The sequence below is a fragment of the Engystomops pustulosus genome, chromosome 9 (assembly GCF_040894005.1).
Source record: "Engystomops pustulosus chromosome 9, aEngPut4.maternal, whole genome shotgun sequence".
Classification (NCBI taxonomy): Eukaryota; Metazoa; Chordata; class Amphibia; order Anura; family Leptodactylidae; genus Engystomops; species Engystomops pustulosus.
Genome location: NC_092419.1, coordinates 25,445,248 through 25,517,336, shown reverse-complemented (window position 1 = coordinate 25,517,336; position 72,089 = coordinate 25,445,248). Strand labels below are relative to the sequence as shown.

At 43.0% G+C, this 72,089-nt stretch overlaps 2 protein-coding genes across 4 annotated transcripts; both read left to right on the top strand.

Annotated features, from left to right (window-relative positions):
• The first annotated feature begins 11,976 nt into the window (after nucleotides 1-11,976).
• Nucleotides 11,977-38,319, top strand: LOC140076626 (class I histocompatibility antigen, F10 alpha chain-like). 2 transcript variants are annotated; one of them, XM_072123231.1, is made up of 8 exons: nucleotides 11,977-12,136; nucleotides 21,775-22,035; nucleotides 32,164-32,442; nucleotides 34,183-34,458; nucleotides 36,296-36,394; nucleotides 36,882-36,911; nucleotides 37,441-37,489; nucleotides 37,573-38,319. In XM_072123231.1, the coding sequence occupies exons 1-7, from the start codon at nucleotides 12,079-12,081 to the stop codon at nucleotides 37,485-37,487; spliced, it is 1,050 nt and encodes a 349-aa protein (XP_071979332.1). In that variant the 5' UTR covers nucleotides 11,977-12,078; the 3' UTR covers nucleotides 37,488-37,489; nucleotides 37,573-38,319. The 2 variants fall into 2 exon arrangements, with proteins under 2 accessions (XP_071979332.1, XP_071979333.1); XM_072123232.1 differs by lacking the exon at nucleotides 37,573-38,319 and having other exon boundaries at nucleotides 37,441-37,490.
• A 7,450-nt stretch (nucleotides 38,320-45,769) lies between these two features.
• Nucleotides 45,770-61,465, top strand: LOC140076994 (uncharacterized). 2 transcript variants are annotated; one of them, XM_072123818.1, is made up of 12 exons: nucleotides 45,770-46,508; nucleotides 48,243-48,305; nucleotides 50,659-50,706; nucleotides 51,015-51,080; nucleotides 51,171-51,266; nucleotides 52,271-52,356; nucleotides 52,387-52,429; nucleotides 53,483-53,527; nucleotides 55,031-55,132; nucleotides 56,723-56,755; nucleotides 57,196-57,247; nucleotides 61,342-61,465. In XM_072123818.1, the coding sequence occupies exons 1-11, from the start codon at nucleotides 46,445-46,447 to the stop codon at nucleotides 57,207-57,209; spliced, it is 660 nt and encodes a 219-aa protein (XP_071979919.1). In that variant the 5' UTR covers nucleotides 45,770-46,444; the 3' UTR covers nucleotides 57,210-57,247; nucleotides 61,342-61,465. The 2 variants fall into 2 exon arrangements, with proteins under 2 accessions (XP_071979919.1, XP_071979918.1); XM_072123817.1 differs by having other exon boundaries at nucleotides 45,771-46,508; nucleotides 52,271-52,429.
• Nucleotides 61,466-72,089: the final 10,624 nt, after the last annotated feature.

Here is a 72,089-nt window from a genome sequence, read left to right as displayed (position 1 = left end):
CCCCTGGACCTCCAATTCAGCGAACCGAGCCTCTTCCTCCCTCTCTTTCACTACAACCCACACAATCCGAACCCTACACAGAGCAGGAAAGAGCCTTTCCCTGATAGACTTAAAAGGCCCCCTGCTCCCAATTATAGACAACCCCGCATTTCCACCGGGGCAATCCAGAGCCCCCTTTCTTGGCCGTCCTCATAACAAACCGATTAGGTTCCCACATGTGTTGGCAGGTTCTACACTACAGCCCCTACAATTCCTACTATCCCACGAGACGCCCACCGCCACACATCACCTTCAATACAACCAGCTCAAACACTTTTACGACTCTATTAAGAATCATAACAACCTGTCGCGCCCCCTCTCAGATTTCGAACAAGCGTGTTTGAACGCTAACCCCACGCCTCACGCCATTTCATTTATTTACAAACTGTTAATAACGAAACCCTCCTCATCCCTCCCTCCCTTCTGCGCTGCTTGGGAGACCGAGCTGGGGAAACATTTCTCACAACCACAATGGTCAAAATGTTTTTGCCTCTCTCAGAGGTCTGCGGTTGCCACCAGACATCAGGAGACCAGTTACAAAATTCTATCAAGGTGGTACAGGGTTCCAGCACAATTGCACCTATGGTACCCAGAAGTCCCGGATGTCTGCTGGCGGTGCGGAGCCAATGGAGCCACCATGACTCACATCTGGTGGTCCTGCCCCAAGCTCACCCACTTCTGGAACACAATACTCTCCTGTATCGAAAACATCACTGGAACCACGATCCCAAGCTCTCCTGAAGCGACCCTCCTGTTCATGTTTGATATGCCACCGCACAAATACAAGAAGTCCCTCACTCGACATCTACTCCAAGCAGCCAAAACTGTCATCCCAAGAAAATGGCGCTCAGAGCACACACCCACCATATCTGACTGGTTGGTAGAAGTTTCTTCAACGCACAGAATGGAGGAACTCATAGCCCAATCCCCAGCAGATCGCACCCGTTTTTCCAACACTTGGTTACACTGGCAAAGATTCCTGTCCTCTCCAGAATACAGAGCACTTCAAGACTGAACCTGATGTATGGTACTTACCCATACCCTACTCTCCGTCTGCCTCCGGTCCCCCTGTAAAACCCCCGCCCCCATACCCTTAACCCCGCATACCCCTCAACCCTCCTGCACCCCCACCTTCCCCTCTCCCCCTTCTTCCTTCCCCCCCCTAGAAAAAAAAAAAACACTGAGTTATGTATATGACTTAATGTTACGATCTCCTTTGTTTTTGTTATATGATTCCTTCCAAAGGATTGTTTGGCTTTTACTGCATAAAGCCTTATAAGGCGCTGTATTGTAATCACTTACGTGTCATGCCAACTTGTATGTACCCTTACCTGAAATTCAATAAAGTTTTTTCTTGAAATGGAAAAACTGAATAAAAGCTTTATGAATTTGGTGTTCTCGTGATTACACTTACCCAAGAAATTAAGGGGAGGTATGATTTGGAGCATGCTGGTAATACCGAGTCTGCGGTCACACGTAACGCAGGGTATGCTGGTAATACTGAGGCTGCGGTCACACGTAACGCAGGGTATGCTGTTAATACTGAGGCTGCGGTCACACGTAACGCAAGGTATGCTGGTAATACCGACGCTGGGGTCACATGTAACGCGGGGTATGCTGGTAATACAGACGCTGGGGTCACACGTAACGCAAGGTATGCTGGTAATACAGACGCTGGGGTCACACGTAACGCGGGGTATGCTGGTAATACTGAGGCTGCGGTCACACGTAACGCAAGTTATGCTGGTAATACTGAGGCTGCGGTAACGCGGGGTATGCTGGTAATACTGAGGCTGCGGTCACACATAACGCAGGGTATGCTGGTAATACCAAGTCTGCGGTCACACGTAACGCGGGGTATGCTGGTAATACCAAGTCTGCGGTCACACGTAACGCGGGGTATGCTGGTAATACTGAGGCTGCAGTCACACGTAACGCAGGGTATGCTGGTAATACTGAGGCTGCGGTCACACGTAACGCAGGGTATGCTGGTAATACTGAGGCTGCGTTCACATGTAACGCATGGACAATACAAGACACCGGTGCCGTTACCGATCGCATGCATTTGCATAGAAGCGCATCCGGCCCCTGTGCGCTTTGATTCCATTTCTAAACAGAGTCAGTGCGTTACGTGTGACATCCTTATTCTACATCAATACTAAATACAGTAAATCAAAGTACTACAACTTTCATCATCTCAATCAACTGCTGGGAGTTGTAGAGAGGTGCACTGTGGGGCAGATTTACTTACCCGGTCCATTCGCGATCCAGCAGCGCGTTCTCTGCGCTGGATTCGGGTCCAGCCGGGATTTAATAAGGTAGTTCCTCCGCCGTCCACCAGGTGGCGCTGCTGCGCTGAAAAGCATCTGAACGCGGCGGAATTCACCGAGGCCGGCTGAGTGAAGGTATGCGCGTCCCGAGCGACACATTTTCCATTTTTAAATGTGGCGGTTTTTCCTAATACGTCGGGTTTTCATTCGGCCACGCCCCCCGATTTCCGTCGCGCGCATGCCGGCGCCGATGCGCCACAATCCGATCGCGTGTGCCAAAATCCCGGGGCAATTCAGGTACAATCGGCGCAAATCGGAAATATTCGGGTAACACGTCGGGAAAACGCGAATCAGGCCCTTAGTAAATGACCCCCAGTGTGTATGTAAATGTGATGCACTTTTATTTTGTACCTTTTTCTTGTGCTGGAAGCCATCAGCAGCTCCTCATCCATCCTGAGTTCCTGCACATGAGTGCAGCCTGTGCTGTGCCAGGGGGAGGACACTCAGCAGTAGCTGCTAGCTGATTGGTGGCCCCTGATGCCTGTCATGACCAGGAGGAGGGGGGCCCACTGTGACAACTAGGGGGCCCACGTCCTCTGGTCTGTAATTAGTGACAGCTCACTGTCTGCTCCTCCAGTGAATCAGGGGCCATGTTCTCCTGCAGTGACGCAGGGGCTGAGGTGCTCAACGACAGGGGCTTTGTACCGCTCATCGACAGGGGCTCCGTGGCGCTCAACGACAGGGGCTCCGTGGCGCTCAACGACAGGGGCTCCGTGGCGCTCAACGACAGGGGCTCCGTGGCGCTCAACGACAGGGGCTCCGTGGCGCTCAACGACAGGGGCTCCGTGGCGCTCAACGACAGGGGCTCCGTGGCGCTCAACAACACTGAAAGACAGGGAGTTGCAGGGATTACACACCACTCAGTCTGTATCATTGAACACCAAGGATACTGTGTCACTGAATTGCAGGGACGTACCACCACGTCCAATTTTTTAGGGAAGAATGGAATAAAACTGGAATCGTATGCATCCTATCAGTGATATACCGATATAGCTACCTTAGAGAACTACTGCTTGGGTATACGTGACCCCTTTAAGCTTCTAACAGGATATGATACATATGAAAACATAGGTAGGTGCCGTGATATTGTGATTTCTCGACTATCCTTACTAGAGATAGTCTTCCAGTAATACCCTGCTACATCCCCCACCTGGGCCTAGCCTTTTCTTGGGGCCCAGAATACCGGAGTGGCTGGCGGTTGCGGCCTAGGCACGCTGTGTCACGGTGCTTGGTATGGGGACCGGAGGGCTGTCCTACAGCCTGCCAGGTCTCCAGCAGGTGGTGTTGGCAAGAAATATGGAAGATGAGGCTGAGGTCCTGGTTCTCCCTGGGGCAACCCCTTAGTGTCCGTAGTATATGTCCCTGGGTAATGGATTAGGAGCCCCTTGGTGGTGATACAGCCGTATCCAGGGAACAGACAGATGCAATGTTGTGCAAAATAACTCACGGTTCTTTATTGGAACAACTGCAGGAAATGGGCCTAAACAATTTCAGAACAGATGCCGGATTACTGGAGACTCTGGATTACTGGAGTGGTCATGGAGAGTGTCCTCAGGAATGATGCACCAGCCTGGTAGTAGATGCAGGCTGGGATGTAGCTGTGTCCAATCTGTGGATGCTGCAGCTATGAGTCTGGTGACTCTGGTCCTGGGAGGAAGTTCTGTGTGCAGCACTAATGCTGTGCTACCCACTGTCTCTCTTCACTCTGTGTGCTCTTGTGGCAAGAGCTGAGCCCATGTCAACAAGTAAATGATTTTGTTTTAAAAAAGAAAAGTTATACAATTTTCCAATATACTTCCTGCATCAATTCCTCACGGTTTTTTAGATCTCTGCTTGTTGTCCTTCTATAGGAAGCTTCATTGTTTATTTCCAGTGGACAGAAATCTGACCATGGTCACACAGGTGACAGCTCGTTAGAACACACGGCTCTGATTACTCTCTGTGATATAACGAGCCGTGCACCTGTGTGACCGTGGTCAGATTTCTATCCACTGCAACGAAACATAGAGGCTTTCTATGGAAAGACAGTAAGCAAAGATCTCGAAAACTGTGAGGAATTGATACAGAAAGTATATACGAAAATTGTATGATTTTTCATCATACAAACAATAACATTAATTTGCCAAAGTGGGAATATCCCTTTACAGCCAAGAGCTAAGAGAGACTCTCTGCTCTGTGGAAGGGCCTAGGGCCTAAGAGACCTGTGCTCCCACTGCACAGGGGTTTTATCACTCCCCCTGATCAGGTGGTAGCACCTCTCCAATCACACTCCAGGTTACAATACAACCAAACTCATTGGTCAATAACTTACACATAGCTAACTGTTGCCTTTCCAGGCTTTTCACAGGCTGTAATTAGCAGGTCTCTCCTGTCACAACTTCTGACATGAAGAAGGACATTTTCACAACACCTACTCAACCCTTTGCATCGGCAGGGGTGTTGCACCTGTTTCCCTGAAAATAAGGCTAAGATATAAATGTCTTATATTCATTTTTGCTCCTAAAGAGGCGCTAGGTCTTATTTTCGGGGGATGTCTTGAATTTCCATGAAAAAGGAATCACATTTACTGTTGAACAAAAAATTAATCATTGCTTTATATCCTGCAGTCCGACCATCACATACATGAGCATAAACATCCGGATTCCATCAGGAAAGTCTTGTTACTCTCTGTCCGTGTACAACAATTGTTGGACCATGGGGCCACATTTACTTACCCGGTCACTGGAGTACACAGAAAGTACATTGTCCAACAATAATGCCCTGTGCCGCGATTCACTATGATCGTGCACCCGACATCCTGCATGTGTCGCTTCCCTGCTCAGGTCCGCCGGAGTTCACCTTCTTCTTCCTGATGCATGTAAGTGCTTGGGCACAATTTAAAAGTTAAATCCTGCGCTCAGTCCAAATCAGTCGGATCGTCTAACGGCACTCCCCCCGATTTGTGTCGCATGGAAGGCGTCAAAAAAGGATCACGACGCACCACAGTCCCAGTGCAGATACTTCTTAAATACCCGTGCAAGCCGCGGAATTCCCGAAAAGGAAAAACAGTCCAACAAAAGTGAAGCGCACGACCCTTAGTAAATGAGCCCCATTATGTCAAAAACTTCTCTAAGATACATATAACTCTCCAAACTCAGAATTTCAGGCTGAATTTCTTGTGACTCCATTTCTAGTTAAATCATTGGCCCCGATCGCTCATGTTTAGCACTTTCCTTCAATGAGGACTTGCTCGTAGGTCGCTGCTCGTAGCATTTGCAACGCAACAGTCAGTTTTTGCCCCATGAATTCTTCCTTCACAACCTCTTGCAGTATCTACATGATCTGTTAATACTAATATACGGCATAGAGGTAGATGGAGCAATTGCTGCTGCCAGATCTTATATTTCTAAGCTAGAAAAATATTGCACTAAGTTTTATTTCCAAGGAAAACAGGGTAGCAGCGCCCCCTAGAGGCTCAGGACCATTGCCCCCTGTGTGATGGCTGTGAGCACTCTCCACAGCTATTATTGTACAATTAGAAGCTAAATATTTCATAACATGCGGACATCCTAGATGGCAGAGGTCCCAGACCCTGCGTCAGGATAAGATTAGGTCTTACACTCATTGTTTAACCCTGAAAGGAAAAGATGATTTGTTTCATTACTGTATAACACATAAGATGTGTACGGCCCATGTAGGGATGATCTAGAGCAGGGGTCTCAAACTCGCGGCCCGCGGGCCAACTGCGGCCCGCGGGACAATATTTTGCGGCCCCCACCTGCATGGAGAGGGCAGGTCGCGCTGCATGGAGAGGGCTCACGGGCATATTGCAGCAAAGGCTTACCGGTAACACCCGCGTTCGGTGCTAGTACCGATCGCGGGTGTTTTCACAGCGTGGGCGCCGCCATCTTACCTGGGATCGCCGCTCCCCGTGACGTCATCGGGGGGCGGCGATCCGTCTCCATGGTAGCCTCGGGTCTTCCGAAGACCCGAGGCTATTTCGTTTTAACCTCTTCATTACAATGTGCTGATAGCACATTGTAATGAATGAGGAGGAAAATCCCCATATATTGCCATACTGTAGTATGGCAGTATATGATAGGATCGATCAGACAACCTAGGGTTAAAGTACCCTAGGGAGTCTGAAAAATAGTATAAATAAAAATACAAAAAAGTTAAAAAAAAAAAAAATGATAATAAAAAAACCTAAAATTTCAAATCACCCCCCTTTCCCTAGAACTGACATAAATATAAATAAGCAGTAAAAATCATAAACACATCAGGTATCGACGCGTCCGAAAATGCCCGATCTATCAAAATATGATCACGTTTTTTCAATGCGTTTAACCCCGTAACGGAAAATAGCGCCCAAAGTCTAAAATGGCAATTTTTTTGCCATTTTGAAAAATATAAAAAATCTATAAAAAGTGATCAAAAGGTCGTACAGTCCTAAAAATGATATCATTGAAAATATTATCAAATTTCGCAAAAAATGACACCACCCACAGCTCCGTACACCAAAGTATGAAAAAGTTATTAGCGCCAGAAGTTGGCAAAATCAAAAAAATAATTTTTGTACAGGAGGTTTTAATTTTTGTAAAAAACATTATAAACCTATAACAAATTTGGTATCCCCTTAATCGTACCGACCCAAAGAATAAAGTAGACATGTCATTTGGGGCGCTCAGTGAAAGACGTAATATCCAAGCCCACAAGAAAATGGCGCAAATGCGTTTTTTTCATCATTTTCATTGCATTTGGAATTTTTTTCCCGCTTCTAAGTACATGGCATGGAATATTAAATACCATCACTATGAAGTGCAATTTGTTACGCAGAAAACAAGCCGTCACACAGCTCTTTACGTGTAAAAATAAAAAAGTTATAGATTTTTGAAGGTGGGGAGTGAAAAATGGACATGAAAAAACAGGAAAGGGCCCGTAACCGGTTAATCCCCTTCCCTCCGGTACTTGAAGAAGATGAAGTCGCCGCTCTGAACGCACTTGGTGCAGGTCAGAGCGGCGACTTCATCTTCTTCGATGGGAGGCAAGTACCGGGGGGGAGGGGGGGATGGAGTGTCCTGGGCTCAGTGCGGTAGGAGCTTGGGACCCCTCGGTGCACAGGACGCGTTCATAGAGAAAACACGCCTCCCCGCTCGGGGCTTTCCTTGCGCTGGGAGACGCCATGACATTTGAATCTGAATAATGATATTTTGTAAGCGCATTTTGTGTGGAAAACTTGATGCGGCCCAGCCTTACCCAGAATCTACCTCCAGCGGCCCCCAGGTAAATTGAGTTTGAGACCCCTGATCTAGAGATAGGCGGTGACATATGGGGTCCGCTTATCTCCCTGTAAGAAGAGAAAGTCACTAGAGGACGGGAAAACGACATGAAGGAAGTTACAGAGGTGTTAAAGGGGTTGTCTGGTCATATAGCAAGTTATGGATTATTATTAATATGGATAAGACCTTACTTGCTGATTGGTGGGGGTCTCCGTGATGGGGAATATGGGACCGTGGGGGACTCCTATACCCTGAGATGAAGAGAGCAAAAGCGGTCTGTATGACTACGCAGTCTGGAGAGAAGTGTAATCGTACTGCTGTGTATGTTGTTAGTAGCAGCAGGACTGTGGAACACGGATTTATATTCCTGCATTGTACTAGGGAGGTGTCCTCACTTAAAGTTTTTACTGAGAGGAAGCTCTGATGTCGCCTCCATTTAAGTTTATCCCAGGTACTAAGATTCCCCCCTCTCTAATGCTCCGCTCACAATGAATACACTTAGTTTTGGATGGGGGTCAGCTGTGACTAGTTTTGCTGAAAGCACTTATGTCACAAATATCATATCAATAAAAGAATACTAGAAATAAGGCCGGCGACACACGTGGCGTTTTTTGATACGTTTTTCTTCATTGTGTTTTTGCATCCTTGTAAGACGCATCATATTTGCATATTGGCTTTTTAAATGGGTTTTTGGATAAAGTGTCTAGTGTCTTAACTTGGTGTTTTCTCTGTTGCGTTTTTTGTGTCTGCGGTTTTTGCGTTGCGTTTTCATTGCATCTTTCAAACTTGTTGCATTTTTTGTAAACCTATACATTTGTGGCCTGCTCGTGACTATTTTAAAGAGGAGCTGTACTTGGCTGCTATGGGCCACTAACATTCTTACTTTTAGACAGCTTGATAAATCTGCCTCATTAGGGTGATGCCACACGTGGCGTTTTGAACCCGTTTTTGGTCCGTTTTTAAGCAGTCAGTCCAAAAATGCTTGCGTTTTTTGAAAACACATCCGTTTTTGACAGGTTTTACCAATTATCTTAATTAAAACTGGTCAAAAACGGATTCGCTTTCAAAAAACGCATGCATTTTTGGACGGACTGTGGCACATGGCGTTTTGCACCCGTTTTTGGTCCGTTTTTAACCAGTCCGTTAAAAACAGCATGCCTTTTTTACCATTTTTAATTAAGATAATTGGTAAAATCTGTCAAAAAACGGATGCATTTTAAAAAAACGCATGCATTTTTAATGCATGCATTTTTTAACGGACTGCTTAAAAACGGACCAAAAACGGGTTCAAAACGCCATGTGTGGCATCACCCTTACTGTGTTTTTACAACGTTTTTAGACGCAGCTGCCTGTTATTATAAGCTTGGGGAGATAGATAAAAGTGGGGGCACAAAAGGAAAGGGAGGATAAAATTAAAGAGGGGGTGTTATATGTTGCTGAGTTGCATTATGGGTATTATAAAAGTCCATTAGGGAGTTTGCCACAGGAAGGCGTCATTATACTATGTGGGGGCCATTAGGGACAATATTATACTATGCGTGGGGGTGGGGCAAGGGGCGTGGTTTAGGGAAAAAGGGGGAGTTACTTTTTGTCCCTCTTTCTGTAGCCCAAAAGTTGGGAGGTACAAGGTCGCGGTCACGATGTGCGATTTGATTGCATGTTCATAGCGTTTTAAAACTCATTACAACAGCTGAGGAGAAGTGATTTTCTTAATTACATCACTGTTAACATTTGCATTTACAAAACACAATGTAAACGCAATGTTAATGCATTCAATAACAATGCATTAACATTGTTGTTTTGTTAACACGTGCGTTTACACTGAGTTTTGTTGTGTAGTGCGCCCTCCAGGTGGTTGATTTGGACTTGCACCTGTGCTGTAGCTCCCTCATTAGGACTGGGACTGCTGGTATATGATACTTTCAGGCCGGGGTCACACGTTCCGCTCGGCTAATGCACAGGGAGCACTCGGCCCCATCGCATATGGGTTTCAAGGAAACCGCATGTGATCGGTAACCAGGCCCCGGTGTCTTGTATTGTCGCCCCCTGTGCGCTAGTGTATGACCCCGGTCTCACAAATATCCCCAGCAGAGAGCAGCTCCATCCTGTACTGACATTACATGGACCCTCCATCCAGGGCCGCATCTGCCATGAGGCGAGATGAAAATCTCGCCTCCGGCGGCAAAATGCGGGTCCCTGTAAAGGGCGGCGAAATTTGCCGCTCTAAAGTGGGCGATTCGGGCGTGCATTAATGCCTGAATCGCCCACCAGCTATAATAAATCGCGCCTGTCTCTTTAAGACACAGGCGCGATTTATATGCGGAGCGACGCAGTGCCTTTCCAGCAGCTGCGTCGCTCCGTTCTAAGCAGTGACACAGGCGCCGTGACGTCACGCGCCTGTGTCACTGTGCGGAGCCGCGCCTCACAGGAGAGCCGCGTGAAGACCGGAGCCGCGCGCCGTGGGAGCAGCTGCCTGCAGGTGAGTATTATTTTATTATTTTTCATGTACTTTCATTAAATGTTAGGAAGTTTTCATGTTATACAGGGAGGGAGGGAGGAGGGGTACTATATAGGGCTAGAAAACGTTTGATACTGGGGGGGGGGGGGTGGCGCTATAGATATCATATGGGGCCATAATTATTTTATACTGGGGGGGGGGCTATATATATTATTTGGGGCCATAATTATTTTATGCTAGGGGAGGGGGATGCTATATGTATTATTTGGGGCCATAATTATTTTATACTAGGGGGGGTGCCATATATATTATTTGGGGCCATAATTATTTTATACTGGGGGGATGCTATATATTATATATCACTATATCACTAAGCTGGGGGGGCTGTATATGGGGTACAGTATATTACTAAGCTGGGGGGGCTGTATATGGGATACAGTATATTACTAAGCTGGGGGGGCTGTATATGGGATACAGTATATTACTAAGCTGGGAGGGGACTGTATATGTGGGGCAAGATTTTATTTAAGCTGTAGGGGATCTGTATATAATTTAATTGGGTGGTGAATAACGAGGCCTTTAAATATATGAGAGCAGGGATATATAAAAATAAATGTATTATATATATATTCATTAGGGGGTGCTATATATTTATTAGTTATAGGATACAGATTACTTTGCATCATGTAAACCAAATGTTGGGGGGGGGGGTCTGTAATAATAAATTGGGGGTGTTGTATATTGATTTGTGCTTAGCATGCTATAATTCCAGTAGAATATATATAATGAAGGGATGTGTTATAAGTGGGGTAGCGTGCGGTCAGTTGTGTTGTGAGGGGTATATATTATTTAGGAGCACAGTGTTGTTATACAGGAGACTTCATACTGTAAGTGACTGTGGTATTTTTAGGGACGCCGGGTGGAGATGCTGCACGGAGCTGAAGATATCTGGCCGTGAACTCAGCCGCGATACGTCATGGATTGGAGAACCCGGAATAAAGTCCTCCTGATGGAAGAGATTGTCATCTATAAGGTACTAGATGCCACTAATGCCTCTCAGATCCTGTAGTCAGTCACACAGTGTCAGGGAGCTGTCTGTAGGGTTGTTAATTGTTAGTAAAGTTTAAGGATTTACTTAACAGGGAGCGGGGGGGGGGGGGCAGCATTTTAATATTCGCCTCAGGCAGCAAATATACTAGAATCGGCCCTGCCTCCATCCATCTCTATAGTACAGCGTCCATATATATCCAGTGCACAGATCATATAATTGGATATTTGGGAACATAGACCTCATATACTTCTCCATTACTCCTGAGGCGAAGTAACAAGAATTCAGGGAGAACACAGATTTCTGCCGTCTAACCCCTCAGATGCTGCTGTTATTGCTGTCAGGGGAATCAGAGATGTTCTATGTAGGAGGAGTCTCCTCCGGGTTGTCTCTTAGCACTAGAATTACCACTTCTGCGACTTAAAAATACAGTCCCCAATGCCAATGTGTCTTATGGCTTCATCCGCTCACTATGTGACTGCGTCTTATCCCTCCTGAGCTCTGAGGGCGCGTTCACACTTTCAGTTTTTCAGATGCAGTTTCTGATGTCCAAACCAGGAGTGGAGTGAGAATAGAGGAGGAGGAGCAGCGCTCAGTGATATGTTCTCACCCATTATCATCAACACCCGCTTTTGGCTCTGAAAACTGCATCTGCCAAACTGAAGGTGTGAATACTCCCCGACAAGTTTCCCATAAATCTTCAGCATTTCTCGAAAATCTCCAGTTTTACTTTCACTTTCTCCAGAGTGTAACCTCTCCAGCCTCACTCTGCCCGGTAACTGCTGAGCAGCGGGAAAGTCTCTCTCCTATTGGAGGAAAGTGTAAGTAGCGTCCAATCAGAGCTGAGCTTCGCCTCCAGTCACTGTGATACAGAGTTACAGCTGCGTTTGTATCTGGAGACACTTGTGTTCTGTGACTCGGGGTCCCCCCAAATATCCCTCCAGGATGAGGAAGATGTACCCCCTCATTGTGCTGCTCCTGCACCTGTCTGCCTCGTATTGTGGTGAGTTATTATACCTCATATCACAGGATTATTATCTCTTATGTATCTAGTATGTTGTGTATTGTGGTGAGTTATTATACCTCATATCACAGGATTATTATCTCTTATGTATCTAGTATGTTGTGTATTGTGGTGAGTTATTATACCTTATATTACACGATTATTATCTCCTATGTATCTAGTATGTTGTGTATTGTGGTGAGTTATTATACCTTATATCACACGATTATTATCTCCTATGTATCTAGTATGTTGTGTATTGTGGTGAGTTATTATACCTTATATCACACGATTATTATCTCCTATGTATCTAGTATGGAGGAAATTTGCTTATCGAAATTTCCATTTCTTTTAGTCCGTTCGGCAGCACACATATGGGGATTTATCCCCTAGGTACAACTCAGAAGAGAACAGGTTAACAAGCAGTAGTAGACAATTAAACAATTAGTGTCTTGGCTGCCTCCCCCTATATAAGGCCGGAGCACACACACAACCCTTGTATGGTACATAGCAATAACGTTTCATCATTTAAGGGCGGGAAAGCTGTGCTGCCTCACGGACTAAAAGAAATGGAAATTTCGGTAAGCAAATTTCCTCCTTCTTTTTCGTCCGTTCACACCTATGGGACTTAGCAAGCAGTACTTATGGGGAGGGATCTTAGTCGAGTGCTGAAGCACCGCCTTGTGTAAGGCTGAAGCCTTAGGAGGCAGAGAAGTCCATCCTGCAGAGATTTATAGACGAGGATGGAGAGGACCACGTGGCTGCTCTGTAGAACTGATAGACGTGACAGAGCTCAGCTACAGAAGCTGATGTAGAGTCGGCTCTCAGCTGGTCTGGAGCTTCATGACCAGAGAACATCTCATGGAGTCAATGATCCATGTGGACAATTTGCCCCCTTATAAAAATTATTTGAAAATGTATTGTTTAAAAGAATTGTTCTGAAGACTGTAGAAATGGTTGGATGAAGGCTGAGCAGGAAAGTAACATGATGCTTTCTGGTAGGAATCCTTGAAGGACATTGCTTGGAGTCCTGCAGTCCTCCTGGACGATGTCGTGGCAATCAAGCATGAACATGATCGTCGGCTTTTGAGGATTCTTCTGGCCTTAGGCTTTTAGTGCAGCCAGAAGATACATCCTTTGTGAGTAGGCGCCCTGGACCTCCACTCAGCGCTGGCCGGGATGTGTCATGTGACGTCACATGTCTTCATGCAGGAAGAAGATAGGACGGCCGCTGCCTGGACACACAGGTGGAGCCAGGTGCGGCAGGCTTAGGGACGGGCAGCCCTCTCAGCATTGCGGCTGCAGCAGCTTTGGTCAATAGGGCCAGGCCCTCCTAGGTGCACGACATGCATAATTTATGATTCGGTCGTGTGTCCTGGGCTGGCCATTAGCATCACTGCTATGGTTGGTACGGCGATAGTAATGCCACTGATAGCGAGTATTCTGGATATCAGAAATATGACTAAGGACATCAAGTGTCAACAGCTGAAGATTCGCCTCTGCTTAGCGCAGGGTTTTGCATTCTCTTGTAAGTTGGAGACTTCAGGAACTTTTTTTATAGTAAATGACTTCTGTAGGCAGCAGCAGGCTCAGACTGGCCTGCAGGGATACCAGTCAAAACCCTTGGGCCCTTATCATAAGTCACCATCTCCTGCCTGTGTCTGTGCAGGCACATTCAGCTGAGGCTGGAGGAGGAGGGCAGCAGGGGGGACTATGACGTCCTGCAGGAGGGGGAGACAGGTTCCCTGATCTTCTCACAGCAGCGCTGGGGCAGTGAGGAAGACATTTCCTCCTCCCTGCACTGAGCACCTCAGCCCCTGAGTCACTGCAGGAGAACATGGCCCCTGATTCACTGGAGGAGCAGACAGTGAGCTGTCACTAATTACAGACTAGAGGACGTGGGCCCCCTAGTTGTCACAGTGGGCCCCCTTCCTCCTGGTCTTGACAGGCATCAGGGGCCACCAATCAGCTAGCAGCTACTGCTGAGTGTCCTCCCCCTGGCACAGCACAGGCTGCACTCACATGTGCAGGAGCTCAGGATGGATGAGGAGCTGCTGCTGGAGCGTCCTCCCCCTGGCACAGCACAGGCTGCACTCATGTGCAGGAGCTCAGGATGGATGAGGAGCTGCTGATGGCTTCCAGCACAAGAAAAAGGTACAAAATAAAAGTGCATCACATTGACATTCACACAGTGCCCCTCACTACATCCCTGCAATGTGTACATACATATAGAATAACAGTGGGCTCAACAACTACAACTCCCAGCAGTTGAATGAGATGCTGAAAGTTGTAGTACTTTGATTGACTGTGTTAAGTATTGATGTAGAATAAGGATTGATGTCACATGTAACGCACTGACTCTGTTTACAAATGGAATCAAAGCGCACGGTGGGGTGGGATGGGCTTCTATGCAGACGCATGCGATCAGTAACTCGCACCCGGTGTCTTGTATTGTCCAAATGCAAGGGCTGAAGGAATCAATCCCTTGCGTGTGACCGCAGCCTCAGTATTACCAGCATACCCCACGTAACATGTGACCACAGCCTCAGTATTACCAGCATACCCCACGTAATATGTGACCACAGCCTCAGTATTACCAGCATACCCTGCGTTACATGTGACCGCAGCCTCAGTATTACCAGCATACCCTGCGTTACATGTGACCGCAGCCTCAGTATTACCAGCATACCCCGCGTTACGTGTGACCACAGCCTCAGTATTACCAGCATACCCCACTTAACATGTGACCACAGCCTCAGTATTACCAGCATACCCTGCGTTACATGTGACCACAGCCTCAGTATTACCAGCATACCCCGCGTTATGTGTGACCGCAGCCTCAGTATTACCAGTATACCCCGCGTTACGTGTGACCGCAGCCTCAGTATTACCAGCATACCCCACGTAACATGTGACCACAGCCTCAGTATTACCAGCATACCCTGCGTTACATGTGACCACAGCCTCAGTATTACCAGCATACCCCACGTAACATGTGACCACAGCCTCAGTATTACCAGAATACCCTGCGTTACATGTGACCACAGCCTCAGTATTACCAGCATACCCCGCGTTACGTGTGACCGCAGCCTCAGTCACATGTAACGCAATGACTCTGTTTACAAATAGAATCAAAGCGCACAGGGGCAGGATGGGCTTCTATGCAGACGCATGCGATCAGTAACTCGCACCCGGTGTCTTGTATTGTCCAAATGCAAGGGCTGAAGGAATCAATCCGTTGCGTGTGACCGCAGCCTCAGTATTACCAGCATACCCCACGTAACATGTGACCACAGCCTCAGTATTACCAGCATACCCCACGTAATATGTGACCACAGCCTCAGTATTACCAGCATACCCTGCGTTACATGTGACCGCAGCCTCAGTATTACCAGCATACCCTGCGTTACATGTGACCGTAGCCTCAGTATTACCAGCATACGCCGCGTTACATGTGACCCCAGCCTCAGTATTACCAGCATACCCTGCGTTATGTGTGACCGCAGCCTCAGTATTACCAGCATACCCCGCGTTACGTGTGACCACAGCCTCAGTATTACCAGCATACCCCACGTAACATGTGACCACAGCCTCAGTATTACCAGCATACCCTGCGTTACATGTGACCATAGCCTCAGTATTACCAGCATACCCCGCGTTACGTGTGACCGCAGCCTCAGTATTACCAGTATACCCCGCGTTACGTGTGACCACAGCCTCAGTATTACCAGCATACCCCACGTAACATGTGACCACAGCCTCAGTATTACCAGCATACCCTGCGTTACATGTGACCACAGCCTCAGTATTACCAGCATACCCCGCGATACATGTGACCCCAGCCTCGGTATTACCAGTATACCCCGCGTTACGTGTGACCGCAGCCTCAGTTTTACCAACAACCCCCCACCCGTCATGATGTCCATATTGCAGATTCATCACCATTTCAATGCACAAACGTTTGAATAAAAAGTGATGAAAAGCTTATTCACTTCACATATCACTGAAAACGTCAGCTTCTCCAGCTCCATACATCAAAGTTTAAAAAAAGTAAGAGGTGTGTGAAACCGAGCCTGTAATAAAAATAATGCAACTTTTTTTTTTGTCATTTATACCACATTTGGAAGTTTTCTCCAGCTTCCTAGTACACTGCACGGAATATTAACCCTTAAAGGGTTAAAGGCCAGACCATTTTCGTCTCTGATTTTCCATTTTTACTTCTGTGTCTTTAAAAATCCATAACTGTGTTATTTCTATGTACAGAGCTGTATATAACAAATTGTACTTCCTAGTGATGGTATTTAATATTCTATGCCGTGTATTGGAAAGCGGGAAAAAATCCCAATGGGGTAAAATTGCCAAAAAAAACATACTTATGACATTTTTTTGTGGGCTACGTATGTATAGCTTTCACTGTATGTTCCAAGTCATACCTCCCCTTAATTCCTTGGGTAAGTGTGATCACAAGGACACCAAATTCAGAAAGCTTTTATTCAGTTTTTATATAAAAAAAAATGAACCTTTGGTACAAAGGTGTGTATGAAGAGGACCTAGCCTGTGAACCTTCTTCATATACAGGCAGTCCCTGGGTTATTTACCAGATAGGTTCCTTAGGTTTGTACTTAAGTTGACTTTGTATGTAAGTAGGAATTGTATATTTTATAATTGTAGACCCAGACAAAAAATTTTTTTGTCCCAGTGACAATTAGATTTTCTAAATTTTTTGCTGTAATGAAACCGAAAATTACCAATAAAGCTTCATTACAAACACCTTACAGATGATCATTACATTCTGGCACTAAAGTAACATCCAGAGACTTCACCAGAGGTAACAGTGGGCAGAGGGGTATGTCTGTAACTAGGGGTTGTCTGTAAGTCGGGTGTCCTTTAGTAGGGGACCACCTGTACCTGAAACCTGTTAAGGACATACATGTACCATGTGCACTCCTTAAAGGACATCTATCACCAGGATGAAGGATTGTAAACCAAGCACACTTACATGCTGGTGTGCGCCGCCTCTGGCAAGATCTGCTGGTTTACAATCCTTCATCCTGGTGATAAATGTTAATTACTGATTCCAGTAAGTTAAACAGTCCGGCAGATAACAAGCCTCAGGCCCCATTCACACGTTGCAGTTCTTGATCTGTTTTATTTCCATTTAAAAACGCAACTGGGAGGGGCTCATTCCAGAACAAAAGTGTTTCAGTATAAACTCATATGTGTTCTGACAAGGCCCCTGCCTATTGTGGTTTCCAATGCAGTTAAAACTCATCAAAAAACAAAGTGTGCATGGGGCCTGAGGCCTGTTTTCTGCAGGATTGTTGTACACGTCCTCATTCACTTCTATGGGCTCCTGCACATGGCTGTGAATATCACAGCTGTGTATGAGCCAACTGCCTGAGCTGCAATAGACAGAGCAGGTCCTAACCATGTTTGCGGTTCAGGCTATTATTATGTACTTGCATCCTGATAACAAGCAACCCTCAAACAGTGTTCCATGGGACCATGGAAGCCTGCAGGAAGCCTGAGGCTGCGTTCACACATTGGGGGTCATTTACTAAGGACCCGATTTGCGTTTTCCTGACGTGTTACCCAAATATTTCCGATTTGCGCCGATTTTCCCTGTATTTGGCGCACGCGATCGGATTGTGGCGCATCGGCGCTGGCATGCCGATTTAAAACAATAAAAGTGTCGCTTGGGACGCGCTTACCTTCACTTGGTCCGGCTCGGTGAAGTTGAGTGCATTCAGATGCTTTTCAGTGCAGCAGCGCCACCTGGTGAACGGCGGAGGAACTACCTTGATGAATCCCAGCCGGACCCGAATCCAGCGCAGAGAACGCGCTGCTGGATCGCGAACGGACCGGGTAAGTAAATCTGCCCCATTATGTTTTTTTTGTTGGACACATTAGAATGAGGTAAAGATGTGTACAGACAAGCCATATGCAGCCAACATCACTGTATGAGGAGTTCTGCTGCCGGGATATGAGAGGATCACTCTCCAATGCCATTCATGTAGAGCAGACTATGGAGAACATACATAGAAGCAGAACTTAGAGATTCTGGTATCAGTCTGCTCTGTATCATTATTACAGTATGTCACTATGTATACAGATCATAGATACCTGCACATCTCACCAGACAGAGGATGTGGGTACAGTGTATAACACACAGGCCATGCTCATCACCTACCGGAGGCCGAGTGCGTGCTCATCACCTACCGGAGGCTGAGTGCGTGCTCATCACCTACCGGAGGCTGAGTGCGTGCTCATCACCTACCGGAGGCTGAGTGCGTGCTCATCACCTACCGGAGGCTGAGTGCGTGCTCATCACCTACCGGAGGCTGAGTGCGTGCTCATCACCTACCGGAGGCTGAGTGCGTGCTCATCACCTACCGGAGGCTGAGTGCGTGCTCATCACCTACCGGAGGCTGAGTGCGTGCTCATCACCTACCGGGGGCTGAGTGCGTGCTCATCACCTACCGGGGGCTGAGTGCGTGCTCATCACCTACCGGGGGCTGAGTGCGTGCTCATCACCTACCGGGGGCTGAGTGCGTGCTCATCACCTACCGGAGGCTGAGTGCGTGCTCATCACCTACCGGAGGCTGAGTGCGTGCTCATCACCTACCGGAGGCTGAGTGCGTGCTCATCACCTACCGGGGGCTGAGTGCGTGCTCATCACCTACCGGGGGCTGAGTGCGTGCTCATCACCTACCGGGGGCTGAGTGCGTGCTCATCACCTACCGGGGGCTGAGTGCGTGCTCATCACCTACCGGGGGCTGAGTGCGTGCTCATCACCTACCGGGGGCTGAGTGCATGCTCCTCACCTACCGGGGGCAGAGTGCATGCTCCTCACCTACCGGGGGCTGAGTGCGTGCTCATCACCTACCGGAGGCTGAGTCCAGAGAAAATGGTTAGTAAATCCAGTGTAAAGATCACAGATTATACACATGAAATACCGGTAAGATTAGTCAAGCAGAGCTCACAGACTCTGCATATAAACCCTGGAGTCAGGGCGCAGGAGTGGCTAGAAATGCAATAAAGTTCTATGCATTTAGCAAGGTAGCATAGGAGACATTAGACCTGAGCATTGAGCAGGTAGATATTATACCAATGCATTTAGCAGGGATACATAGGAGACCTGAGCTTTCCTCTTACCTTGTCTTGCAGAGGGCAGAGGTTATCTGGCAGCTGAGACCTGCTGTGAGGTTGCATGATATGACTGCAACAGGTGAATGCAAATTGAAAATGCACCAATACATAGCAATGGCCGACACATGTGCACAAGAAACACCAGAATGTCCAGGACAGGACAATCTATATCGCAGGAACTCACAATCTATATCCCAGGAACTCACAATCTATATCCCAGGAACTCACAATCTATATCCCAGGAGCTGACGGTCTATATCCCAGGAACTCACAATCTATATCCCAGGAACTCACAATCTATATCCCAGGAGCTGACGGTCTATATCCCAGGAACTCACAATCTATATCCCAGGAACTCACGGTCTATATCCCAGGAGCTGACAGTCTATATCCCAGGAGCTGACAGTTTATATCCCAGGAGCTGACAGTCTATACCCCAGGAGCTGACAGTCTATATCCCAGGAGCTGACATGTAATGCTCCCTGTACTACAAGTGATAGCAGGACATGCAGAAATCTCTGTACAACATGTGGTAACCGTGTAAATACTGTACAATATACAGACATCTCCAGCAGGAGAAAACAGGTTAAAAAACCGTATAACATATCACAGGAGGATGAGAGACCAGCGGCCGGTATACAGCCTGGATATACTCACTGATACAATGTGCTGCCTCCATCCAGGGGAACAAATGGTTAATACCAGGAGCAGCGCTGGGCTGCGGCCTATGCAGGAGCCATGGTGAGGCATACAGGGTGATGAACCACAAGGCCCAGCAGGGAGGAGATACTAGCAGTGATCTCATGTGTCAGTGATGTGTGGTAGATACTCAACACAGTCTGTATTATTACCCCTGTAAGGACAGGATAGCTGTACAGGTTCCTCCAGGCCAGAGACCAGCAGTGCTATGGTATACAGCCTGAGCTGCGGCCTATGCAGGAGGGGATCCAGGCATCTGCTGGTGAGGCACGCAGGGTGATGAACCACAAGGCCCAGCAGGTAGGAGATGCAGGAGCGATCTCATGTGCCGGGTACATGGTGGTAGATACACACCACAGCCTCAGCTATTGCCCCTGTAAAGACAGGATAGCTGTACAGGCTCCTCCGGGACGAGGGACCGCATGCAGCGTATACAGCCCGGGCCGCTCCATCCAAGTGTTCTGTGTAAAGACACAGCGGACCTAGAAAACTTATTATCTGGATAGTTTTTTTTTTTTTTCTTTCTGTGTAGACACACAGGACCTGAACTCTTCTGTCATACCTAAGAGAAAAAGAAATACAAGGGTTGTGTGTGCGCTCCGGCCTTATATAGGGGGAGGCAGCCAAGCTAATTGTTTAATTGTCTACTACTGCTTGTTATCTGTTCTCTTCTGAGTTGTACCTAGGGCAGTGATGGCTAACCTATGACACACGTAGGCATTTTCACTGACACGCGGCTGCCTGAGAGTTAAGTTTCATCCTACATGACCAGGTGCAGTAGCCGGGAGGCTGAGAGATTGCACTGAGCTTCCAGCACTCCCCCCTCTTCCTCCGCCCCATAACCGATCTCTCCCCATGTGTGAGCTGTGCCTAGTGTTTCCAGTCAGCACAGGTATCAGCATGGGGCACAGCAGGAGAGGTGACCCGGCCTTACACCCAGGAGGCTCCTCTGCAGCTCCTGATAGTTGTGGTGGGGGGAGGATGGCAGCACAGTCAGAGGTCACATTGTTGCTGCCTTGTGTGATGACCCAGCAGCTGCCACCTCTACACTGACCATCTCCACAGCAGGGGCAAGGGAGGACAACCACTCTCATCATATAGTAAGTAAGGTCAGTGTACTGTATGATAGAAGACAGTCATCAGGGCTTGTGTGTCAGTTTTGTGACGTACAAGCCCTGAAATAATAGCAACGCCTTGCAAATCGCCAGACATTGCGATTATTTTGCTCCTCACACCTTCTCCATGCCAAGAGGGCATGAAGGAAATGCGGAAAGCGGCGCCTGCGCCCTCGCTATAACCTGTGAACTTTCATGACTGAAAGTTCACAGGTTACTAAGCATTTCCACACCTGTCTGACTGTAACCGATCTATTACAATGTGCGATTTGCACATAGTAATAGATGATGTGGAAAATCCCCATATACTGCCAGACTGTAGAATGGCAGTACATGGTAGGATCAATCAGACAACCTACGGTTAAAGTACCCTAGAAGTTAAATAGTATACAGATTTGTTATTTAAACTATAAATATCACAAAATTATGTTTTTTTGTCAAGGTGACACACCACCTGAGTTATGCTCGGTTTTTTGGCGAATTTTGACACGCCAAGCTCAAAAGGTTGCCCATCACTGACCTAGGGGATAAATCCCATATGTGTGCTGCCGAACGGACGAAAAAGAAAGGGACAATTCTGTAATGAAATTATTATAATGCGGAAACATCAGATTTCTTTCAGTCTCAGAAATCCCATTATATTCCCCGGTGACCTGTGACCTCTGTGTCTCTCAGACAGTCACTCTATGCGGTATTATATGACGGTGGTCTCAGCTCCAGGGTCCGGGCTGTCGGAGTTCTCTACAGTCGGATATGTGGATGATCGGGAGATTGTGAATTATAACTCGGACAGTCGCATCCTACAACCCAAGGTCCAGTGGATGGAGAAGGTAGAAGCGGAATACTGGGAGAGAAACACACAGAGAGAAAGAGGGAATGAGGCCGTATTCAGGAATAATGTGAAGATAGCGATGGCCCGATTCAACCAGACCGGAGGTGAGAGACACATATACACACATATATACATACCACACTGTATACACCCTAAAATAGATACACTACACTGTATACACACTACACTGTATACACACTTATATATACACACTAATATATACACACTACCCTGTATACACACTAATGTATATACACACTACACTGTATACACACTAATATATATACACACTACACTGTATACACACTAATATATATACACACTACACTGTATACACACTAATATATATACATACCACACTGTATACACGCTAATATATATACACACTACACTGTATACACGCTAATATATATACACACTACACTGTATACACACTAATATATACACACTACCCTGTATACACACTGATATATACACACTACCCTGTATACACACTAATATATACACACTACACTGTATACACACTAATATATATACACACTACACTGTATACACACTGATATATACACACTACACTGTATACACACTGATATATATGCACACTACACTGTATACACACTAATATATATATACACACTACACGGTATACACACTAATATATATACACACTACACTGTATACACGCTAATATATACACACTACACTGTATACACACTAATATATATATACACACTACACTGTATACACACTAATATATATACACACTACACTGTATACACACTAATATATATATACACTACCCTGTATACACACTAATATATACACTCTACCCTGTATACACACATATATACACACTACACTGTATACACCCTAATATATACACACTACCCTGTATACACACTGATATATACACACTATACACACTAATATATATACACACTACACCGTATACACACTACACTGTATACACACTAATATGTATACACACTACACTGTATACACACTACACTGTATACACACTAATATGTATACACACTACACTGTATACACACTAATATATATACACACTACACTGTATACACACTAATATATATATACACACTACACTGTATACACACTAATATATATACACACTACACTGTATACACACTAATATATATACACACTACACTGTATACACACTAATATATATACACACTACACTGTATACACACTACACTGTATACACACTGATATATACACACTACACTGTATACACACTAATATATATACACACTACACTGTATACACACTAATATATATACACACTACACTGTATACACACTAATATATATACACACTACACTGTATACACACTAATATATATACACACTACACTGTATACACACTAATATATATACACACTACACTGTATACACACTAATATATATACACACTACACTGTATACACACTGATATATATATATACACACTACACTGTATACACACTGATATATATACACACTACACTGTATACACACTGATATATATATATATACACTCACCGGCCACTTTATTAGGTACACCATCGTTCATTACTGATTAGTGTGGTGCAGGGAGTCAGAGGCCGAGCATCCAATATTGATGAACTATTCATTGCAATTTCACTCAAATAAGTTCCACTTTATATGCTTTAAACCAGGCGGTAGGAGGGAGCGGATCAGGTGGGGCGTGTACTTGTGGTTGTGATGAATTTCAGGGGAAATTAACAAGCCAATTTCCCTTTATTAGGGTATTTAAATACATCATATTATTACATGTGCAGTATATACACAACATATATACACTCACCGGCCACTTTATTAGGTACACCATGCTAGTAACGGGTTGGACCCCATTTTGCCTTCAGAACTGCCTCAATTCTTCGTGGCATAGATTCAACAAGGTGCTGGAAGCTCCTCAGAGATTTTGGTCCATATTGACATGATGGCATCACACAGTTGCCGCAGATTTGTCGGCTGCACATCCATGATACGAATCTCCCGTTCCACCACATCCCAAAGATGCTCTATTGGATTGAGATCTGGTGACTGTGGAGGCCATTTGAGTCCAGTGACCTCATTGTCATGTTCAAGAAACCAGTCTGAGATGATTCCAGCTTTATGACATGGCGTATTATCCTGCTGAAAGTAGCCATCAGATGTTACAGGGTACATTGTGGTCATAAAGGGATGGACATGGTCAGCAACAATACTCAGGTAGGCTGTGGCGTTGTACCAAGGGGCCCAAAGAGTGCCAAGAAAATATTCCCCACACCATGACACCACCACCACCAGCCTGAACCATTGATACAAGGCAGGATGGATCCATGCTTTCATGTTGTTTGACGCCAAATTCTGACCCTACCACCCGAATGTCGCAGCAGAAATCGAGACTCATCAGACCAGGCAACGTTTTTCCAATCTTCTACTGTCCAATTTCGATGAGCTTGTGCAAATTGTAGCCTCAGTTTCCTGTTCTTAGCTGAAAGGAGTGGCACCCGGTGTGGTCTTCTGCTGCTGTAGCCCATCTGCCTCAAAGTTCAACTGTGCGTTCAGAGATGCTCTTCTGCCTACCTTGGTTGTAACGGGTGGCGATTTGAGTCACTGTTGCCTTTCTATCAGCTCGAACCAGTCTGCCCATTCTCCTCTGACCTCTGGCATCAACAAGGCATTTCCGCCCACAGAACTGCCGCTCACTGGATGTTTTTTCTTTTTGGGACCATTCTCTGTAAACCCTAGAGATGGTTGTGCGTGAAAATCCCAGTAGATCAGCAGTTTCTGAAATACTCAGACCAGCCCTTCTGGCACCAACAACCATGCCACGTTCAAAGGCATCAAATCACCTTTCTTCCCCATACTGATGCTCAGTTTGAACTGCAGGAGATTGTCTTGACCATGTCTACATGCCTAAATGCACTGAGTTGCCGCCATGTGATTGGCTGATTAGAAATTAAGTGTTAATGAGCAGTTGGACAGGTGTACCTAATAAAGTGGCCGGTGAGTGTATATACACACTACACTGTATACACACTGATATATACACACACTACACTGTATACACACTATATATACACACTACACTGTATACACACTAATATATATATATACACACTACACTGTATACACACTGTATACACACTAATATATATACACACTACACTCTATACACACTCATATATATATACACACTACACTGTATACACACTCATATATATACACACTAATATATATACTACACTGTATACACACTAATATATATACACACTACACTGTATACACACACTACACTGTATACACACTGATATATACACACTAATATATATATATATATACACACTACACTGTATACACACTAATATATATACAAACTACACTGTATACACACTAATATATACATAAACTACACTGTATTCACACTGATATATACACACACTGCACTGTATACACACTATACACTCATCGGCCACTTTATTAGGTACACCTGTCCAACTGCTCGTTAACACTTAGTTTCTAATCAGCCAATCACATGGCGGCAACTCAGTGCATTTAGGCATGTAGACATGGTCAAGACAATCTCCTGCAGTTCTCCCGAGCATCAGTATGGGGAAGAAAGATGATTTGATGCCTTTGAACGTGGCATGGTTGTTGGTGCCAGAAGGGCTGGTCTGAGTATTTCAGAAACTGCTGATCTACTGGGATTTTCACGCACAACCATCTCTAGGGTTTACAGAGAATGGTCCGAAAAAGAAAAAACATCCAGTGAGCGGCAGTTCTGTGGGCGGAAATGCCTTGTTGATGCCAGAGGTCAGAGGAGAATGGGCAGACTGGTTCGAGCTGATAGAAAGGCAACAGTGACTCAAATCGCCACCCGTTACAACCAAGGTAGGCAGAAGAGCATCTCTGAACGCACAGTACGTCCAACTTTGAGGCAGATGGGCTACAGCAGCAGAAGACCACACCGGGTGCCACTCCTTTCAGCTAAGAACAGGAAACTGAAGCTACAATTTGCACAAGCTCATCGAAATTGGACAGTAGAAGATTGGAAAAACGTTGCCTGGTCTGATGAGTCTCGATTTCTGCTGCGACATTCGGATGGTAGGGTCAGAATTTGGCGTCAACAACATGAAAGCATGGATCCTTCCTGCCTTGTATCAACGGTTCAGGCTGGTGGTGGTGGTGTCATGGTGTGGGGAATATTTTCTTGGCACTCTTTGGGCCCCTTGGTACCAATTGAGCATCGTTGCAACGCCACAGCCTACCTGAGTATTGTTGCTGACCATGTCCATCCCTTTATGAGCACAATGTACCCTGTAACATCTGATGGCTACTTTCAGCAGGATAATGCGCCATGTCATAAAGCTGGAATCATCTCAGACTGGTTTCTTGAACATGACAATGAGGTCACTGGACTCAAATGGCCTCCACAGTCACCAGATCTCAATCCAATAGAGCATCTTTGGGATGTGGTGGAACGGGAGATTCGCATCATGGATGTGCAGCCGACAAATCTGCGGCAACTGTGTGATGCCATCATGTCAATATGGACCAAAATCTCTGAGGAGCTTCCAGCACCTTGTTGAATCTATGCCACGAAGAATTGAGGCAGTTCTGAAGGCAAAAGGGGGTCCAACCCGTTACTAGCATGGTGTACCTAATAAAGTGGCCGGTGAGTGTATGTACACACTACACTGTATACACATTAATATATATACACACTACACTGTATACACATTAATATATATACACACTACACTGTATACACATTAATATATATACACACTACACTGTATACACACTGATATATATATACACACTACACTGTATACACACTCATATATATACACACTACACTGTATACACATTAATATATATACACACTACACTGTATACACACTGATATATATATACACACTACACTGTATACACACTGATATATATATATACACACTACCCTGTATACACACTGATATATACGCACTACACTGTATACACACTAATATATATACACACTAATATATATACACACTACACTGTATACACACTAATATATATACACTACACTGTATACACACTAATATATATACACACTACACTGTATACACACTAATATATATACACACTACACTGTATACACACTAATATATATACACACTACACTGTATACACACTAATATATACACACTACACTGTATACACACTAATATATATATACACACTACACTGTATACACACTAATATATACACACTACACTGTATACACACTAATATATATATACACACTACACTGTATACACACTAATATATATATACACACTACACTGTATACACACTAATATATATACACACTACACTGTATACACACTAATATATATACACACTACACTGTATACACACTAATATATATACACACTACACTGTATACACACTAATATATGAACACACTACACTGTATACACACTAATATATATACACACTACACTGTATACACACTAATATATATATACACTACACTGTATACACACTAATATATATACACACTACACTGTATACACACTAATATATATATACACACTACACTGTATACACACTAATATATATACACACTACACTGTATACACACTAATATATATATACACTACACTGTATACACACTGATATATATACACACTACACTGTATACACACTAATATATACACACTACACTGTATACACACTAATATATATACACACTACCCTGTATACACACTGATATATATATACACACTACACTGTATACACACTGATATATATATACACACTACACTGTATACACACTGATATATATATATACACACTACACTGTATACACACTAATATATATATATACACACTACACTGTATACACACTGATATATATATATATATACACACTACACTGTATACACACTGATATATATATATACACTACACTGTATACACACTAATATATACACACTACACTGTATACACACTAATATATACACACTACACTGTATACACACTGATATATATACACACTACACTGTATACACACTGATATATATACACTACACTGTATACACTAATATATATACACTACACTGTATACACACTAATATATACACACTACACTGTATACACACTAATATATATACACACTACACTGTATACACACTAATATATATACACTACACTGTGTACACACTAATATATATACACTACACTGTATACACACTACACTGTTTACACACTGATATATATACACACTACACTGTATACACACTAATATATATACACACTACACTGTATACACACTAATATATATACACTACCCTGTATACACACTGATATATACACACCACACTGTATACACACTAATATATATACACACCACACTGTATACACACTAATATATATACACACTACACTGTATACACACTAATATATATACACACTACACTGTATACACACTAATATATATACACTACCCTGTATACACACTGATATATACACACTACACTGTATACACACTAATATATATACACACCACACTGTATACACACTAATATATATACACACTACACTGTATACACACTAATATATATACACACTACACTGTATACACACTAATATATATACACACCACACTGTATACACACTAATATATATACACACTACACTGTATACACACTAATATATATACACACTACACTGTATACACACTAATATATATACACTACCCTGTATACACACTGATATATATACACACTACACTGTATACACACTAATATATATACACACTACACTGTATACACACTAATATATATACACACTACACTGTATACACACTAATATATATACACACTACACTGTATACACACTAATATATACACACTACACTGTATACACACTGATATATATACACACTACACTGTATACACACTACACCGTATACACACTACACTGTATACACTACACTGTATACACACTAATATATATACACACTACACTGTATACACACTAATATATATACACTACACTGTGTACACACTAATATATATACACTACACTGTATACACACTAATATATACACACTGCACTGTATACACACTAATATATATACACTACACTGTATACACACTAATATATACACACTACACTGTATACACACTAATATATACACACTACACTGTATACACACTAATATATATACACTACACTGTATACACACTAATATATACACACTACACTGTATACACACTAATATATATACACACTACACTGTATACACACTAATATATATACACACTACACTGTATACACACTAATATATATACACACTACACTGTATACACACTAATATATATACACACACTACACTGTATACACACTAATATATATACACACTACACTGTATACACACTAATATATATACACACTACACTGTATACACACTAATATATATACACACTACACTGTATACACACTAATATATATACACACTACACTGTATACACACTAATATATATACACACTACACTGTATACACACTAATATATATACACACTACACTGTATACACACTAATATATATACACACACTACACTGTATACACACTAATATATATACACACACTACACTGTATACACACTAATATATATACACACTACACTGTATACACACTAATATATATACACACTACACTGTATACACACTGATATATGTATATATATATATACACACTACACTGTATACACACTAATATATACACACTACACTATATACACACTGATATATACACACTACACTGTATACACACTACACTGTATACACACTAATATATATATATACACACTACACTGCATACACACTGATATATACACACTAAACTGTATACACACTAATATATATACACACTACACTGTATACACACTAATATATATATACACACTACACTGTATACACACTAATATATACACACTACACTGTATACACACTAATATATATACACACTACACTGTATACACACTAATATATATACACACTACACTGTATACACACTAATATATACACACTACACTGTATACACACTAATATATATACACACTACACTGTATACACACTAATATATATACACACTACACTGTATACACACTAATATATATACACACTACACTGTATACACACTAATATATATACACACACTACACTGTATACACACTAATATATACACACTACACTGTATACACACTGATATATATACACACTACACTGTATACACACTGATATATATACACTACACTGTATACACTAATATATATACACTACACTGTATACACACTAATATATACACACTACACTGTATACACACTAATATATATACACACTACACTGTATACACACTAATATATATACACTACACTGTGTACACACTAATATATATACACTACACTGTATACACACTACACTGTTTACACACTGATATATATACACACTACACTGTATACACACTAATATATATACACACTACACTGTATACACACTAATATATATACACTACCCTGTATACACACTGATATATACACACTACACTGTATACACACTAATATATATACACACCACACTGTATACACACTAATATATATACACACTACACTGTATACACACTAATATATATACACACTACACTGTATACACACTAATATATATACACTACCCTGTATACACACTGATATATACACACTACACTATATACACACTAATATATATACACACCACACTGTATACACACTAATATATATACACACTACACTGTATACACACTAATATATATACACACTACACTGTATACACACTAATATATATACACTACCCTGTATACACACTGATATATATACACACTACACTGTATACACACTAATATATATACACACACTACACTGTATACACACTAATATATATACACACACTACACTGTATACACACTAATATATATATACACTACACTGTATACACACTAATATATATACACACTACACTGTATACACACTAATATATATACACACACTACACTGTATACACACTAATATATATACACACTACACTGTATACACACTAATATATATACACACTACACTGTATACACACTAATATATATACACACTACACTGTATACACACTAATATATATACACACTACACTGTATACACACTGATATATATATATATATATATATACACACTACACTGTATACACACTAATATATACACACTACACTATATACACACTACACTGTATACACACTAATATATATATATACACACTACACTGCATACACACTGATATATACACACTACACCGTATACACACTACACTGTATACACACTGGGGGGACATTAATCATAGAGGGTCTCAGGTTTCGCCTATTTTTGCGCCTGGTTTGTACGTTTTTTTTGGCTTGTGATTTGTGATGGATCTAGTTCTGCCTTAGTAAATGTTTGATTTGTCGCATGTCCGATTATTTAGCGCCTAAATTTGTCCCTCATTTTTACCCTACAAAGTAAATCTCATTTGTGACTAATAATGGAACGAGATTGAAAAAATGTGACAGAACGTTCAGGGCTTCATCTCTGCACATAAAGTCTCCGCTTGTACAAGGTCCGGAGCACATTGTGATGTAACTGCAGGGACTGAAAGTTACAGAGATGGAAAAAAATAAAAAAAATTCTTGCTCAAAAGAGTCTTTGCCTTTTTTAATATAATGTACAGGAAATGGAGACTGATAATATTACGGAGAAATGTTACACTTTAAAACTGCGCTGAAGGATTTTCCATGTTGTTTGCTTTCAGTAATGAAAAGTGACGTTTTTTTCAAGTGCAGTCGCTCAGAGTAGATGCATTTTTGCGACTTTTTAGGCGCAAATTAGGGATAGATGTCGTGCAAACATCTGTATAACAGCCGCTCACTATGTCCGATAAGGTGCAGGGACTCAGAACCACTAAGTGCCGGACTTTTGCTTGCACCCAAAAAAAGTCGCAAATTAGAGACGAATTTACAAACTGTGCCAAAAAATTGTGCAAAGAAACGGAGCTATAGGTGATATATATGTCAGTGTCCTACACCTGCAGCACACACTGTGTATATGACACGTGTCACACATGACCTGTACATACATGATGTATGTGCTGCCTGTAACATGTTCTGTGCTCCTGCAGGTTTCCATATCCTCCAGTTGATGCACGGCTGTGAGCTGGGAGATGACGGGAGCGTCACCGGATACGATCAGTATGGATATGATGGGGGAGAGTTCATATCCCTGGACACTAAGACCTGGACGTATATCCCCACCATGTCCCAGGCCCAGATCACCGCACAGAGATGGAACAGCCCAGAGCTACAGGCGGGGGAGAGAGAGAAGATTTATATGGAGAATGAATGTATAGACTGGCTGAGGGAACATGTGGAGAACGGGAGAGAAGATCTGGAGAGGAGAGGTGAGAGGTCACTGCCCACACCCTGCTAATGTATATATGTATATATATAGGGGTCTCCCAAATGTTATACACAGTACAGGGGGTCTCCCGAGGGTTATACACAGTACAGGGGGGTCTCCCAAATGTTATACACAGTACAGGAGGGGTCTCCTGAGTGTTATACACAGTACAGGGGGGGCTCCTGAGTGTTATACACAGTACAGGGGGGGCTCCTGAGTGTTATACACAGTACAGGGGGGGGCTCCTAAGTGTTATACACAGTACAGGGGGGGTCTCCCGAGTGTTATACACAGTACAGGGGGGTCTCCCGAGTGTTATACACAGTACAGGGGGATCTCCTTAGTGTTATACACAGTACAGGGGGGGTCTCCAGAGTGTTATACACAGTACAGGGGGTCTCCTTAGTGTTATACACAGTACAGGGGGGTCTCCTGAGTGTTATACACAGTACAGGGGGGTCTCCCAAATGTTATACACAGTACAGGGGGGGTCTCCTGAGTGTTATACACAGTACAGGGGGGTCTCCCGAGTGTTATACACAGTACAGGGGGGTCTCCCGAGTGTTATACACAGTACAGGGGGGTCTCCCGAGTGTTATACACAGTACAGGGGGGTCTCCCGAGTGTTATACACAGTACAGGGGGGTCTCCCGAGTGTTATACACAGTACAGGGGGGTCTCCCGAGTGTTATACACAGTACAGGGGGATCTCCCGAGTGTTATACACAGTACAGGGGGATCTCCTTAGTGTTATACACAGTACAGGGGGGGTCTCCTGAGTGTTATACACAGTACAGGGGGGGCTCCTGAGTGTTATACACAGTACAGGGGGGGCTCCTGAGTGTTATACACAGTACAGGGGGGGCTCCTGAGTGTTATACACAGTACAGGGGGGGCTCCTGAGTGTTATACACAGTACAGGGGGGTCTCCCGAGTGTTATACACAGTACAGGGGGATCTCCTTAGTGTTATACACAGTACAGGGGGGTCTCCCGAGTGTTATACACAGTACAGGGGGGGGGGTCTCCTGAGTGTTATCCACAGTACAGGGGAGTCTCCCGAGTGTTATACACAGTACAGGGGAGTCTCCCGAGTGTTATACACAGTACAGGGGAGTCTCCCGAGTGTTATACACAGTACAGGGGGGTCTCCCGAGTGTTAAACACAGTACAGGGGGGTCTCCCAAATGTTATACACAGTACAGGGGGGGTCTCCTGAGTGTTATACACAGTACAGGGGGGTCTCCTGAGTGTTATACACAGTACAGGGGGGTCTCCCGAGTGTTATACACAGTACAGGGGGGTCTCCCGAGTGTTATACACAGTACAGGGGGATCTCCTTAGTGTTATACACAGTACAGGGGGGTCTCCCGAGTGTTATACACAGTACAGGGGGGGGGGGGTCTCCTGAGTGTTATCCACAGTACAGGGGAGTCTCCCGAGTGTTATCCACAGTACAGGGGGGTCTCCCGAGTGTTATACACAGTACAGGGGAGTCTCCCGAGTGTTATACACAGTACAGGGGAGTCTCCCGAGTGTTATACACAGTACAGGGGGGTCTCCCGAGTGTTAAACACAGTACAGGGGGGTCTCCTGAGTGTCATACACAGTACAGGGGGGTCTCCTGAGTGTCATACACAGTACAGGGGGGTCTCCTGAGTGTTATACACAGTACAGGGGGGTCTCCTGAGTGTTATACACAGTACAGGGGTAAATCATATTTCCTCTTTTTTCCCTCTCAGTTCAGCCAAAGGTGAAGGTATCCGGTCAGGAGAGCGATGATGGGATCCTGACGCTTCACTGTCTGGCGCACGGATTTCACCCCCGCGCTGTGGATGTGAAGTGGATGAAGAACATGGTGGACGACATTCCCACATATGAGACCACACACGTCCTCCCCAATCCTGACGGCACCTATCAGATCAGGGTCAGCGTGGACGTCCGCCCCAAAGAGGGCGACACTTACTCCTGTTATGTAGATCACAGCAGCCTGACAGAACCGCTGCACATTGTGTGGGGTGAGTTGTATCCGCACTGCAGGGATGACAGGAGGAAGACTATGGAGGAGGTCAGGACTGGGGTCAGTAATGTGATGGTCTATGGACTCCTCTCCTGCAGCTGTAAATCTTATCCTGACAGCAGCATAAGGACCTCATCATAAGGTCCAGGAGATGAGCCCCGGGTTGTATCAGGATCAGCAGCTGTAATACAGGCACCGGATATAAGAGATCATTCACAAGATGCAGATTCATTATAGATTTTATCTGTTACAAGACATAGAGGACAATCCACTGTCCTGACATCTGCAGCCGGAGAATCCATTGTGTATGAATGAGGTTTGTTCCAGGATTTGATGCAGAATCAGCAAGAAAAATCTGCAACATGTGAACAGATTCTAAAGGGAGAATGAAAACCTCTATCCTGCACACATATGTGATAGTATCGCACTATACATACGAGGGCGGTTCTATAAGTAACCGTGTTAGACATGAAGACACCATAGTCCCCTTTTAGAAAGATAAACACTCGAACTCTCCAAAATACTCCTCTGTCTCGGCGATGACTTCCTCGTTTGAGCTAAATTTTTTTTCCTGGGAGCCATTTCATCATGTTAGGGAACAAGAAAAAATTGCAGGGAGGCAGATCGGGTGAATACAGGGGGGGGGGCGGGGTCAGTAATTCATAACGCAATTCATGCAGTTTGGCGGCGACAACTCCGGATGAATGTGCTGGTGCGTTATCCTGGTGAAACAGCACCTTCTTTTTCACCACATGCGGCCGGGTCTCCTTCAATTTTTTGTGGAAGTGGTCCAATACCTCCCTGTAGTATTGTCCAGTGGTCGTTCTTCCTATTTCTAAACAATCCATGAGGATGACGCCGTTCACATCCCAAAAAATCGTCGCCATGACCTTTCCGGATGATGGAACCGTCTTCGCTTTCTTTGGAGCAGATTCATCGGGAGAAATCCATTGTTTTGATTGTTGCTTAGTTTCTGGGGTGTAATGATGAATCCAGGTTTCATCAACGGTGACAACTCGACGCAAAAACTCCTTCAGATCTCGCTTAAATTGCTCCAAACACTGCTTCAAAGTTATCAACCGCATCCGCTTGTTGTCCACCGTGAGCAATCGCGGCACCCATCAGGCCTACAATTTTTTCATCGCCAACTTATCATGAAAAATATTAATTGCTGTTCCAGTCGACAACCCTACGGCCTCTGCTACTTCGTGCACATTCATTCGTCGAATCATGTCATGGACTTTTTGAATGATTTCCTCGTTAACCACGTCCTGGTCGCTCCTCATCAAAAATGGATGTTCGCCCATGTTTAAATTTGTTGAGCCAATATCTAACTGTGATCATAGATGACGAAGTGTCCCTATAAACAGCATCCAACTTTGCTTTTATCTCATCACATTTTTTCCCATCCAAAAACAAAAAGCGAATTACCGAACAATACTGCTCTTTTTCCATCTTACCGAAAATCACGAAACACGTCTTACTCAAATGGCTGCCAAATCCAAACTAACCAATCAATCAGTTTGCCATTTGTTTTGCCGTCGTTTAATAGATGGCAGCACACGATGATAACACCAACTTCCCTCAGGACGCCCTCTATCGTCAAACACGGGTACTTATTGAACTGCTCTCGTATGTCATCAGCACAGCTGAGGTAGAATATAATGTGATTCCTGATACGTGAAGTGCAGTCTATACCATGAGTAAGGCCTTGTGATCGTCTTACAATAGAGGAAGGTTTTATCTTCCACCTCCGGGATGTGCTGATACCTTCCTATAGGAATCTCTCCGTATAATCTGCAGCTCATATTCACCTTTATCTTCTCTTCTTACAGAACCGAACAAGCCGAGAGTCTGGGTCCTCCCTCTGGCCATCGCTGTGGTGGTCGCTCTCCTTGGTGCTGGAGCCGTTGCTGGATTTCTCTGGTGTAGAAGTAAGTGTCATTGATGTCGCTTCTTCTCTTACAAACTCGGACAAGTCTCCAAAATTGTGTGTCCTGATCATCAGTGACTAATACTGATGACCGCTATAGGGGCAGACATGACACCACCAGGACAGACCAGGACAGAGTTTGTCAATTTTAATATATATTTTTTTTTCTGTGCAAAAAATTGTGATCTTTTCCCCAAAATAACAACAAGTTTTCTGGACATTTCCATGAAAAGCCATAAAAATCAGTTACTTTCTATAGGAGAAGGAGGATCGGCCTCTACCACATACATATATCCCTGACCATTGTGATGTCATCAGTCCAGTGATATCCCCTGTCCCCAGGTTCCACCGAAATCCCCGGGATGTGTCAGCATTTATCTCATGTGTGTGACCTATCATGATACAGATGTTTATCAGGTCTATTGGACAGTGTGACATTTGTAGGATGTGATTGTTCTTCCTAATTCCATCTCTTCTTCTTATTTCAGAGAAAAAAGACGGCTACAAGGCGACCGGCAGTGAGTATTCAGTACATGAGGCTCATTCATGCTTCTACATGTTGCACTATTCTTGGTATCATCTCTTTTCTCCAGTTGCTTTACTTCTCTTGTGCTGTTTCTTACCTACATAATGGGGGCACATTTGTTATACGCTGGCAGTAATTGAAACGAGTGTTTGATGTTGCACCCCACCCCCTGTTGGTAGAAGCGCTGCGCCAGAGGGGTAGTTCTACACCAGGTCCAGCTGATCCGGTGATGGCTATGGGTAGGGCACAGGAATGCCCTTGCTACCACCAACCGTGCCCCTCTTCTCACCCCTCCTTTACCCATGCCCCATGAATTGCACCTATTTCAGGGCTTATACAGGATATTTCAGACGCACAAGCCCTGATAAATGTCACCCCATGTGTTATCGGTGGTACAGGATGAAATATAAATTGAGAACCGAGAGCTGGAAAAAATCAAGAAAATCAGAAAAAGCATAGAATCTACTTTATATTAACATTTCACTGTGATATTTGTGGAAAATAATCTCCTACTTTCACAGATTCGGAGCCAACACCGGACTTGTCCAATAATCTGGCCCGAGCCTGATGGTGAGTGGTGAAGTGTGTAATGGGATCTCCAGGGGGGAGATAGAAGAGGATAAAGCTGTGATTTTATTTATTTTATATTATAGGAAACAAAAATATAAAGAAACAAAAAAAAATCTGCTTTGTGTTTCTGGATATTGGATCCATCCCCCAAAATGTTTCTTTACCTAAGAAGTCGTATCCTCTGTGTATAATCACTGGGTCTTGATGAAGGCTGAAGATCCCTGGACTGTTCCTTGCATTACTTCTTGGAGAACTGAACTTATTATAAGTTATTCTCTGATCAGATCCGCGTCATGTTATGCCACATATGTTAATACTTTCCCTTCTCTGAGATGCGGTTGTGCTCCTTCATCCCTCTCCTGCTTCATTCCCCTCTGATCTCTTACTGAGGGATTCACTCACAATCTAGCAATGGACTTCTCCAGTTTTTATTACTTATTAAAGGGATAAATCCATATAGAGATGATTTCATACCACGGATGGGCTGCGGAGAATATTCTGAGCGCAGGGGGTGTGTCCTGTGAGCCGTATCGGCTGTGACCGTCTATGGAGCGCAGGATGAAAATGATTCCTGTGCTGCATTGACTTCTATGGGATTTCCGGTTATGACTCGGAGGACGGACCAAGGCCAGAAGTCAGAATAACAGGGCAGATTAGGGGGGATTTGTGGTCCCCTGTTCTGCCACAAGTGTGGGGGTCCTGTGGATAGAAGATCAATGTTATTTAAGGGAAAACCCTTTTTATATGGAGATCTCCCAGTCTGTGGTTTGGGCTGTTTTCAATTGTTATCTTTACCCTTTGTGTCGATAACTGCACTTAGGATTTTTTTCTTTGTTGCTTGATTGATTGTATTAAATGATTAATAGTTTCATAATAAGAGAAATAAATATATTACAGCCCATGTCTATGGTTCTGCTTCACAGTCATAGATCGCACTGTACTTGTGTTATGTCTGGCTGCTGGGAGAGACATCAGGAGACTGTGACGCTTGGACCATCAACAATCACCAGATGGAGACATTTCTGTAGAGCCTCCATGTCACTGCTCAGATGAATAAGAACTGGATCTCACTTGGTAGGGATCTGGGCACCATGGATCGTGTCCAGAAGCTGTGCCATGAGAATAGGGGGTATATGATTGTAACTGCCATGTATTCAGCCCGGATAATCATTGCAGAGATGGAGCGACTCTTCCATTTTCTGTATGAACAAGAATGCGTCACCAGGAAGGTGGATTTCCATATAAACCCCCTCACCAGGTGTTCCTCAGTATAATCTGACATGCCTTGTGTCCCGACAGAAATGGGATAAACCCCTACACTAGGAGGAGAAGTTCTTGGAATTATTTGTAGGGTTCTGAGGAGTCCTTATTCCCCCTTATTTACTGCAAAAGAAATTGCTGTGTGATGTGATGTGTATTGTGGAGGAAGAGCATCAGACTGGAAGGTGCCAGAGTCTTTGGTCATATTACAGAAAGACACCTGGAAAAGCCTAAACCACTGCTGAATGTCATCAAAACTAAGTAATACGCTGAAATAACTAGTGACAGGATGGAAAAGGGGTCGTGAGCCCTAACACTTAGCCCCGCCAAAATTGTCCCTGCCTACTTGACCACTGACCTAAATGATGGCCCCCAAATGGGTGATTACACTCATCAATGAAAAGGGAAAGGAGACTGGAGACCTACGAGTGTCTACAAGGCAAGAGGATGTCCAATTTCACCCAAATCCATAGTCAGATTCTGGCTGCATAGTCTGCTCTCCGCTATTCTTGTGTGTGCTACAGTCTAGGGGTCCAACCCCTTCACAATATTTTCTAGGAAAGACACAAGCACTACTGTGGTGTGAGATGCAAGAATCGTTATTGCCCCAAAATGAAACTTTTGTCAATGGTCACAACTTTCATTTTGACACAAGTTTCCCTTTGGATCAATAAAATCAATGGAAATGGAAATTAATGGATAATGGATCAATAAGTTCATCTCAAACAACAGTAGTGCACAGTCTTTTCTGGAAACTACAACTTCACCCAAATGTCACAACTAGAAGTCCAAGGAACAGTCTGACAAAGCCTAAAGATCAGAACCTGTTCACACTAACAGGCAGGAACCGGGAAACTAACTGGCACCTGAGTCCGGTCTGTGAGAGAATTTGACATTTCAAACAAAAGTAAAAAAAAATAAGCGCCTACGATGCCGGAGCTCCTTGATGCCGCACTGCAATCCACGCAGGCACGCCAGTGATTCTCACAACTCAGGTATATATTTGGGCATTAATGAGCGGAGGACAAGGGGAGGGAAGATCTCAAGGTTTTAACCCATGCCCACATCTCCGCTCCCAGAGCTGGTCCAGAGGTTCAGTGATAAACTGTATAAGTTTATAAAGAGGGTGACTATTAATGACACCACTAGGAGGAGCTCCTCAAAGGGAAACTACAATCAAAACTGTTGCTTCTACCATTCTGATATTTATTATCCATGATCTATTTCCTTCTAAAATCAACTTGTAACATTGTGCTAATGAGACTGAAGGGCTACCCTAGCCCCTCTGTGATCTGACTTTACAGGATGTTACACCCTCACCCCCCCCCTCCCTGCCCCCTCAGCACTTGTGCATGAAACACTTCCTGCTGAATTCTCAGTGAGACAGTGTAACAGTTTGTAAAGCTAGATCACAGAGAGTTAGGGTAGCGCCTCAGGCCAATTACATAATTGTAAAAGTTGATTTTACAAGTAAGGAGGCCATGGATAACAAATATAAGAAGATAACTGCAGTCCCGGTGTCTGGATCTATGGGTAGGTGTCCCTGGTTTATCATGATGGATTGTGATGGTAGATTTCCTTTAACAAAGATCATTGGGAACTGGTGTTGATTACAAAAGAGAAAAAAAGAGTCTTTTTTTCAGCTCACCGACATAGGAGAAAGCCATATGAGGATCTGGTGCACGGAGCAGGAGAGTCGGGCCAAATGGAAACCAAACGTGGAAAAACTCCAGCGAAGATCCAAAAAATTAAGGTCAAAAAAGTAAAAATAGAGAAAAATCAAATGTGCACATGGTTTTTTAACCTTATGGATTAAAAGTTCGTTTTTTATGCTCCTTTTTTCTTTTGATTTTTCTCTATTTTTACTTTTTTGACCTTAATTTTTTGGATCTTCGCTGGAGTTTTTCCACGTTTGGTTTCCAACTGGTATTGATTGATCGCTATTTTCCATCGGGTTTCCCGAACATTAGCGATTTACGCCGGTTTTCCCTGAATTGCCCCGGGTTTTTGCCGCACGAGATCGGATTGTGGCGCATCGGCGCCGGAATGCGTGCAACGGAAATCGGGGCGTGGCCGTCGGAAAAACCGCAGAATTTTTTTTTTCAAAAAAAGTGTCGCTTGACACGCGCTTACCTGCACCCAGGATAGGATAGTGAACTCCGGCGGACTTCAGCGCAGCAGCGACACCTGGTGGACATCGGGCACACTACCTTAGTGCATAACCGGAAGACCCGAATCCTCGTCGGAGAACACGCTGCTGGATCACGACAGGACCGAGTAAGTAAATGCGCCCCATATGTACATTATTGATTAAGATCCCAAATGAAACTGAAGAACAAGGGAAACCAAACCCTCCGACCCATTCCATATAAACAGGATGGATTTTGCCGACCAGTAAGCCTCTCCAGATGTCCCATGGAAGTGAATGGGAGCGCAGGATGGAGCTGTGTCCTCTGCTCCATTGACTTGGTCTACATGACTCTGACTTCTGACTATGGTCTATCGTTCTCTGCAGCTGAAACCCCACGATCCTACATTCACCTGTGATCCTCTGGATACGAGATGTGTCTAAAACGTGATAAATCCCTTTAATGGTGACATCTAGTCTTGTTCTCTTGAAACCTCTTCCCCTAAAACAGCCAAAACATATTTACCGTATATACTCATGTATAAGCCAAGTTTTTCAGCACAAAAAATGTGCTGAAAAACGTCCCCTCGGCTTATACACGAGTCAATACTTGTAAAAAAAATAATTAATAATGGACTAAAAAAAAAAAATAAACTTATTTACTCACCCTCCGGTGGCCCCGATGCGCATCGCTGCTCCCCCGATGTCATCGCTGCTCCTCTTCTTGCTTCCACGCCGTCTTCTGTCTTCTTTTACATCGCGTTGGGCGCCGCCATTGTTCTTCTCCCGTGCGGCGCCTAGTATGACGTCAGCAGCCGCACGGGAGAGAACAGTTGCGGCGCCCATGTTAAGGAAGACAGAAGATGGCGCGGAAGCAAGAAGAGGAGCCGCGATGACATCGGGGGAGCAGCGCTGCGCATCGGGGCCACCGGAGGGTGAGTAAATAAAGTTTATTTTTTTTAAATTCTGGGCTGACTGTATACTACTGGGGGCAGGCTGGGGTGGCTGTATACTACTGGGGGCAGGCTGGGGTGGCTGTATACTACTAGGGGCAGGCTGTATACTACTGGGGGCATGCTGTATACTACTGGGGGCATGCTGTATACTACTGGGGGCAGGCTGGGGTGGCTGTATACTACTGGGGGCAGGCTGGGGTGGCTGTATACTACTGGGGGCATGCTGTATACTACTGGGGGCATGCTGTATACTACTGGGGGCATGCTGTATACTACTGGGGGCAGGCTGGGGTGGCTGTATACTACTGGGGGCAGGCTGGGGTGGCTGTATACTACTGGGGGCAGGCTGGGGTGGCTGTATACTACTGGGGGCAGGCTGGGGTGGCTGTATACTACTGGGGGCAGGCTGGGGTGGCTGTATACTACTGGGGGCAGGCTGGGGTGGCTGTATACTACTGGGGGCAGTGCTGTATATTATAGGGGGCTGGCTGGCTATATACTTGGCTGGGTCTGTGACCAATGCATTTCCCACCCTCGGCTTATACTCGAGTCAATAGGTTTTCCCAGTTTTTGGTGGTAAAATTAGGGGTCTCGGCTTATACTCGGGCCGGCTTATACTCAAGTATATACGGTATCCATATTCCAAACCTCTCCAGATAATGGACATCTTTGTGAGCAAGAATTTTATACCATCTCCTATAAGGAGGACAAGTTACTGAGCTGAAGATTTGTTTAACAATTTTTTTGTTTTCTTTTACTGTTTTTTTTCTATTTAATTAATTTCTTAAATCTTAAACTTCTCTTTCTATATCTTCTCTTTCTCCTAATATTAAGGAGAATCCTGACTCACAGCTCCGTGAAGATGACGAGACAATTGTCCATAAATATGGGAGGAAGCCGCTTTACCAGACTATAAACACGTAATGGATCCCAGGAATTATGTGTTATTTTCTAGGGTTTCTTTATGAGAAGCTGAGGAGAACTCACACAAAATAATCCAAAATCAGCTAACTCTTTGCTCACCTTAGAGAAGGATGGGACACATTTATATATTGTCTTATTATAAGATCTGGCCTCGTGCACACAAGCATATTTTTCCGGGTGTATGCTATCTGTGCCGTACTGTGTACATATAGATGGCACGCGGCCACATTGACTACATAAATATGAGATTGATGATAGATTTCATCAGAACTTTCAAAATCCTGTTAAACAGTATATGGTAGACAACAGTAGTGCTGCTGGTTCTACAGCAGTGAAGGAACTACAACTCCCAGCATGCACCTAGATTCATTACTGATCTGTACAGACTTGGTGATGACCTCCTTGTTTTATATGGTTGTGCTGAGGACGTTATTGCTCTGTACAGACTTGGTGAAGTCCTCCTTGTTTTATATGGTTGTGCTGAGGACATTACTGCTCTGTACAGACTTGGTGATGACCTCCTTGTTTTATATGGTTGTGCTGAGGACATTACTGCTCTGTACAGACTTGGTGATGACCTCCTTGTTTTATATGGTTGTGCTGAGAACATTACTGCTCTGTACAGACTTGGTGATGACCTCCTTGTTTTATATGGTTGTGTTGAGGACATTACTGCTCTGTACAGACTTGATGATGACCTCCTTGTTTTATATGGTTGTGCTGAGGACATTACTGCTCTGTACAGACTTGGTGATGACCTCCTTGTTTTATATGGTTGTGCTGAGGACATTACTGCTCTGTACAGACTTGGTGATGGCCTCCTTGTTTTAAATGGTTGTGCTGAGAACATTTTTGCACTGTATAGACTTGGTGATGACCTCCTTGTTTTATATGGTTGTGTTGAGGTCATTACTGCTCTGTATAGACTTGGTGATGACCTCCTTGTTTTATATGGTTGTGCTGAGGACATTACTGCTCTGTACAGACTTGGTGATGACCTCCTTGTTTTATATGGTTGTGTTGAGGACATTACTGATCTGTACAGACTTGGTAATGTCCTCCTTGTTTTATATGGTTGTGCTGAGGACATTACTGCACTGTACAGACTTGGTGATGGCCTCCTTGTTTTATATGGTTGTGCTGAGGACATTACTGCTCTGTACAGACTTGATGATGACCTCCTTGTTTTATATGGTTGTGCTGAGGACATTACTGCTCTGTACAGACTTGGTGATGACCTCCTTGTTTTATATGGTTGTGCTGAGGACATTACTGCTCTGTACAGACTTGGTGATGGCCTCCTTGTTTTAAATGGTTGTGCTGAGAACATTTTTGCACTGTATAGACTTGGTGATGACCTCCTTGTTTTATATGGTTGTGTTGAGGTCATTACTGCTCTGTATAGACTTGGTGATGACCTCCTTGTTTTATATGGTTGTGCTGAGGACATTACTGCTCTGTACAGACTTGGTGATGACCTCCTTGTTTTATATGGTTGTGTTGAGGACATTACTGATCTGTACAGACTTGGTGATGTCCTCCTTGTTTTATATGGTTGTGCTGAGGACATTACTGCATTGTACAGACTTGGTGATGGCCTCCTTGTTTTATATGGTTGTGCTGAGGACATTACTGCTCTGTACAGACTTGGTGATGACCTCCTTGTTTTATATGGTTGTGCTGAGGACATTACTGCTCTGTACAGACTTGGTGATGACCTCCTTGTTTTATATGGTTGTGCTGAGAACATTTTTGCACTGTATAGACTTGGTGATGACCTCCTTGTTTTATATGGTTGTGTTGAGGTCATTACTGCTCTGTATAGACTTGGTGATGACCTCCTTGTTTTATATGGTTGTGCTGAGGACATTACTGCTCTGTACAGACTTGGTGATGACCTCCTTGTTTTATATGGTTGTGTTGAGGACATTACTGATCTGTACAGACTTGGTGATGTCCTCCTTGTTTTATATGGTTGTGCTGAGGACATTACTGCACTGTACAGACTTGGTGATGGCCTCCTTGTTTTATATGGTTGTGCTGAGGACATTACTGCTCTGTGCAGACTTGATGATGACCTCCTTGTTTTATATGGTTGTGCTGAGGACATTACTGCTCTGTACAGACTTGGTAATGACCTCCTTGTTTTATATGGTTGTGCTGAGGACATTACTGCTCTGTACAGACTTGGTGATGGCCTCCTTGTTTTAAATGGTTGTGCTGAGAACATGTTTGCACTGTGTAGACTTGGTGATGACCTCCTTGTTTTATATGGTTGTGTTGAGGACATTACTGCTCTGTACAGACTTGGTGATGACCTCCTTGTTTTATATGGTTGTGTTGAGGTCATTACTGCTCTGTATAGACTTGGTGACGACCTCCTTGTTTTACATGGTTGTGCTGAGGACATTACTGCTCTGTACAGACTTGGTGATGACCTCCTTGTTTTATATGGTTGTGTAGAGGACATTACTGCACTGTACAGACTTGGTGATGTCCTCCTTGTTTTATATGGTTGTGTAGAGGACATTACTGCACTGTATGGACTTGGTAATGACCTCACTTCACTGTGTGGACATGGTGGTAACCTTACTGTTATATATATAGAGTTATTAATATCTTAAATTCACTATATGGACTTGGTGATGACCTCACTGTAGTAAATGGACTTGATTTTGACATCACTCTATTGTATGGATTAAAGAGAATATTTTTGTCCTACTCCACACATTGACAGTACACAACTATGTATTGTTCATCCCACTCAGTGCAGTCATTATAAAGAATGGTAATTTTCACAATGACAGTCTATAGCTGTGAACAATTATAGTGTTTTAGTTTATATGTTCTTAGAGCTTAGACTCATCCTATAATGATCATACTAATATATATGGGATCACCCTCAATCATAAGTCATCTGGTTCTATACTTAAAGGAACAGTCTTGGTGAAGCTGATCCCACATGGAGGGGGTGGGGCATGTGAACGGAGAGGAATTACTCTGAGATTTGCTATGGTATGTTATGGCATCATAACAATTTATAGACTTCTACATGAATCTACAATGAAGTGACCTGCTTAATAAAAGGGCACGTGAGATTCTATTTTTTAGAGGTATTTTTGCTAAGATTTTGTTCTTTAGTCTGAGTTCTCCTTATCATACAGTAGCCATTAACCGGAGGTGTAAAGTGGGTTGATCTTCACTTGATTTATGGAAATCCTTTATAAATTCCCTTATTATGTTAAGGCTCAAGGCTCTCCCTTCTGGCTCTTCCAGTCGTGCGGCTCATCTCTGGTTGTGATCACATCCCCTGTTAAAAAAGAAAGAAAAGATAGTGAGTTATTAGGAGAGATGGAGACTCATACTGTATTGGATGAGCTCAGTCACTTCTGACACCCAGGCCTTCTGCCTTATTAGTGATTAACATCTCAACCATAAAATCAGTATAAGGACTGTAATTTTTAGGTGTGGAGCTTCCTGTCACCTCCAGTAAGTAAGTCCTCCTTGACTGTGATGACTCCTATTATGGTCCATGAGGGTGGAGACCCAAGAGAAGGTTCTAAGTGTAGGGATGGGTCTTGATAATACATGACATATATAAGTGGAGGCTCACGAGAGAGGAAGACGCTCATACCTCAGGGTACCTGACCGTATACTCCTACCTAGAAGATCTCGTGAAGGTCAGAAATGGTGGACATTAGAGCATTGTTATCACTTTTACTGGTGGCTGGATTCCATCTTCCGATGAGTTGTGAGTACATTCATGCTTGGTGAATTGTATTGTTGACCATATCATAAGTTTTCTCGAAAATATCACACCTTGTTATTAGGATGGGTTTCACTAAAATTTGCTCAACATATTTGTCTATACATCTTGTTGCTTGTCTTCTTCATCCTCGTTTCCCATCATTTCCAACAAATGTTTCCATCTTTGGATGCTGTGTCTAGAACCGAGCTTAGTCCTGTATGTCTCAACAGTCGGTTCAGACTGAATAGGTCAAGTTTTTATCAAAAACACAGCTCCTACTTCCTAAAGCACTGATGGCTAACCTATGACACGCGTGTCAGTGCTGACACACGTAGGCATTTTCACTGACACGTGGCTGCCTTAGAGTTAAGTTTCATCCTACATGACCAGGTGCAGTAGCCGGGAGGCTGAGAGATTGCACTGAGCTTCCAGCACTCCCCTCCTCCTCCTCCCCCCCGGGCCGGCTCTTCCCCATGTGTGAGCTGTGCCTAGTGTCTCCAGTCAGCACAGGTATCAGCATGGGGCACAGCAGGAGAGGTGACCCGGCCATATACCCAGGAGGCTCCTCTGCAGCTCCTGATAGTTGTGGTGGGAGGAAGATGGCAGCAAGTCAGAGGTCACATCGCTGCTGCCTTGTGTGATGTCCCAGCAGCTGCCACCTCTACACTGACCATCTCCACAGCAGGGGCAAGGGAGGAAAACCACTCTCATCATATAGTAAGTAAGGTCAGTGCACTGATAGAAGACAGTCATCAGGGCTTGTGTGTCAGTTTTGTGACGTACAAGTCCTGAAATAATCACAACGCCTTGCAAATCGCCAGACATTGCGATTATTTTGCTCCTCACACCTTCTCCATGCCAAGAGGGCATGAAGGAAATGCAGACAGTGGCGCCTGCGCCCTCGCTATAACCTGTGAACTTTCATGACTGAAAGTTCACAGGTTACTAAGCATTTCCACACTTGTCTGATTGTAACCGATCTATTACAATGTGTGATTTGCACAAAGTAATAGATGATGTGGAAAATCCCCATATACTGCCATACTGTAGTATGGCAGTACATGGTAGGATCAATCAGACAACCTACAGTTAAAGTATCCTAGAAGTTAAATAGTATACAGATTTAAAACAAACTGACATTGTACACTGTATGAATCCTGTTTTTTACGAAATTCTTTAATAAAAAGAGAATTGATAAAAAAAAATAGTATACAGATTTATACAGATTTAACTATAAATATCACAAAATTATGTTTTTTTTGTCATGGTGACACACCACCAGAGTTATGCTCGGTTTTTTGGCGAATTTTGACACGCCAAGCTCAAAAGGTTGCCCATCACTGTCCTAAAGTAACATTCACCTGGTAGGAGTTTTCTGGGACCTTAATATTAGTGACCTGTCCATAGTTTTAGTCATTAATACCCCAGACCTGGAGTTGAACCCTCCTGATGATCTCGTGGTGATGACCTATTCTATGGAAAAACCCTTTATTGCCATCTTCTGACATGTTATTAGATAGCACTAGTGTTGACCATGAGATAGGACTTAGTATGAAGATCCCATTGTAGTTTTTTGAAGCCTTTATTTGAGGTCCCATCTCTGAAACTGATAACTTAACGACATCTTCAAGGACTTTCGGTTCGTATTCATATAGGGATGAGAGAAACGTACCTATTTGCAATCGGGATTGTGCAGTTACTGAAGTTGTGGTTATTATTACTGTTCTATCTCTACAGACTCTGCACCAGTTGATATCCCTCTGGTTAATCCGACACGCATAAATGTAAATGCTGGAGAAGGTGAGTTGTCCCTGGGTAACAACTGAGGGTCCCAAATATAGATTCACTCTATCATCTACTTATATCCCCTGTGTCTGACAGACATTTTTTGTTTGGGGGTTTGGGCGCCTGCCCATTCTGCCCATGTAAAGATCCGCCTTCGCACCTACTCACAAAAAATACATCACAAAATCTGATTTGTTAATGTTTGGAAAAAACTAATTTAAGGAACTGTGTTTACACTTTGGCTCTAATCTCTACTTTCCATGGGGAGGAACACAGCATAGTGTCTTTAGAGGACATGACATGCAATCTCCCCAAACACAGCACCTACAAGCCTCTATGAAGGCTCATGCATAAAAGGAAGCACTTATACCTTATACCTCTCAAGTTGCCGGGCTCTTCAGAAAGCAGACATTCCCTATATTACCCTCTTCAAGATACACAGAGGCCATGGTCCTGTTAAATCCCTCTCATGTTATGCACCACCTCTAAGCAATATTTACCATGTTATTTACCACCCCTGAGGAATCCACTTATCATACAACACCCTGAAAGAATCCATCCAGTCATATACCACCCCTGAGGAATCTACTAATCATGTACCACCCCTGAGGAATCTACTAATCATGTACCACCCCTGAGGAAGTGATACGTCATGTACGACCCCTGAGGAATTGTAAGTCATGTACGACCCCTGAGGAATTGTAAGTCATGTACGACCCCTGAGGAATACACTTATGTACCACCCCTGATGAATTCATTAGTCATATGATAATCTATAAATCCTCATGTTATTTACCACCCCTGTAGAATTCCCATGTCATGCACCACCCCTGAGGAATGTACCATGCCTTGGGAATCAATAAGTCACGTACCACCCCTCAAAAAACAATCAAGTCATGTTCCACCCCTGAGGAATCCATAAGTCATGTACCACACATTCTCCTTATGATAAGTCCTCCTAATTGAAAGTCTACATCTGTGTTGCAAATGAGAAATCCACACTCTCTAGGCTACATGCACATGACCGTAAGCATTTTGCGGTGCCATATTTCTCGCCATTTCCCTGTCGCCAATTTTGGTAGCGTTGTCAAGGTATACCACTGTGAGCTGCTTTTTCCGCAAAGAAACTGTGAGCTGCCAAATGATGTCACAGACTTATTCAGCCAAAAATTTGGTAATGTGATATGGTGTCATTAGCTTGTCCAACTCCCAGTTTGGATTGTTCACCTGACCAGCCCAGACTACATTTTGACTTTCTTGAGAGTGAGGATAGACTCCATTGCTGTTTGTAGCTGTGGATTCTGGCATTTTCTGGCTTTTTGGTGATGGAGTACAATCTTGTAGAAGATCTTTTCTTGGACAGGGTAATTCTAAGGCATTTTAAAGGGAACCTGTCACCAGGGACCTCATTTTCACTAAAGACAGGTTGCAAAAGCCCATTACATCTGCATTGCACATATGTCTTTCTACCTTTTCTAATCATTTGCATTACAATATAATTGTGTGTTATAACTTCCCTTGCACCCTGACAGAATCCTGTGTAGTCCTAGGGGATGGGCTTTGGTTTGGATGCATTTCAAAAAACAACATGTGACTTGTCTGTGCTGCTCACTCTGCAGCTCTCAGCCCCCACCTTTGTGCTCCCATACTGCTCCTCCCTCCTGCTCCTTCACAGAGCTCACAGCCTGGTGAGCTGACACCAGTGGGGGAGAGAGGAGCCCTACAAGGGCACAAAGGTGGGGGCTGAGAGCGGAGGAGTCTGCTGCACAGACAAGTCACATGTTTTTTTTAATACATCCAAACCAAAGCCCAACCCCTGGGACTACACAGAGGATTCTGTCAGGGTGCACAGAAAGTTATAAAACACAATTATATTGTAATGCAAATGCTTAGAAAAGGCAGTAAGGCAGATGTGCACTGCAGCTGTAATGGACTTCTTTAACCTGTCTTTAGTGAAAATAAGGTCACTGATGATAGGTTCCCTTTAAATTCTCCAAAACTCATCTACAAATTCTCTTGCAAAATAATCCTGTTCCCTGTCCTGTCACACTCTGCACTTTGCAAAACCTGGAAGGTCAGGCCCTCCCACAGGTCCTGGTCTCTTGGGCAACGCAAAAAACAGTCCAAATCTGGCGGACTTCAAAGTGTCATCTGATTTGGCTGTTTTTACCGGTCCCATAGACTTCTATTGGTGTGACCGTGCCGTACGGTTCAGACAGAAATATGGTCAATCAAATTAAGAAAAATAATAATACATGGCCAGAAAATGTGGTCATGGTCGTGTGCGTGTAGCCTTACTCTACAGCTCCTTGTGGTCTGTGCTTTCTTCTCATGTGGTTCATTAATGCTCTGTGCTATTTCTTCCCAGTTCTAGTTACTATCCCCACCCAGAGGCAGCCGTCTATAACCCCTACAGGTGAGTATAAGAAGTACCGCCTCATCCGTTTTTTTGGGGGCTCCTTCATTCCTATTCCCCAAAAATGTCTTCACCTGATTTCTTCTGCCTCGAAGGTCCATGATTAATACTCCCCATGGTTTACTATATATCTGATGTAACGTGTCGCCTGTGTGTCCGAAAATTTCGGTTGAGAGGACAACCACTGGCAGATTCTTATGTTCTGGGTGGCCTTAGCTGGTATCATGAAAATTGGTCCAGTGACATCTCCATCTCTTTCATTCTTATGACCATCTATTGTCCTTGATTGGTTAATATCTTTGTCTCAGGCAGTACCATCAATACTTCTGCTGGTTCTGGTGGCAACCAGATGTCTTCTACAACCCCCAGACCTGGTAAGGAGTCTCATACTGCTGATTTTTATATTCTGTGGCCTAGATTTTAAACAATTCGTACAATTGATCATCTGGTTTATTCCTCCACAGCCGGAACTGTGACAGGACTGAGAAGCACAGGATCACCGATACCAGTCACCTCTCATACAGGCAACGTTTCAGGTCAACCAGTGTCCCACAGCAGTGGTAAGTAAGCACTACAGTAGATCGATGACTAGACAGAGAGACGCTTCCAATGTTCAGAACACTAATTTGTGTTGCAGTACCATTTCTCACCACTGGCAGCAGCAGATCTATTATTATAATATTATAAACAACAAGGCAACAGCGCTACTAGTGGTGAAATGTGGAACAGTCCATGATTTTTTCTTTTTTTGTTATGTGTTTATTCCATACAATGAGTGGTCTGTGTGCAATGCAGACAGAAACAAGTGCCAAGTTGAGTCATACCATGAGCCTCCTGGCACCTCGTCAATAGGTTTGCTTGTTCTGTAGGGTACACGTTAACCCGTCGGCACTTGTATTGTGGTTGTCAATGTCAAAAATTTTAATCTAATTGAAAAATGCAGATGAGCTCCTTATAATTATCGGCAAATGCCACAACATGTAGACTGGTCCACATAATAAACACAGGATCCTCTGGTGGGCTCAGGTTCTCTTGTATTAGTAGGACTTGAAGGACCCTTGTAAGCATTTGCATTACAATATAATTGTGTTTTATAACTTTCCATACACCCTGACAGAATCCTCTGTGTAGTCCCAGGGGTAGGACTAGATTCAATTCTTTGCAGCTTGGTGTCACTACTTATGGGGGATCATTCCCATATTATCTATATTAGTTATTATGTATGTTTTTAGTGGGTAGCTGGACCAATAGAAGTTTTGCAGTAGAGAAATAGGGCTTTAGGCACTGCCTCTTGACACTAGGACACTCCTAACATTTGTCTGATGCAGGTTATCTGAGGCCATAGGAAAAGGAACTAGAGATAAATGGACACAACAATTGCGTTTGTGTTTGGGTATTGTCTGATTGGCCAATTTGCGAATTTGGCAGTTTGGCTACCTAACCCAAACCCTAATAGTTGGGTCCGCTCATCTCCACCCACAACTGATTGATCATAAGCATTAGAGAATAGGTGATGCAACACTGGAGTCTATATGTAATGCCTAATATTTTTTTAACCCTTCAGGTGGAGCATTGACTAGCGCCACCACCGGCTCATCCAACACCGGCTCATCCAACACCGGCTCATCCAACACCGGCTCATCCAACACCGGCTCATCCAACACCGGCTCATCCAACACCAGCACCAGCTCATCCAACACCAGCTCCTCCGATACCAGCTCAGGTAGATTTCATCAGATGTTCACCCACAATGCACTTTTATGAATATAAGACCTCACATGGACATGGGGTTTCTATGCATCTGTATTATGAACCTGAGCATCTTAATGGGTTTTTAAGCCAAAATTATTGGTTACAACTTGCAGTGTAGACAACCAGAATATGTAACATAGACAGGCCAAGGGGAGCAGAAGACCTTTGAGAAGACCCAGACAACAGATGAACACAAAGTCCAACAGTGGACAACACTGTAGATGACACCAAAGACCTTGGTGAACACAGAACTTCAATCCATGAAAGGGCTCAGCCATGACAATGCCCGTGACGACAAGTCGGACAACTCCACCTAACATTTTACACAGATCCAACCCCATGCTGTTGAGTGTTATCTTTCCATTGTTACTCCTTCCTCCCAAATGGTTGTGTCTGGTATTACAGCTCATATCTACTGAATAGAATGGTGTCGTGCTGCAATACCACACACAACCTGTGGACAAGTGGGGCGCTGTTTTTAGTATTGACACCTCTTCCCATGATTATAAGTTGTGTGTATTATAAGTAGATGTGCACCCAAGTAGACCCCAGACGTCTGAGTCCTCTACTATGTCACCCAGTCCTGATATATTACAAAACAGAAACTTATTTATCATTTTTGTCTTTTTTGTCACCCCCCCCCCCTCGATTCTAATTGTAGCACCAGTAAATGGATCAGTCCCCACTGCTGTAAGTTTGTTCTTAATGTCTTAATGGAATCTTAATGTCTTCAAAATTCAAGATCTCTGCTTGCTGCCAGTAAATCGGAGCATTCTTAATTATATATGCACCTGTACAGATCTAATGCTTCCTCACAGCTGAGGGTCTGTTACAATTTTATCCAGTCTAGTAGATCCCTGTGTACTATGGTATATATGTCACATGTGTGTATGTGTATATGTATATATTATATGTATGTTTACTGAATGTTTCCATTTCCTAAGTTGAAATGCAAGCAAAATGAGAAAGTTGAAGAATTTTTTTTTTTTTTTTGATTATTTTTATCACATTTTATATTTTTCAGTGATCCTCAATGTGAACAGAAATATCAGCACTTTCACCATTCCCGGTAAGAACATATTTGTGTCAACCCGGTGTTGATAGAACCCGGAATGATGAAAGATGTAATATACTGCTCCATGTAATACACTACTGCTATCACATGAGCGCAGGGCTCATACACTGATGTGAACACAACGAGCTGCAGATTCCTAATTATTAATCATTCCTTTATTTATATAGCGCGCACAGATTACGCAGCGCTGCACAGAGTTTGCCAAATTGGTCCCTGTCTCCAAATAGGCTCACAATCTAATCAACCTACCAGTATGTTTTGGAGTGTGGGAGGAAACTGGAGGACTCAGAGGAAACCCACACAAGCACGGAGAGAGCATACAAACTGTTTGCAGATGTTGACCCTGGGACTTGAACACAGATCCCGAGCACTGCAAGGCTGTAATGCTAAACACTGAGCCGCCATGGTGCCCATTCCTATTAGACGATGCAACTAAATTATTTGTTATTAGACAAAGTTGTAAATCTGCGATGCCAGGTCCTTGGTTACAAACCTATTGAGAATTTATGGAAGGGGTTTAAAGGTCCTACTGGGGTCCAGTAAGTTAAAAAAAAATAACAAATAATGAAAAAAAACCATCAAATCCATTTTAACCGTTTTTTTTTTACTTAGAAAAATACATTTAATTCGCTGAGGATACATAATAATAATAATTCTTATATAGCGCCTACAGATTACGCAGCGCTGCACAAAGCATGCCAAATACATCACTTTTTGCTTAGTTTACCCCAAATTAAACTAAAAAAAATATATATTTAGAATGTATATAGATTTACATATAAGGTCACCCAACAAATTAAAAAGTTCTGTGGATGGGTGATCAGCAGGGGTGTACCTAGGAGAGGCAGGGCCTCAAAGCAAATGTCTGAATGGGGCCCCCCTTACCCTTAAAAAAATATATACATATCTGTACGCTCACATATGTTTATACAATCACGCACATTAATACACACCTTTATACACTCATGCACAGACATTTATGCACCAGTACATACATTTATACACTTATACATACAGTATATACGCATAAAATACACAGAGTATATATACATCCTATTATTGCACATACAGTATATACAGATCATATATACACATTTATACAGTATATACACATACACTGTATATAATGGTGCACATCCTCCATTCTTTAGTGATGTCGGGCCCCCTGACACTGCGGGCCCCATAGCAGCTGCTACCCCCGGTATCAGTACATAGCAAAACTTCTTTTAAAAGAAACAAATCAATCATGTGTAATAAAGAGACTGGGCCGTAGGGGGCAGCCTTGCTACGAGCAGACTCGGCAAAGCTAAGTCCTATCCAATAAAAATAGTGAAAATAAAAATACCATTACAGGGCAAGACCTGGCACACAGCAGCCCCGGGGGTTAGTTGCGGCCTCCCAGGGTAGTCATTGCCTCACTCTTCCTGTTCGCTGTATTTCTCTTCTGTAATTATTTTATGACCTGCACTGATATTTTTCATGTTTTTTTTCTTTTAGCTTTTACAAACGCTCAGCCTCATGTACCCGTGTCGCTTGGATTCAGACCTCCAGTAGTCAATGGACACTTGGTCAACCCTTGCCCTGACCAGTGCCCCAATGGTAAGCTGGGTCCTAGGACAACATCCAATTTACATCACCAAACAATGTAGGTTTGTTTCCAAAAACAGCGCCACTTGTAGTCACAGGCCACGTCTGGTATTGCAGCATAAATTCATCAAAACTGTAATACCATACACAACCTGTGCAGAATTGTGGCGCTGTTTCTAACCCCATAAAACACATCTAGCAGTGGATATGAGATTTTGAAGTACAAATGTGAGAACTGTGAAGATTTCTCACACGGATCATTGTGCTGGAGGACAGGGGATCACATAAAATGACAGATTACATGACTCAGCGAAAAGCCGAAACAAGCCAAGCCTGAAATAGATGCTGTAAGTACACCCTGATCCGCCGTGTCTTACTCATCATTTACTCTGCTCCCATATCCAGCTCAAGATTTAGGTAGAAATTTGCCAAAAATATTTAGCATGAAACTTAAAAAAATGGACACCGCTTGTAGGGGATCAGGCAGATCTGAAAGCAGCACAATACGGAGCAGGAGGAGCTGAATGTTTAGGTTGCTACATTTTGGTTTATTATTTTCATGGAAAAAAACTGAAATCAGTAATGAGACAGCTTAGTCATTAAAGGGGTTGTCCACTTCGAACAAATAATTCATATAATTTGTATAATGAAAAGTGATACAATTTTCCAATATATTTTCCGTATCAATTCCTCATGGTTCTCTAGATCTCTGATTTATGTCATTCTAAAAGAAGATCTATAGGCCCCTGGTCATGTGATGTCACACAGGTGCACAGCTCGTTATATGCCTGGCCATGTGATGTCACACAGGTGCACAGCTCGTTATATCCCTGATCATTTGATGTCACACAGGTGCACGGCTTTTTATATGCCTGGTCATGTGATGTTACACAGGTGCACGGCTCATTATATATGCCTGGTCATGTGATGTCACACAGGTGCACGGCTCATTATATATGCCTGGTCATGTGATGTCACACAGGTGCACGGCTCATTATATGCCTGGCCATGTGATGTCACACAGGTGCACGGCTCGTTATATGCCTGGTCATGTGATGTCACACAGGTGAGTGGCTCATTATGTCTCTGGCCATGTGATGTCACACAGGTGCACGGCTCATTATATATGCCTGGTCATGTGATGTCACACAGGTGCATGGCTCGTTATATATCCCTGGTCATGTGATGTCACACAGGTGCAGGGCTCGTTAGATCCCTGGTAATGTGATGTCACACAGGTGCACGGCTCGTTATATGCCTGGTCATATGATGTCACACAGGTGCACGGCTCATTATATCCCTGGTCCAACCAGCGTACAGGACGAGGTAGTCGCAATTCCTGACGCACATATGTTTATCCATAGGAAGTAAACAATGAAGTTTCCTATAGAATGACAGCAAGCAGAGATCTAGAGAATCATGAGGAATTGATACAGAAAGTACATTGGGAAATTGTAGAACTTTTTGTTACACAAACCATATCAAATATTTACTGGACATCCCCTTTAAGGTAGCTATTAGCCAATACCCAGCTTTCCTAAAGAGTGGCAACAAAGAAAACTGATATATAACTAACCCATAAATGTCTCTTTATCTTCACAGGTCTTGGTGGAAACCCTCCATGTGTCTGTGCAGGTGAGCACTGAGAACTCTGTATAAGGGTGAAGGTCATAGATAGTATGGGAACACAGTCTATCCTCTATACAATGGCTTCTCGGGAACACCGTTTTAAAGGGGTTAATCTGGGAACGGAAAAACATGGCTGATGTTACCACAAACAGCTCCTCATCTGACCATGGCCAGTGCTGGTATTGCAGCTCGGCTGTATAGAAATGTATGTAGCACACACTTCCCCTGGTCAGGTGGGGCGCTATTTTTGGAATAAAGCAACCATGTTTTTGGAACCCTGGATAACCCCTTTAAGTAGTGCCCCGGCGGCACATCAATGCGCTGCCACCCTGATAGATCCGGCACGTGCCGCCAACGTATGATACATGTGGTTTTACTACAAATAATAAATGTTCCCCAGGTACAATAATAACCTCTAAACCTCTAATCTGTGTTCAATCTGTTAGTGTCCAGAGTCTGAGCCTGTGGTGAACTACGACTGCAGCGAGTAATGAACAGGTTGGTACCGGACTAGTGAGCTGTAAATTTGTATAAGATTAAGGAGTAGTAGTAGTGTGGGAGTAGTAGTAGTGTGGTAGATTAGTTAGTAGTAGTATTCTTGTAGATTAGTGAGTAGTATTATTGGAGCAGCTTAGTAAGTAGTATTGGTGTAGTAGATGAGTGACTACTAGTATTGTAGTAGATTGGTGAGTAGTAGTACTGTTTTAGATAAATGATTAGTAGCATTGTAGTAGACTAGTGAGTAGCAGTTTTGTGTTAGATTAGGGGATAGTACTATTATAGTTTATTAGAAAGAAGTACTGGTGTGGTAGATTAGTATTCTAGTAGAATAGATAGTAGTAGTGATGTAGTAAATCAGTAAGTAGTATTATTGTAGTAGACTGATGAGTAGGACTATTGTAGTAGATAAAGAGTAGTATTTTAACAGTAATGTTTAAGTAATAGCATTGCAGTAAATTAGTAGAAGTGGTGTAGTGAGTAGTAGTGGTGTAGTGAGTAGTAGTGGTGTAGTGAGTAGTAGTGGTGTAGTGAGTTTTAGTGGTGTAGTAGATCAGTGAGTAGTAGTGGTGTAGTAGATCAGTGAGTAGTAGTGGTGTAGTAGATCAGTGAGTAGTAGTGATGTAGTAGATCAGTGAGTAGTAGTGATGTAGTAGATCAGTGAGTAGTAGTGGTGTAGTAGATCAGTGAGTAGTAGTGGTGTAGTAGATCAGTGAGTAGTAGTGGTGTATCAGATCAGTGAGTAGTAGTGGTGTATCAGATCAGTGAGTAGTAGTGGTGTAGTAGATCAGTGAGTAGTAGTGGTGTATCAGATCAGTGAGTAGTAGTGGTGTAGTAGATCAGTGAGTAGTAGTGATGTAGTAGATCAGTGAGTAGTAGTGATGTAGTAGATCAGTGAGTAGTAGTGATGTAGTAGATCAGTGAGTAGTAGTGGTGTAGTAGATCAGTGAGTAGTTGTGATGTAGTAGATCAGTGAGTAGTAGTGATGTAGTAGATCAGTGAGCAGTAGTGATGTAGTAGATCAGTGAGCAGTAGTGATGTAGTAGATCAGTGAGTAGTAGTGGTGTAGTAGATCAGTGAGTAGTAGTGGTGTATCAGATCAGTGAGTAGTAGTGATGTAGTAGATCAGTGAGTAGTAGTGGTGTAGTAGATCAGTGAGTAGTAGTGATGTAGTAGATCAGTGAGTAGTAGTGGTGTATCAGATCAGTGAGTAGTAGTGGTGTAGTAGATCAGTGAGCAGTAGTGATGTAGTAGATCAGTGAGTAGTAGTGGTGTATCAGATCAGTGAGTAGTAGTGGTGTAGTAGATCAGTGAGTAGTAGTGGTGTAGTAGATCAGTGAGTAGTAGTGATGTAGTAGATCAGTGAGTAGTAGTGATGTAGTAGATCAGTGAGTAGTAGTGGTGTAGTAGATCAGTGAGTAGTAGTGATGTAGTAGATCAGTGAGTAGTAGTGGTGTAGTAGATCAGTGAGTAGTAGTGATGTAGTAGATCAGTGAGTAGTAGTGATGTAGTAGATCAGTGAGTAGTAGTGATGTAGTAGATCAGTGAGTAGTAGTGGTGTATCAGATCAGTGAGTAGTAGTGGTGTATCAGATCAGTGAGTAGTAGTGATGTAGTAGATCAGTGAGTAGTAGTGGTGTAGTAGATCAGTGAGTAGTAGTGGTGTAGTAGATCAGTGAGTAGTAGTGATGTAGTAGATCAGTGAGCAGTAGTGATGTAGTAGATCAGTGAGCAGTAGTGGTGTAGTAGATCAGTGAGTAGTAGTGATGTATCAGATCAGTGAGTAGTAGTGGTGTATCAGATCAGTGAGTAGTAGTGGTGTAGTAGATCAGTGAGTAGTAGTGGTGTAGTAGATCAGTGAGTAGTAGTGATGTAGTAGATCAGTGAGTAGTAGTGATGTAGTAGATCAGTGAGCAGTAGTGATGTAGTAGATCAGTGAGTAGTAGTGGTGTAGTAGATCAGTGAGTAGTAGTGATGTATCAGATCAGTGAGTAGTAGTGATGTAGTAGATCAGTGAGTAGTAGTGGTGTAGTAGATCAGTGAGTAGTAGTGATGTAGTAGATCAGTGAGTAGTAGTGATGTAGTAGATCAGTGAGCAGTAGTGATGTAGTAGATCAGTGAGCAGTAGTGATGTAGTAGATCAGTGAGTAGTAGTGGTGTATCAGATCAGTGAGTAGTAGTGGTGTAGTAGATCAGTGAGTAGTAGTGATGTAGTAGATCAGTGAGTAGTAGTGATGTAGTAGATCAGTGAGTAGTAGTGATGTAGTAGATCAGTGAGTAGTAGTGATGTAGTAGATCAGTGAGTAGTAGTGGTGTAGTAGATCAGTGAGTAGTAGTGGTGTAGTAGATCAGTGAGTAGTAGTGGTGTAGTAGATCAGTGAGTAGTAGTGGTGTAGTAGATCAGTGAGTAGTAGTGGTGTAGTAGATCAGTGAGTAGTAGTGATGTAGTAGATCAGTGAGTAGTAGTGGTGTAGTAGATCAGTGAGTAGTAGTGATGTAGTAGATCAGTGAGTAGTAGTGATGTAGTAGATCAGTGAGTAGTAGTGATGTAGTAGATCAGTGAGTAGTAGTGATGTAGTAGATCAGTGAGTAGTAGTGATGTAGTAGATCAGTGAGTAGTAGTGGTGTAGTAGATCAGTGAGTAGTAGTGATGTAGTAGATCAGTGAGTAGTAGTGGTGTAGTAGATCAGTGAGTAGTAGTGATGTAGTAGATCAGTGAGTAGTAGTGATGTAGTAGATCAGTGAGTAGTAGTGATGTAGTAGATCAGTGAGTAGTAGTGATGTAGTAGATCAGTGAGTAGTAGTGATGTAGTAGATCAGTGAGTAGTAGTGGTGTAGTAGATCAGTGAGTAGTAGTGGTGTAGTAGATCAGTGAGTAGTAGTGGTGTAGTAGATCAGTGAGTAGTAGTGATGTAGTAGATCAGTGAGTAGTAGTGGTGTAGTAGATCAGTGAGTAGTAGTGATGTAGTAGATCAGTGAGTAGTAGTGATGTAGTAGATCAGTGAGTAGTAGTGATGTAGTAGATCAGTGAGTAGTAGTGATGTAGTAGATCAGTGAGTAGTAGTGATGTAGTAGATCAGTGAGTAGTAGTGATGTAGTAGATCAGTGAGTAGTAGTGGTGTAGTAGATCAGTGAGTAGTAGTGATGTAGTAGATCAGTGAGTAGTAGTGGTGTAGTAGATCAGTGAGTAGTAGTGATGTAGTAGATCAGTGAGTAGTAGTGATGTAGTAGATCAGTGAGTAGTAGTGATGTAGTAGATCAGTGAGTAGTAGTGGTGTAGTAGATCAGTGAGTAGTAGTGGTGTAGTAGATCAGTGAGTAGTAGTGGTGTAGTAGATCAGTGAGTAGTAGTGGTGTAGTAGATCAGTGAGTAGTAGTGATGTAGTAGATCAGTGAGTAGTAGTGGTGTAGTAGATCAGTGAGTAGTAGTGGTGTAGTAGATCAGTGAGTAGTAGTGATGTAGTAGATCAGTGAGTAGTAGTGGTGTAGTAGATCAGTGAGTAGTAGTGATGTAGTAGATCAGTGAGTAGTAGTGATGTAGTAGATCAGTGAGTAGTAGTGATGTAGTAGATCAGTGAGTAGTAGTGATGTAGTAGATCAGTGAGTAGTAGTGGTGTAGTAGATCAGTGAGTAGTAGTGGTGTAGTAGATCAGTGAGTAGTAGTGATGTAGTAGATCAGTGAGTAGTAGTGGTGTAGTAGATCAGTGAGTAGTAGTGGTGTAGTAGATCAGTGAGTAGTAGTGATGTAGTAGATCAGTGAGTAGTAGTGATGTAGTAGATCAGTGAGTAGTAGTGATGTAGTAGATCAGTGAGTAGTAGTGATGTAGTAGATCAGTGAGTAGTAGTGATGTAGTAGATCAGTGAGTAGTAGTGATGTAGTAGATCAGTGAGTAGTAGTGGTGTAGTAGATCAGTGAGTAGTAGTGATGTAGTAGATCAGTGAGTAGTAGTGATGTAGTAGATCAGCAAGGAATAGTAGTGTAGTAGATAAGTGAGAATTGTAAAAGTGCCTCCCTTCTTGTATATAAAGTTATTAGTGACCAGTATGACAGGATATAACATGTAATATATTCTAATCATCCTGTATTATATTGCAGGCTGCGTATTCAACATGTCCAGAAGGGCGGCGCCATACACTGCCTTATACATACACCGTGTGACCTCATCCCTGGATTCAGGGGCTTCAAACTTTTTTTTTAAATAAAAATCAATGATATCAGCAAGAAACCCCTCGTCCCATTCTCTGTGTTTTTGGATCAGATTTCTTCACTTTCTCACTCCATACCTGGTCTATTAGTGCTAGTGGGACTAGTCAGATAGCCTGCGCTCTTCTAGATTTACAATGCCAGGCCTGTCACATTGCTGAGGTGTTGTTGGCACACCCACCTATGCACCCGCTCAGACTGGTAACACCGGATGTATAGATTATGATGTGCCTACTTTACCTGGGTCTGGGGCAAAAGATTAGGGCAGGTGTGGAAGAAACCTGGGGTAGCAGCCATGGCAACTGCTATGGGGCCTGTAGTGTCAGGGGGCCGCCGAGCATCCAGAGTTTGGAGTCAGTCTACATCCATGTAGGATCTGTGCTTACTTCTCTAAGATGTTTGGAACAATCTCCCTGCAGAATTCCTGTAAATACCATAACAATTGGTATAGAAGTGTCCCTAGAAGAAGTGTTCTGTAGGTAACGGGCGGTGACACCGAAAATTGAAGGGATTTTCCTAATTCACCCTGCATTTGTTATTCTCCTCTACTTCCTCCTCCATTGCATAAATTATAGATGTGTTGATCATTAGCATAATATTAACCTCTTATTAGCATCACAAGCAGCCGGTGCCTGACCCTGATCATGGGTGCAGTGCTGTGCTCCCATACCCTGACCTCTACTAACCTATACACACCAGAGATTTCCCATACTGTACCGTACAGCAAAAGTAACATAAACGCCTAATCCTCCCAGATGTACAGCAACACTCCCTTCCTATATAACGCATGTAGTATGAGCATAGTAAAGTAGCTGTGTAGTAAGTGGTAATAGACAAGTAGATGTTGCTGTTTATTTGTGAGTAGTATTGTAGTAGATTAGTGAATAGTGAGTAGTATTGTAGTAGATTAGTGAATAGTGAGTAGTATTGTAGTAGATTAGTGAGTAGTATTGTAGTAGATTAGTGAATAGTGAGTAGTATTGTAGTAGATTAGTGAGTAGTATTGTAGTAGATTAGTGAATAGTGAGTAGTGAGTAGTATTGTAGTAGATTAGTGAATAGCGAGTATTATTGTAGTAGATTAGTGAATAGTGAGTAGTATTGTAGTAGAATAGTGAGTAGCATTGTAGTAGATTAGTGAATAGCGAGTATTATTGTAGTAGATTAGTGAATAGTGAGTAGCATTGTAGTAGATTAGTGAATAGCGAGTATTATTGTAGTAGATTAGTGAATAGTGAGTAGTATTGTAGTAGATTAGTGAGTAGTATTGTAGTAGATTAGTGAATAGCGAGTATTATTGTAGTAGATTAGTGAATAGTGAGTAGCATTGTAGTAGATTAGTGAATAGTGAGTAGTATTGTAGTAGATTAGTGAGTAGTATTGTAGTAGATTAGTGAATAGTGAGTAGTGATCTGGTCATGGACAAGTGAACTGAAGTGTTGTAGACTAGTGAGTTGTAGTTGTGTATTAGATTAGGGAGTAGTAGTTATGTTGAAGACTGATGAGTGATGATACTTTAGAAGAGTAGTCAGCAGGAGATGAACTGGAAAGGCAGATCTCTACATGCTCTAATGTAATGTATTGTAGTAGATTGGGAAGGAGCATTGGTGTAGTAGATGAGTGACTAGTAGTATTGTAGTAGATTAGTGAGTAGCATTGGTGTAGTAGATGAGTGACTAGTAGTATTGTAGTAGATTAGTGAGTAGTATTGCTGTAGTAGATGAGTGACTAGTAGTATTGTAGTAGATGAATGACTAGTAGTATTGTAGTAGATTAGTGAGTAGTATTGGTGTAGTAGATGAATGACTAGTAGTATTGTAGTAGATTAGTGAGTAGTATTGGTGTAGTAGATGAGTGACTAGTAGTATTGTAGTAGATTAGTGAGTAGTATTGGTGTAGTAGATGAGTGACTAGTAGTATTGTAGTAGATGATTGACTAGTAGTATTGTAGTAGATGATTGACTAGTAGTATTGTAGTAGATTAGTGAGTAGTATTGGTGTAGTAGATGAGTGACTAGTAGTATTGTAGTAGATGAGTGACTAGTAGTATTGTAGTAGATTAGTGAGTAGTATTGGTGTAGTAGATGAGTGACTAGTAGTATTGTAGTAGATTAGTGGATTAGTGAGTAGTATTGGTGTAGTAGATGAGTGACTAGTAGTATTGTAGTAGATGAATGACTAGTAGTATTGTAGTAGATTAGTGAGTAGTATTGGTGTAGTAGATGAGTGACTAGTAGTATTGTAGTAGATTAGTGAGTAGTAGTATTGTAGTAGATTAGTGAGTAGTATTGGTGTAGTAGATGAGTGACTAGTAGTATTGTAGTAGATTGGTAAGTAGTAGTATTGTAGTAGATTAGTGAGTAGTATTGGTGTAGTAGATGAGTGACTAGTAGTATTGTAGTAGATTAGTGAGTAGTATTGGTGTAGTAGATGAGTGACTAGTAGTATTGTAGTAGATTGGTAAGTAGTAGTATTGTAGTAGATTAGTGAGTAGTATTGGTGTAGTAGATGAGTGACTAGTAGTATTGTAGTAGATGATTGACTAGTAGTATTGTAGTAGATTAGTGAGTAGTATTGGTGTAGTAGATGAGTGACTAGTAGATTAGTGAGTAGTATTGGTGTAGTAGATGAGTGACTAGTAGTATTGTAGTAGATTAGTGAGTAGTATTGGTGTAGTAGATGAGTGACTAGTAGTATTGTAGTAGATGATTGACTAGTAATATTGTAGTAGATTAGTGAGTAGTATTGGTGTAGTAGATGAGTGACTAGTAGTATTGTAGTAGATTAGTGAGTAGTATTGGTGTAGTAGATGAGTGACTAGTAGTATTGTAGTAGATTAGTGAGTAGTATTGGTGTAGTAGATGAGTGACTAATAGTATTGTAGTAGATTAGTGAGTAGTATTGGTGTAGTAGATGAGTGACTAGTAGTATTGTAGTAGATTGGTAAGTAGTAGTTGTATAATAAGGAATAGTAGTGTTGTAGTAGAATAGTAAGAATAGTGATTATTAGTTTTGTATTAGATTATTAGGTAGTAGTATTGTAGTAGATTAGTGAGTAGTATTGGTGTAGTAGATGAGTGACTAGTAGTATTGTAGTAGATTAGTGAGTAGTATTGGTGTAGTAGATGAGTGACTAGTAGTATTGTAGTAGATTGGTAAGTAGTAGTTGTATAATAAGGAATAGTAGTGTTGTAGTAGAATAGTAAGAATAGTGATTATTAGTTCTGTATTAGATTATTAGGTAGTATTGTAGATTATTAGAGAGTAGTGTTCCCTGAGTTATCGCTCTAATACAGATGTCAAAATTTTCGACTGGGCAGTGCGGTGGCTGAGTGGGTAGCACTTCTTCCTTGCAGTGCTGGGATCCTTGGTTCATGTCCCACCCAGGTCAACATCTGCAAAGAGTTGTATGTTCTCTCCATGTTTGTGTGGGTTTCCTCCAGGTTCTCCGGTTTCCTCCCACACTCCAGGCACACTGCAGCGCCTCGTAATCTGTGTGCGCTATATAAATAAAGAATTATTATTATAATTTAAGTTGCAAAAACATCACTATACCTGCTCTTGGCAGGTGTAGGGAATATCTTTAAGGTATTTATTCTACTTTTTGGGAACTGTTGTGCAACACATGAGGGGAGGTTTCTCCTGGTAGTATATATGACAGTGATGGCGAAGCTTTTGGAGACAAAGTGCCCAAACTACACTGAAAATCCACTTATATGTTGCAAAGAGCCAACATGACAATTTAAGCAGTAACTAATTGATCCCTGCTGTATCACAGGTTTTGATCGTATTGGCGTCCTGAGTTCAATACAGAAGAAAGATAATGGGGAAATTTTGATAGTAGCTTCTCTTCAGGGACCCCTGAAAAGGAAAAATAAGGGGACCCAGAGCAGGAGCTACAATGATAATCCATCTCTGTCCATACCTTCTTTCTCCTCCTGTATTCCTGGCAGCCAAGGATATCCCTTTAAAATAGTGCTGAGCTGGGCACGTCCTGGGATGTATTGGACCAGAGGAGGAAGCCTTGAGTTCTATCTGGCAAACTATGTGTTGGGGTGGAGGCCTGGGTGCCCACAAAAAGGGCTCTGAGTGCCACCTCAGGCACCCGTGCCATAGGTTTGCCACCACTGATATATGATATATGAGTATGGTATTATGTGCATATGTCTGTGTAGCTTACATGTTATTATTGTAGTATTAATAAGGGGAGGCTGCTCCTGATAGTATATATGATATATGAGTATGGTATTATGTGCATATGTCTGTGCAGCTAAAATGTGTAGTAACAAGTGTGATGTGCAAGGGGGGCTCGATCCAAAGTTCACATTGGGGCCCACTGAGGTCCTTTTACTCCACTATTGCCCAGATACTATGATAATCCTCTAATGCCCTCCATGTGCCTCTCATAAAATAATAGTAGTAACTCACCAATGTAGCAGGCTGCAAAATATTAATAAATATTCTCTATTGTTCTGTGTATTGTTAAATGTAATTTGATACAAATAACTATACTTGGTGTCAAAGTGATTATTCACAAAATACGTCACTCAGTGGACACCAGAAGGACTCGATGATACTTATATAAAGTCTCCTTTATTGGCGTCATCCAGGATACAAGATACTTGCGCAGGTTATCAGTCACGTGTCCATGTCAGTCAATGGGGCAGATTTACTTACCCGGTCCATTCGCGATCCAGCGGCGCGTTCTCTGCGCTGGATTCGGGTCCGGCCGGGATTTATTAAAGTAGTTCCTCCGCCGTCCACCAGGTGGCGCTGCTGCACTGAAAAGCATCGGAACGCGCTGGAGTTCACCGGCTCGGGCTGAGTGAAGGTAAGTGCAAGCTCCGCAACAGATTTTTTGTTTTAAATGCAGCGTTTTTTCCGAATCTGTCGGGTTTTCGTTCGGCCACGCCCCCCGATTTCCGTCGCGTGCATGCCAGCGCCGATGCGCCACAATCTGATCGCATGCGCCAAAATCCCGGGGCAATTAAGGGGAAATCGGCGCGAATCGGAAATATTTGGGTAACACGTCGGGAAACCGCGAATCGGGCCCTTAGTAAAGTATCAGTCAGAGTGTGTTCTGGGGATGGCCGAGAGGTTTCCATCTCTTCCCGTAGCTCTTCATATATCGTTATACATTACACCTGTTGTGTCTTCTCCATGTGTCCAAGATGTGAGAGCACAAGAGTTTCAGTTGTGAGCGTCGTCCAGCTGTCGTAGCCTTGATGTATCAGCCTCTCGGTACCAGCCGCCATGACACTGTCCGTTTGTCATATATAGTCATAGTAGAGGTGTGACTTGTAGTGTTGGAGGTTCTGTGTCCCTATATATGGTATTCATATATATTTAGGCTGGATGTAATGTACATCCCTAATTGTGTATGTCACAGCTCATGTATGGCTATCAGTTTAACTCTTCATGGTCTAATACTGATGAATTTGTGATAAATAATTATTTAACACAGGCGCTATGGACATCAGTGAGTGATAGAATGGTGAAAGGATCTTAGTTTAGTAACTTTTCCTTTGTTAGGGCACCATCTTTATTACTCCATGTAATCCCTCATGTCCTATAAGTAATCTACACACACAGCAAATTACTATCATGTAATGAGATATAAAACCTGATATCACAACATACTATAAATCTGTATACTCCGCGCTCTCCTGACATGTCTCTATGAAGTCTCGGTAATTTACTTCTCCAGTCTGGCCTGGGGCTGAGGATAAGGAGCAGATACCGTGATGAATGTGTGACGCGTCTACAGCCGGAAAGACTGGTTCTGACTTCCATGTTACATGTAATACTAAGAGCTCCGGAATGTATCTCCATAATGTACTTGTCCCATAATCCATATGTAGAGGAGAAGGTCCATGTCTGTTCAGAAAGTCTTGTAGGATATTATAGATTTATATGTAAGTTTTCACACTATAGTTCCAGAACCCATGGCAGAGCACCTTCATCTACATCTCCGGGTATGCATAAAGATAGAGAAAGACCACAATAACAGAACTGAAATTCTTCTTCATAGTCCCAGATAAATCTAAGAGATGCTGTAGATTAAGGCCTCATGCACATGACCACGATCACCCTCACACACGGCGGGTCAATAGGAAATGACTGACTGCACCATGAATGTGCCCAATGCCGGAAAGACTGGTTCTGACTTCCATGATATATGTAATACAAAGAGCCCTGGAATATATCTGTATAATGACAACACTGCAGCCATAGGAGAAGCAGGAACTTGACGGTGGTAAGGGGGGACCTATAATGACTGAATTTAGGTGATAGCATTGATGTAAGATGCTGGTCCTTGGTAAAAGAACAGAGTGGCTGATGTATAGTGTAGTAATGTAAGAGAACAGAGTAGGTGGGATAGTGTAGTGATGTAAGAACAGAGTGGGTGGGATAGTGTAGTGATGTAAGAGAACAGAGTAGGTGGTGTATAGTGTAGTGATGTAAGAACAGAGTAGGTGGTGTATAGTGTAGTAATGTAAGAACAGAGTAGGTAGTATATAGTGTAGTGATGTAAGAACAGAGTAGGTGGGATAGTGTAGTGATGTAAGAGAACAGAGTAGGTGGGATAGTGTAGTGATGTAAGAAACGAGTAGGTGATGTATAGTGTAGTGATGTAAGAACAGAGTAGGTGGGATAGTGTAGTGATGTAAGAACAGAGTAGGTGATGTATAGTGTAGTAATGTAAGAACAGAGTAGGTGGTGTATAGTGTAGTGATGTAAGAACAGAGTAGGTGATGTATAGTGTAGTAATGTAAGAACAGAGTGGGTGGTGTATAGTGTAGTGATGTAAGAACAGAGTAGGTGGGATAGTGTAGTAATGTAAGAACAGAGTAGGTGGTGTATAGTGTAGTAATGTAAGAACAGAGTAGGTGGGATAGTGTAGTAATGTAAGAGAACAGAGTAGGTGGGATAGTGTAGTGATGTAAGAACAGAGTAGGTGGTGTATAGTGTAGTAATGAAAGAACAGAGTAGGTGGTGTATAGTGTAGTGATGTAAGAACAGAGTAGGTGGGATAGTGTAGTAATGTAAGAACAGAGTAGGTGGTGTATAGTGTAGTAATGTAAGAACAGAGTAGGTGGGATAGTGTAGTAATGTAAGAGAACAGAGTAGGTGGGATAGTGTAGTAATGTAAGAACAGAGTAGGTGGTGTATAGTGTAGTAATGTAAGAACAGAGTAGGTGGGATAGTGTAGTAATGTAAGAGAACAGAGTAGGTGGGATAGTGTAGTAATGTAAGAACAGAGTAGGTGGTGTATAGTGTGGTAATGTAAGAACAGAGTAGGTGGTGTATAGTGTAGTAATGTAAGAACAGAGTGGGTGGTGTATAGTGTAGTGATGTAAGAGAACAGAGTAGGTGGGATAGTGTAGTGATTTAAGAACAGAGTAGGTGATGTATAGTGTGGTAATGTAAGAACAGAGTGGGTGGTGTATAGTGTAGTAATGTAAGAACAGAGTAGGTGGGATAGTGTAGTGATGTAAGAGAACAGAGTAGGTGGGATAGTGTAGTAATGTAAGAACAGAGTAGGTGGTGCACATGACCACGATCACCCTCACACACGGCGTGTCAATAGGAAATGACTGACTGCACCATGAATGTGCCCAATGCCGGAAAGACTGGTTCTGACTTCCATGATATATGTAATACAAAGAGCCCTGGAATATATCTGTATAATGACAACACTGCAGCCATAGGAGAAGCAGGAACTTGACGGTGGTAAGGGGGGACCTATAATGACTGAATTTAGGTGATAGCATTGATGTAAGATGCTGGTCCTTGGTAAAAGAACAGAGTGGCTGATGTATAGTGTAGTAATGTAAGAGAACAGAGTAGGTGGGATAGTGTAGTGATGTAAGAACAGAGTGGGTGGGATAGTGTAGTGATGTAAGAGAACAGAGTAGGTGGTGTATAGTGTAGTGATGTAAGAACAGAGTAGGTGGTGTATAGTGTAGTAATGTAAGAACAGAGTAGGTAGTATATAGTGTAGTGATGTAAGAACAGAGTAGGTGGGATAGTGTAGTGATGTAAGAGAACAGAGTAGGTGGAATAGTGTAGTGATGTAAGAAACGAGTAGGTGATGTATAGTGTAGTGATGTAAGAACAGAGTAGGTGGGATAGTGTAGTGATGTAAGAACAGAGTAGGTGATGTATAGTGTAGTAATGTAAGAACAGAGTAGGTGGTGTATAGTGTAGTGATGTAAGAACAGAGTAGGTGATGTATAGTGTAGTAATGTAAGAACAGAGTGGGTGGTGTATAGTGTAGTGATGTAAGAACAGAGTAGGTGGGATAGTGTAGTAATGTAAGAACAGAGTAGGTGGTGTATAGTGTAGTAATGTAAGAACAGAGTAGGTGGGATAGTGTAGTAATGTAAGAGAACAGAGTAGGTGGGATAGTGTAGTGATGTAAGAACAGAGTAGGTGGTGTATAGTGTAGTAATGTAAGAGAACAGAGTAGGTGGTGTATAGTGTAGTGATGTAAGAACAGAGTGGGTGGGATAGTGTAGTGATGTAAGAGAACAGAGTAGGTGGGATAGTCTAGTGATGTAAGAACAGAGTAGGTGGTGTATAGTGTAGTAATGTAAGAACTGAGTAGGTGGTGTATAGCGTAGTAATGTAAGAGAACAGAGTAGGTGGGACAGTGTAGTGATGTAAGAACAGAGTGGGTGGGATAGTGTAGTGATGTAAGAGAACAGAGTAGGTGGGATAGTGTAGTGATGTAAGAACAGAGTAGGTGGTGTATAGTGTAGTAATGTAAGAACAGAGTAGGTGGTGTATAGTGTAGTAATGTAAGAGAACAGAGTAGGTGGTGTATAGTGTAGTGATGTAAGAGAACAGAGTAGGTGGGATAGTGTAGTAATGTAAGAACTAGAGATGAGCGAGCACTAAAATGCTCGGGTACTCGTTATTCGAGACGAACTTTTCCCGATGCTCGAGTGCTTGTCTCGAATAACGAGCCCCATTGAAGTCAATGGGAGACTCGAGCATTTTTCAAGGGGACCAAGGCTCTGCACAGGGAAGCTTGGCCAAACACCTGGAAACCTCAGAAAAGGATGGAAACACCACGGAAATGGACAGGAAACAGCAGGGGCAGCATGCATGGATGCCTCTGAGGCTGCTTAAACGCACCATTATGCCAAAATTATGGGCAACAGCATGGCCATGACAGAGTGACAGAATGAAGCTAGAAAGCATCTAAAACATCCAATAATTGACCCTGACACTATAGGGGACGGCATGCAGAGGCAGCGGCAGCAGCGGCAGGCTAGAGAGTGTCTTGGCAACATACCCCAAATGGACTCAGGCTTAAAACCAATGGGTGGCAGAGAGGAACCAAAGGAGGTGAGCAAGAAGCGCTCAAATAATATCGGTAAATGATAAAAGTTTGCCAGTATATTTTGTGGATTACACAGCAGGGTGGCGACAAAGTTAACAAGTTTGATGTGGAAGCCATGAAAACAACCCAAAATTCTGCCTGACACAGCTCATTTGATAAGGGGACCATGTATGGAGGCAGTGAACTAGTAGTAGATTAAAGGTGCTGCAGTGAAAACTATGTTAGTTGGATCTTGGGATGGAGCTGGCGCTCCGCTCCCAGGCGAGCTTTCGCCAATCCAAGCCCCTGTCTCTAGGCTACTCCCCAAACAGCACTTCTAAGAACCTTTTGTATAAGATCAAGTGTAGTAGCGTTCTTATAAGTTTGGGATATGGCGGGTGAGGGGAATGTAAACAGATGCGCAAGAAGCGCTGAAATAATATCGGTAAATGATAAAAGTTTTCCAGTATATTTTGTGGCTTACACAGCACGGTGGCGACAAAGTTAACTAGTTTGATGTGGAATGCCCTGTAATAGCTCTTGGGCGGTGTGCCTTTTATCGCCTAGGCTCAGCAGTTTGAGCACCGCCTGCTGTCGCTTAGCGACGGCACTGCTGCTGTGCCTAGAGCTACCGACTGATGGCGCCATGCCCACGGATGGTAATTCGGAGGAGGAGGAGGTGGAGGAGGGATGGGAGGAGGAGGAGGTATAGTAGGCCTGAAAGACCTGGACCGAGGTAGGCCCCGCAATCCTCGGCGTCGGCAGCATATGACCAGCCGCAGGGTCAGACTCGGTCCCAGCCTCCACCAAGTTAAGTGTAGTAGCGTTCTTATAAGTTTGGGATATGGCGGGTGAGGGGAATGTAAACAGATGCGCAAGAAGCGCTGAAATAATATCCGTAAATGGTAAAAGTTTGCCAGTATATTTTGTGGATTACACAGCAGGGTGGCGACAAAGTTAACAACTTTGATGTGGAATCCATGAAAACAACCCAAATTTCTGCCTGACACACCTCGTTTGATAAGAGGACGATGTATGGAGGCAGCTATATGGACGACTTTTGGAGGTAGCAATGGAGACAACGTGTGGAGGCTGCTATGGAGACAATTTAATTTGGATAGTGCCTGTATGTGGCAGTCCAAAAAAGTTTTCAAACCAGAGGAGCAGGTAGGTGGCCCTCCAGAAAAATGAAATAGATTGAGTGCCTGTATGTGGCAGTCCAAAAAAGTTTTCAAACCAGAGGAGCAGGTAGGTGGCCCTCCAGAAAAATGAAATAGATTGAGTGCCTGTATGTGGCAGTCCAAAAAAGT

Bases quoted from the DNA above. Each gene is read 5' to 3' on its own strand.
- LOC140076994 (XM_072123817.1), top strand. From the start codon at position 46,445: ATGGTGGACATTAGAGCATTGTTATCACTTTTACTGGTGGCTGGATTC. The intron at 46,509-48,242 runs GTGAGTACATTC...CTATCTCTACAG, and splicing joins ATTCCATCTTCCGATGAGTT to ACTCTGCACCAGTTGATATC. The intron at 53,528-55,030 runs GTAAGAACATAT...TTTTTCTTTTAG, and splicing joins CAGCACTTTCACCATTCCCG to CTTTTACAAACGCTCAGCCT.
- LOC140076626 (XM_072123231.1), top strand. From the start codon at position 12,079: ATGAGGAAGATGTACCCCCTCATTGTGCTGCTCCTGCACCTGTCTGCC. The intron at 22,036-32,163 runs GTGAGAGACACA...GTGCTCCTGCAG, and splicing joins CCGATTCAACCAGACCGGAG to GTTTCCATATCCTCCAGTTG. The intron at 32,443-34,182 runs GTGAGAGGTCAC...TTTCCCTCTCAG, and splicing joins AGAAGATCTGGAGAGGAGAG to TTCAGCCAAAGGTGAAGGTA.